Below are 72089 nucleotides of genomic sequence, written 5' to 3' on the forward strand. Positions count from 1 at the left end.
CCAGAGGACTCCAAAGTCGTGTACGACTCCAAATGCATAACGTGAATCTGTATATATGTTTACTTTCAGGTTCTTGGCTCGTATGCAGTCTTGGGACAGAGCAATAAGCTCTGCTGCTTGAGCAGACAGGGTGTCAATACGATGTGTTTCTATAACTTCAGTTTCAGTAGTCACTGCATATGCAGCTACTAACTCTCCAGTACTTGTTCTCATACATGAACCATCCACGTAAAGTGTCAGGTCTGGATCAGGTAATGCAATGTCCGTCAAGTCTTGTCTTGGCTTTGTCATGGTGTTAATGACTTCCACACAGTCGTGTGTGGCAGGATTTGATGTAATCGAGGGTAACAGTGTAGCAGGATTTAAAATGTTGCAGCGTCTGATTTCTATGTGTGGCTGAAACAGTGTCAGTTCATATCCTGTTAAACGTGCAATTGTCAAGTGCTGAGTCTGTGTTCGGTTTAAAAGAACTTCCACGGAGTGTGGAACTTGTACTGTCAGGGAGTGTCCTAACACTATGGAATCACTTTGTCTGATAGCTAGAGCTGTGGCTGCAACTGACTTGAGGCACGCAGGCAAAGCCTGGGCTACTGGATCTAATGTGCTAGAAAAATAAGCACAAGGCTTGTGTTGTCCTGCTTGATCTTGAGTGAGAACAGATAATGCTGTACCATCACGTTCAGTAACAAAAAGTGTAAAAGGCTTACTGTAGTTCGGTGTCGCTAATACAGGTGCATTACATAAAGCTTTCTTTAACTCATCAAAAACAAGTGTATGTTCCTGGGTCCAAGGGAGGACAGTCGATGTCGCTGCCTCCTGTGTCGTTAACTGTATCAGTGGTTTGGCTAGATATGCATACTGAGGAATCCATTGTCTGCAATAAGAAGTGAGGCCGATAAAAGCTCGTACCTCCTTCTGTGTCTTGGGCTGTGGAAGATGTGCTATTAACTGGATACGGTCAGGTGTCAACTGTCTACCCCTCTTGGACAGCAAGTGTCCAAGGTATACCACTTGCTGGACACAGAATTGCAGTTTGGAAGGGGACACCTTGTGTCCTATCTCTGCCAGGAAATACAAGACTGTCAGTGACGCACGTTCGCAGTCACGTCCTGTACGGGCTGTGATCAATAGATCATCGACATACTGGAGCAGGGCAGTGTCAGTTGGCATGTGAATACTGTCTAGTTGTCTTTTAAGTGCTTGACTGTAAATACTAGGACTTTCTGTGAAACCTTGAGGAGCACGTGTGAATTTATAGCTTCTTCCATTTAAACAGAATCCGAAAAGAAACTGGCTGTCTGGATGAATGGGGACACTAAAGAATGCGTTCTTGAGATCAATAACAGTAAAGAACGTGGCTTCAGAATCAATGGCAGTCAATAGAGAAGAAATATCTGGAACCACAGGGTACTGGGGTATGATACATTTATTAAGTTCTCGAAGGTCAATCACTAATCGATAAACTGGAGGTGCATTTGGGTCAGTACGTTTAAGAATCGGAATGATAGGAGAATTACATACATTGGAGTCAGTTTCTACAACTACTCCTTGAGCGATGAGCTCGTCAATAATTTTCGATAAGGCTGCTACAGCCTCGGGTGGCAATTTGTACTGTCGGATTCGTGGTAATACAACACCTTGTTTCAGGGTGACACGATATGGTGTAATGTGCATACAACCTACATCAGTTGGACCTTGCGCCCATAAATGCTGTGGTACATTCAGTAATCTTGGATCAAAATCCCTTAACACATAATGTCCTTTAAAATCACGTAAAAACAATCTCACTCCTTCCGGAGAACAGCATATTACAGCTCCTAATTCTTTCAATGTTTTAATACCAAGTACATTTTCTGGACATGATTTCGTAAGTAACAAGTCTGTAGTTCGGGACAATGGACCAACTTCTAGGGAAACTGGTTTCGATATTTCATTAACAATAGGCTTTCCTGAAAATCCCAGGGAAACATTTCTTGAGCCTGAGAGTGGAGCCCCTGGAACCTCGTCATGACTGATGGTAGTCCTACTTGCCCCTGTATCAATCAGAAACTTTCTGTCTTTCCCTAATACTTGACTGTGTACATAGGGACCCTCTTGATCTACAGGAACCTCGATGAGAGGCAAGCCAACCTCCCTCTCTAGGCTGTTTCATGAATACTGCTGATATTCTGGATAATCTGACTGTGCGTACTGGTACATCTGCTGTGTAACGTGTTGTGTGGCAGCTATAGGCTGTGGTACTGTTACTGTCTGTTGTGCGTTCTGCGGTGGTTGCGTATTCTGCGGAACATGTTCTTGTCTAGGAGGACGCGGTCTCTCTTTCGTCTTACCTGTAGCTATGTTGTGTTTCAGAACTGCACATTCGTTTATGTAATGACCTGGCTGTTTACAGTAATTGCATGTCCCTTTAACGGGAGCTGCAGAATGACTAGTTTGATTCGTACCCCTCTTCTGACTATCTGCTGGAACAGACTGTGCAACTAGAACTTTCATTTTCGTATCTTTCATACGTCTTCTTTCGTGTTCTTGCTCTTCCCTGATTCTGTTCTGGTGATACTGTAACATCTGTAGCATTTGGGACGGGGTATTAGCTTGCCAAGTACTCTCGACTTTCAATACTCGATTTTTAACTTGTGGCAAAGAATTCTCAACTAGTTTGGTAACAAAAAGATGTGGATACGATTCACTACTCGTTTTCAAACCGCTATTAATAATGAAACATTTCTCAAATCTGGAATAAAAATCACTAGTGTCTTCGTCTTGTTTCTGTTTACAGGCTGAGATGGCATCCCAGTCTTCCTTTTTCGTGGCTAGTAATCTTGGCAAGACTTGTATTAACAGTTCGGGCAATGCTTTGGCTTTATCCCCAAGACCAGTACCTGGGACCCGTGTGGTATCTTCGGTTTCTAACGCGGTCCAGTCTATCTTTTTCTCTCCCACCTCCCATTCTTTTTCTTTAAGTTTTTCATATATGCCCGCAGGCAACAGGACCTTTAACATTTTGATGATATCGGGATACGTGTATTCTCCCATACGGAGCATGTCTTTTAATTCACGGTGGAACCCTGCTGGATCTTTATCGTGACAGGGCACTAACTTTTTCATTTCTAGTAATTCTATTTTTGTTATAGGTGTGTAAACAAATACTCGTTCGAGCTCACCCCCCGTTCCCTTAACAGGATGCACTTCTCGCAACGGATTCTGTCTATCTATGTAGAATGGGGGTGAAACAGAAACAAAATGCGGAGTCAGGAACGTTCTGTGTTTGTGGCGCTGTTCTAGAATGACGTTAATCAGATCGGTACCTAGACCTTTCCATCGGTTTAGTAGTAACTCGTTCAGTACATTATATAAGGGACCTGGATCAGAATGCTGACTCTCGTATAGTGTAATGAGGTGCTGGATCATGTACATACCCACCAGTCGCTGCTCGGCTGGCGGTAGTTTCAGAAACATTTGAGCCACTACTTCGTCTGAATACGTGGTAGAATCACTAGTCCATAGGACTGCTGATCGGGCGAGTTCTTGTTCATGCATGGTACTAAGCTCACTGTAACCAATTCGTAATTTCAGAACTTTATCGGTAGCCTGGAATAATTGTTCAAGAGAACATTGTTCTGGTACGGGAGGAGGAAAAACTTTCTTGTAATCTAGGCGTGTGTGTCTATCGGAAGGTCTCGTCCTACCTACATACGCTATTCTGGTGGGATTCTCGTTGTCTACATCTTCGTCTGAAGAGTCATTCTCTTTCTCTGCTATTATTCTTGCTTTCTCCCTCTCGTGTATGCCTATAATTTCTTTACGAATCTTTCTGTACATGGTTTCTATACTATTTTGTGTTCTGTGTTTTCCTTCTGCTATATTATCACTCCATCTGGTCAGGACTCTCATCTCTTCTGGATTTTTATCAGGATGATCCTGTTCTCTTATTAAACAATTTATAAAAAATTGCAAAATCATGCCTTGAATCTCAACTTTTCTGTGTGCCATAGCTTCGTGAATACTTTCTGGTTTCTCCCCTGTTCGGATGAAATGATATATTCTGTCTAGATGTTGTTCCATATTTGATATGGTAACCAAGAAGTTTGCAACTCGTCGTAAACGTACGGAATATAATATCATGTGATCTTCGCCTGGCACTGGATCATATCTACAATCAGTAAGGTACTTTTTGAGTGCTTCGTACGTAGCCACTTTTGGCGTACACTGTAATGCTGCATCTCTCAGCGTCAATCGTTTCGTTTGAGGCGGGGTGATAGGAATACCTCCCCCTGAACTGGAATCGTCAATTAATACTGAGTGTGCGGCTGCTGGTAACGTGACTGGTAATGTAGGAATACGTAATGTGGGTTGGTCCTGGGATACTGGCGCATGGACAGGACCAACGACTGGAGGCACAGTAATTACATTATTAACAGGGTGTTGGACCTGAACTGGCGGAGTAGGATTCATATTAGCATATTCTGGGACAGTGTCGTCTAAATAGGAAGAAAGAAAAATTTCAGCTGCAGTCGGTTTATGACGTAGCTTAGTCGGGACCAAGGGTGGCGGTAAATTACAGAGTGTTTCCGGGGTCGCTTTAGGCAAACCCTCGGCGAGAAGAGGATACATACCTTTAATAAGGGCATTTCTCTGTCTGTCTGACTGTTCTGCTCTAACTCGTTCACCTTCTTCTAGTAATTCCCTTTCTTGGGCTTTTTCGGAGGATTCTCTACTTAGTTCTGCTTTTCTGAATTCCTTTTCTGTTCTTTTATGCGATTCTTTACGCCACAATTCTATGGCATCTTTCTGGGATTGTCTGGCTTTCTTTTTCCATAATGCTTCTTCTACTCTCATGATGGACTCGGCATCCCATGTTCCTGAAACAGGCCATCTATATTTCTCTTCAAGATCCTTGGTGTAGTCCACCCATAAATCTAGATACAGTATGGCATCTAAGCCATGCTTATGATACATGAAATGTCCAGGACTGTCCCTGGGAGGGACAGGAACTGATTCTTCGAGTAACCCTTTTCTGGTTTTTATCTGACGTAACTTCGAAAACAGAGGCATATTTGAACCGTACTTGAACTTGAACACAATACACAATGAACACAGTAATGAAATAGAAAAACAATCACTCATACCACGACATCAAGAACACATTAATAACAGTTCGAACAGATACTACCTAATACATTGAAAACATAATACTTGAATTTCTCGAGGACAGACTTACTAGAATTACTGGATGCACTGCTAAAACAGTACAGAACATACCGGTCTCCTAAAGAGACACGTCATACCGTATCCACCTAGGTGAACACGTCGGACCGGATCTGTGTACCCAAACCCGTCGGACCGGGGACAAATTAATGAACCCGTCTAGATACCCCCAGCAACGGTACTCACCGGGAAGCAAACTGAAGGCCTCGGACTGGACTGGACTGCTACGACGTCTGGTTACTGTTACGCACTATGCATGCGCCTCGGGCTTCGGGCTTCGGAAACAGGTGGGCTTCCGGATACCTCGGACCTTGCTCTCTCGGCTTGGGCTCTGGTCGGGACGATCCGCCTTCCTCACCGCCTCGTCTGGATGCCGGACCGCAGTCTCCGTCTCCTCCGTGGGCCTGAGGGAGACTTGAAGCAGAAATATCTGCACGTGCACAGTAGGGGTCCGTCACGGCTGTAGAAGGGTCAGGGGGCCTGCGTTACATCGCCGGCGCGTGGGGAAGGGGCTCGTCCCTGTTCGGGCGCCATTATGTGGTAAATAAATAATTAATTACCGGTACTATTTTTTTATGCATTAACTGAAACAGATAGCTCAATAAATAAGAGGCAGGATCCGTGGTATCTGAGTCGAATAGGCTTTAATCAGATGGCTCGAGCCAATGGACCATCGGGTTCCATCACCTGCAAAGGTTCAGGAAGGGACAGACACAAGGAAAAGGGAATGGCAATGGCAGCTGCAACGTCTCATTAACATTATACAGTATATATAGTAAAACAGTACAATTACATTGCATACAGTAGGCGTAACAAGTGACAAACGGAAGATAAGAACACATGGGCGTGAAAAGAAGGCGTGCACAGGGCGTGCACAGAGACATGTGATGTAAACGTCACAGAAGGGTCATAAATGGGTGGATACATGGAGGGGGCTATCTGGGCAGCTGGAACCTTTAACCTACTGGTGCGCGCAAACGGGCTATGACGTGTAACTGGGGAGAGCTGGGGGCTCTGACTTCTGGTACTGGAAGAGGAGACTAAAGTCTGGGATGTCAGGACGACATGTACCTATAGCATATCTGATATCTCGTGTTTGGAGAACATGTTGCTAGAATCTAAAAGTCATCAGGGCAAAGGCTACTTGTCACTAAGGCTGGTGCATGCATATATTGCTTAATGTATTGCGTGTGCTATGAATCTTCTATGGATACGAATTCAGTAATTCTCTTGCATGGAGACAGAAAGACTAGACTATAAATGAAGATGTTTATGCGGTTTGTTAGCTTAGGAATGTGAAGCCGGGGAGCTGAACTGATAACTAGAGGCATAACATATTCTTGGCAGACAGGCCGGCAGGCCAGGCTGGGCACCGCGCTGCTTGGCAGAAAGTAAGTGAAGGGTCAGGGATGCGGGAGGGGCTGCATCGCTCCTCGGAGTGGTTTCAGGAGACTGGAGACTCGAATCTGGTGTCCGGGCCCTTTGAGGCCTAGAAACGGGGACAACTCGATGATTTAACGTGCACAATGTAAAGACGTTGGCAACATAGGCCTAATACTCGTTGCTTTCACGAGGGACTGGATAACTGGCATACTAACGTTGGACACAACTATAATTGCGTCTTTATTCGGGCAAGGGATAAATATGCATATTAATCATGCACATATAATCATACGATGGGGAACACGTAGGGACACATGACAGGGCAAAATTCAATTTTCCTCAGGACGCTGCGGGACTCTTTGCCGCCATTGGGTCCGACGCCGCCGAGGGACTAAAATCCCCAGAGACACACGCGGTGCGCACGCCGCCAATGCGTCTTGGAAGCCCCAGGAGGCGGTCTTAAGGCAAGCAGGGCTCCCGCGTCGCGGGACGCGCACGGGCTAAGCTTGGGCCAACAGGCCGCTTGAGCCCATTCGAGAACGGAAGAGGACGGGCCGGGCCCCCCCTCTAACCTGTTACATTCGATAAGGTTAGCGTTTGCTCCTTGCTGTAATTTATATGAGGCACTAACCCAGCGCTCACCTCTAATATATTCTTCGACCAATTACAGTGGATGTGAGGCTATAAAGATAAAGATGGCTCTTGGCGGAGGGGGAAAGGGGAAGAACTCATTAATAACTGGCTCTGTCGCAGGCACCCTGGACAAGTTCATAATTAGGGCAACCTCTGTATTGGCTCATGAAATCGCAATGACTGAGCGGAGGCTTTCCCTGGAATCAGTACAATCTAAACGCTCGTCCCTGGGAGGGCTGATGTGTGCAAGGTCCCCGGAGAGTCTCGTGGACGGGATTCCTGAAACTCCGGTACAGGGGAGAATCACCGATCAGTCCCTACATGCAACAATATCCACACCCGGGATCACTCTCACCGAGGAGCACTTGGTCAATGCTAATCTTGGGGTCCCAGAAAAAATAGTCCCCGACTCCTCCACTTGTTTGGGACTATCGACAAGGTCATTAGGCAGTGCTAATTTAAAAACCACGACTCGTGTGTCTGAACCTGCAGCAAAGAGAAAACGGGTTGGGGGTACACAAAGAAAGAAGAATGCAAAAACCCACAAACCCAACCCGATTGTTGCCCCCCAGACCCCCACTTTGTTGGCCTCCCCCGAGAGAAGGTCTTTTCACACTTCCGCAAGTTTACCACTGATAAATCTAGATGGGGTCAAAATACCCAAAGGCAATGAGGATTTTTGGAACAAACTGGGTGCGCTAATTATTTCCTCATTGACTCCCATTACCGAGAGATTACAGCTTATCGAAAACAAACTGTTGCACCTTGATTCACTTTTCTTACAAGTCCATCGAATAAGGGACAAACCTCTGGAGCCACAAGAGGGGCGCCCTGATTTAACTGAAAGCGCTTCTTGTAATCCGCGGGGATTATCATTCAGCAACCAAGTGCGGGTCCGAGTTTGCCTTCTACTTTTGTCACCAGGTCTACTGTGGGTGGTACTACTGTGAATATTGAAAACACACAAAATGGGGGGGGGTTCACTGACTATCCCTTTGGGTACAGAGCCTCGCTCCCAAGGGGGAGCGCGTGCACTTAATCCATCGCACAATGTTAAGGGTCCTGATGACCGTTCGTCCCATCTTACTCCTCGTGTAGTGACCCCTTCTTTACCATGCATTAATCTACACCCCCGCATCGACCCCATATGTGGTTGTCCTGGTTAAAGTACCGATGTTGGAACAGGGAGTTGTCGAGACATATACTGAGCTATAAAACAAATGCACCCACTGGTTAAATATGAATAAGCCTTTACCACCACAGGTGTACAGTAAAATACTATTTGTCCGAAGAGTAAGCTGGGTGGGACAAGGCAGGAAATGTTTTGAGGGTGATTCTATTGTAATCAATTTCAGGGATAGGAAGGTGGTAGACCATATATGCAACTAGTATATTGGGAGAGAGGATAATGGTATTCAGTCATTACCTCTAGCCTTCTTTTATCCTCACCAATAAACCCACCCGCAACAAGTGAGAAGAGCTAAATCGTGGGAAAGATGGTCCACCCCAACCCAGAAGGTTGGTTTAAATTCTGGGCATAACACCTTCAACACCTTCAATAGCTTAATACCAGCCCCTCTCCCTGTTAGTAACAGGTTTGGTGTTCTAGACCAGTTGGATTGACTTACCCATGGACATAACCCCGACCAGAGGGCCTGTTTATCAGGACTTCGGACCGACTATGAGATTTTTCCCCTTCGTGGTGGTAGTGTGAATTTTCATAAAGAGGAGGGGTGTGGGGAACCCCTCGGGGTGATTGTTGGGGAAGTGCAGAATGATAGCTCTATCATGTCCGGTCAGGAGGGGGCTAGTACCTTTATTCCCATCCAGGGATCTATTGCTGGTCCACAACGAGCTAATGAGTTGCAGAGCCCACAGAGTGGTGAAGTTTGTGACCTACAACCAATGATGTGTATCGCCCCCCCAGATTCAGTAAGGGCTGTAGGGAATGTAGAGGAAACAGGTTTGTTTGGCGTAGTTGGGCCTACTACTATGAATTGCAATATCTTAAGCTGGAACATAGTAGGTTTACGAGCTAAAAAGGAGGATCCTAGATGGCTAGAGCTGATTAAAACCTACAACATATTGGGTTTTCAAGAAACTTGGGACACAGAGGGCGACTTCTGGGTTGATGGGTTTAAATCTTATTGCATGCCTGCCCAGCATTCTCCCTCTGGTAGAGCCAAAGGTGGTCTTTTATTGTTGTTTTCCCTCACTTTCATGGGAACTCATAAAGAGGTTATGGTAGGGGCCCCTAACTGCTTAGCAATCGAATATGTGGCCCATAATTAATTCAAACTGCTGGTGGTTAATTTTTATAAATCAGCAGATTGTTGTATGGAAAATGAACACTTGTTTAATTTGAGAGTGTTTTTAGAACATTATCGTGAGAGTCAAACCACTTATCACCCGATTATCATCATGGGAGTTTTAATATTCATCTTTGCAACCATAACTGCCATGGGGGTATTGATCCCATTGGTTTAGCAAGTGATGCCCCTTTACATTTTGAGCATACACGTTCTGAGGGTTGTTTGGAAGAGCTCCTGGTAGAAATGGACCTCCATGAACCAAGTGATACTGTTTTATCAGAAAGGACTCCTACTTTTACAGCCAGAGGGTGTAACACCGTTATCGATTTTATGTTTATGTCTTTATCCCTTTTATCAAAGGCTGTTTCTTATTCCACTAGATGGTCTTGCCATAGTGACCACAATCCAGTTATCCTCGAACTAGACAGAAGCTGTGGTTTGAAAAAGAACATAGGTATACAGAGAGAGGAACTTAGTTTGAAACCCACAGACCAAGGCAGGCGGGTAAAATGGGCAAAAGTATTACCTGATTATTTTTTTCAAGAACTAGCCACAAAGGTAGAAGATAAGATGGAAATATGCCTGAATGGGGTGAATGAGGGTTCAGCAGTTTTGGGGGCCTTTGAAAGTATTTGTGCTCAGGTAGCTACGGACCTGACTTGCTCTGTTAGACCAGGCCAATTCATGGGAGAGAGGTGGTTCGATAGTAATTGCTCCAGCGCACATCGCAACTGGATAATTGCATTAAAAAGGTCCCCCCAAGACAAAAACTGAATAGGAGCACTCAGAATGGTGTATAAGTCAGGACTTTATACCAGGAAAACGGAAATTAAAAAAGAGGCCTGGGAAGCTTTAACCTCGGTGGAAGTTCTCAAAGATAGCAGTAGATTCTGGGCCATTGTAAACAAGCCATTCTTCTCGGGTGTAGATAACACTCAAATCGAATGTAATATCACAGAGGGACAATGGCTTGCCAATTTTGAGGCCATTTATGAGACACCTGAATGCATGGAACAGGAGATTGTACATGCTACTAGAGGGTCTGCCACTGTCTTGACATTTTGTGAGGAGAATGTAGAACTGGCCATCAGAAATATGACGAGTAATAAGGCTCCAGGCCCTGATGGAGTCCCGGCAGACTTGTATAAGATGTATCCCTCATTTGGGCCAAAATTCTGATCAATGTTTTTAATGTTTTTGCCAGACAAGGTTTCCCTTCTTCGCGGTCTTCGTCTATAATTGTCCCCATTTTTAAAAAAGGCCAGAGAGTGGACCCTAAATGCTATAGACTCATCTCCCTAATTGATTCGGTAGTTAAAGTTTTAGGGGGAGTGATTTTGGGTAAATTAACGGATTGGCTAGACGAAAACCATGTTGTGGCCAACATCTAGTATGGTTTTAGAAGTGGCAAGGGGACTCAAGATCAGTGTCTTAACCTATTCTTATTAGCAGGGATATATACTCTGGCTAAAGAAGAGTTATTACAGCTGGCATTTATGGATCTATTGTCAGCTTTTGACCTGGTCAATAGGTCGACATTGTGGCAAATTTTAATGGAGATGGGGATAGAATCCAGCTTGGTCTCCTTCCTAGCAGATTTGCATCAGGATCTTACTGCTAGGATAAGGATTGAACAAGAAGGCAATTGCACTAGACACTTTAAGTCAGGCCGGGGAGTAAGGCAAGGCTGTATTTTAGCCCCACTGCTTTTTACCCTTTATATTAATAATTTAGGCAAAGTTTTAGATTTGGCTAGTCTGGACGTTCCACTAATAGGTCATGATTGTTGTCCAGTACTTCTGTACGCCGACGATGCTGTTTTACTAGCACGCACATCGGTCGGCTTACAGAAGCTTTTAGATGCTTTTGGGCTTTTCATGAATTCTTTGGACCTTAGGGTAAACACTACTAAATCCCATGTAATGACCTTAGGCAGGAAAAAAAAGGGCAGCCTTAGAACATTTTATTGTGAAGGTATAGAATTAACCAGGGTGCCCGTGTTTACATATTTAGGGGTTTTGTTTGATGAAAGAGGGACCTGGGCCGCACAACATAAGGTCAAGATCAATGCGATGACTAGAGCAACTGCGGCAGTAAATGGCTTTGCACAGCGGCTAGGGGCAAAACCGGTAGAGGCTATTTTAAATATATACTAATCCAAGTGTATAGCAATAGCTCTGTATGGTTCATCCATTTGTGGTTATAGGCCGATGGAGGGGTTACAGAGAGTGGAGAACAAGTTTCTCCGCAATCTATTGTCCATCCCCCAATCCACTCCAACTTTTGCTGTACATCAAGAATTAGGGATGAGCTATATAATGGATACACTGAAGTTAGCCCCAGTAATTTGCTGGTTAAAAATGTGGCTTAATTTACAACTTGACCTAAACCATAGAATTATAAGGGATTGTATCTCTCTGGATGGAGCAAACAAAATCACTTGGCTGTATTATATTAAGAATCTATTAGCCGATGTGGGCTGCCAAGATCTATTTGACCACCCGGATAAGATTGTGAGTGCGGATCTGGTGCGGGTAAGAACACAGCTCCTGAATGTGTGGTCAAGTGAGCGAGAAGAGTTGGAGGTAAGAAAAACGTCCGTTAGAGCACATTACCTTTTAAAGACTGTACCTATGATGGAACCATATCTGGAAATTGTAAATAGGCCATTCCATTGTTTGCTTTTAACTAGGTTTCGGTTTAATCTTATACTCTTCTTTCTAGGTACTTCACAAGGGTGGTGTAAACAAAATGAGCTAGGGCCTTGCACCTGTGAAGATTTTTCAGCTCAAGATACCATGCATTTAACCATGTTCTGTGAACACTTTAATGAAATCAGAAAGAAGTTTTTATTTCCTGTTTTAAAGAGAAAGGGATTTACTCAGGTTAAACCGGCTCTAATGTACTTCCAACTCTTAAATGAGCCTCGCAAAATGTTCTATATAGCAAGTTTTTTTGTAGCAGCTGTGAGAATTAGGAACCGACGCAATTGATTGTTTTTTATCAGATCTTTTTTATATATACATTTATGTTTTTAATCCAGTAGTGTATATTTATGTATTATAATTTGAATATTATGAAATAATCGGGCTAAATGTATTTTGTAGAGGTCTATATTTGTATGTTCTGTACTTTTATGTTTTTACTTAACCGAATAAAGTGATTTGACTGACTGACTGTCACTACGTACAGTTGTAGAGACATCACAAGTCCTTTATTAGTTCGCCTGAGTAACTGAGTTGTAACAGATGATGTGGGAAGGAACAATGCGTTTGCAGAAAATGATCAAAATTAAATGAAAGAATGTTTGTAGCAGGCCCTGCTGGGTGGGTACTGGAAGTCATGATGTCTAAATTGAAAGTAAGGCACATTTTCAGGATGAGACATTGCTAGGCCTGTGTACTGTACGGTGCACATGATCCACATTACTAGGAAGGGTACCATTATGCCCCCCCAATAATTTTGCATCACACATTTTCTTCTTTGAGGTTCTTCAGATGAATATTATAGGAATGGACAGATGCAATGATCCAAAGTATGTCCAAATAGTTTTTCAGAGCTTAGGTTTACCCCATTATTTTGTGTTGGGAGAGAAAAATAAATTATATAAAGTGTTATCCTTGCCAGTTAACTAAAAGTTTGTATTTTATTCACTAATAGGTCCAGGACGCTTGTTATGGAACATCCATGAATACGACTGAGGCAAAGCTACAGAAAAAAAGAAGTGCTGGACAAGGCAGTACCACCGAACAAGTAAAGAAAGAGGGGCTATCCAGGAGCACAACCTGCTGGTCCACCTTTGCTTGAGACCCTGCCCATTGAGCCTAGTCTGAGGGCTTGCTTGTGTTTGAGTCTCTGCCCCTTGGTCCCCCTTGAGTTTGACCCCCTTTTTCCCTGACACCTCTGTGTCTGGAGTGACAAGGTACAATGTACGCCTGACGGAGGAACAGTGCACCAAGGGAAAGTTGGATTAGTAGGGATGGACTTCGTGGATGAAGAATAGGGTGAAGGTACCCTGTCTAAGGTGCCAGCGACAGAGCACGGTAAGGAAGATTGGTGCACTGGCCTGGGCACTGGACAGGATTATTTGAGGGTGTATTCCCAGGAGGGAGGGTGCCCTATCCTGAGTGAAGAAGATTTCTCCAGATAGAGCTAGACGAGTAGCTCCACCGCCGGTGCTCAGTAGCGCCTTGGCCAGATGAACAATAAGAGCCTACCAGTGATGGCTCTCTGAAAGACACTGGAAAGAAGAGTTTTGCCCATCCTCCTGTTCCCTGGTTACCAACTCCATTGTGTTACATTTCTCTCCCCATAACCATGTATCTGTTTGGTCACCCAATTGATGAGCAAAATAGCCTTTTGCACCTCCCTGTCCAGGGCGGGGTTGGTACATAGAAAGTACAAGTTGCATCCCCAGTTGTTATTGTGGTAATAATAATGTAAGGAACATCCTACTCCCTGAAGGAAAAGTATCCTGTGCACTCTCAAGTTCATGCAGCACCTATTTCTCTTGTGAACATGTTTGTTACTTTGGCTCCTCGCACAAGGGGACATAAAATAATGATACAAGTGTCTAGATTGGTGTACCTTCAATTCTGTTCTCCAGAACCAGATATGACATTTATTGATTTCTGCACTGCAAATAAATATGTATATTATGCACCTGTCATGATAATTAATATGATAGTTTGTTTTTGTATCCAGGGGAGGGGAGATTAAGGTGGGTGAGAACATATGACTTCATGTACAGACTGCACATGACCATAGGCCCGTCTTAAATCCTGTATCATAATGTTCACTTCACCCGTAGATCACAAGTTCATACTTAGCATCCGAGGGGCTGGATTGCAAATGTTGCCTTTCTTTTCTTTTTCCCCACTGTATTTGCTGTCCATGTACGTATTGCACATTTCATCAGGTACAATGTAAAAGTATGTTACACGAAAAATAGGCCCTTGTATGCACTGTCTCCCAGTTTGTTGTGTCTGCTGCGTAAGTACATTAACTGCTAAGGAAAGGACATCCATGTAACACAAATGCTAAGATCATGCTTCAGAAGGAGATAGAAGGGTTGATGAGTATTGATGTAGATGTTTTTTAGGTCAACATGTCTCTTATAGTTTCCCTGCTTAATAATGAACATTTGAACAGTTCTGAGTACTAATATTGTCCATGTGAATAGAGATGTTTCACTCCATAGTATAAAATGACTTAGTTAAGGCTAAAATGGGGATCTAATAGAATTAAATTAAAAGTCTGATCTGTGCTACCATATGTAATGATTGTTAAGTTAGCCTTTGCGGCACCATTTTATATTTAGTCACTAATTCTAGGCCATGTTTGCAATTAATTGTTCTCTGACTCTGCAAGTAGCGGCTGTGTAGAATTCCCTGTGTCTCTGTAAGTTGGGCCTCACTGTAAAAATGAATACACTGTTTGTACTTGAGATGGATCCTGCCCCCACTGGCTCAGCTGCAGGCACGGACAAAATGACCTTGCCAGACAGATAGTGTGTGCCGGTCTCAGACTCTTAGCTCATCTTTGTGTGTCCCCTCTGTTTCTGCTGCCTTCTGTGGAAAGTTACTGGGTATGTGTGTCTTGTGCCTAGGATGAAATGTATAATTGTCACCTTTAAGCTTCTGAAAGGCAGCCCCTCTGCGGTCTTTTCATAAGGCTGGTCAGACCGGGCTCCACAGCTGTGCAAAATTAATAAATGTTGTTGGTTTGTATTCTCTACTGTCAGACTGACCCTTCAATATTTGGGAAGGCAGAGGTGGTCCTTATGACACAAATGACCAATTTTTCAGCCATTTCCTTCACTCCCTAGAAGACAAAGCCTGACATTTGACCTCTATCTTTGACTGCACAGCAAATGTGGCTAGAGAAGAACAAGATTTAAAGACCTGTTTACAGAAACTAGTTTACAGAAGAATACAGTAAACAAGATTTGGGGAACAGGAGTGGAAAATTCAAGCAGGACAGTCTAAAACAAATAAAGCCAGCCAATGTAAAGCCAGAAAATCTGAGTTACAAACCACAAAGCCAATGGTAAGCAACGAGCGGAACGCAGTCTTAGGTCAACTTTCTGATTGCCCCCAATATGTCTTTAGTAAAGCAGAAAGCCGAGCTGTCTGGTTAGGCTGCGACCTAATAAGCAAGGAGCAAGGGTGTGACCTGGCATCAGTCAGAACCTGAAAACTACAGACATGTTAAAGCTCAGTGAAAAAATACATCTTACTAGGATCTCTGTGTTCCTTTAAAAAAAACTTCCTCCATCAGACAGGCAGGTCTATGGCCTAGGACAGCTACTGAATCTGCACAAATTGCAATCTGGAACAATCCAAGATCACTCAGTGTTGCTTCTAACGGAGCTGCTGCTCTCCTACTCAATCTCTCATCAGCCTTTGACACGGTTGACTATAAACAATTAGTGAAAAACTTAGGCACCACAGGTATCAGGGACACACCTTGAATTGAATTAAGTCTTACCTTATTATCAGATCCCAAATCATCATGATTCCTCCTTTCTGCTGAGCACAATTCACATATTGGATAGGGGTTCCCAAAGCTCAACAATTGCTCCTCTTTTTTGTTCAATGTATTCCTCCTACTCCTGTCGAACTTTAGCAATGTATTCAAACGTATCTGTTACAACTATAGTGAGGATATCCAGATTATTGTAAAACTCGGTAACCACTCGGACCTTGACTCATCAGGACTCAGCCAATGCCTACAGGCAGCGCACCTCTGGATGCTACTGAACCACTTGACACTCAACTCTCCAAAAATGGTGATCCTCACTTGTGGATCATAGAAAAAATATGACTCAACCAAGACGAGGCATTAGAGGATTTGACAACCCCAACCACCTTGACAGTTCCAAAGATTTTGGATGTGCAGAATACATCAAATCAAGTATCCAACAGCTAGGCTTGTTCTGAAGATGAGCCAAATGAACTGACCGCTTTACTTCAGCCCTGGAGATTCCAAATGACGTACCTGCCACAAGAAGACTCTGAAAACTCTTTGCATTGCCCACTGGACAATTAACAGGAAATGACCCACAGTGAGGAACAAGAACTTGATTTGGTCCTAGTAAAGTAGGTAGTTTTCATTAGTCATTAGCGTGATGCACCTATTATGCCAATCTAGGGATCCACATTTGAATAAGCCCGCAATAGGTGGTAACCTAGGGATTAGTATACGCTTGTCACACACCCAACACTTAACCATAGCATATGTAGCTTGCCCGTACTGGACGCCATTTTGTGGCCTAGCTTGCTCATCACATTAGTGAAGCTTTACCATTACAGTTAGACGAAACTGTTCCCCTGAGAAATAGTATAATTGTAGCCAACTGCTGCTTCTGCACGTTAGGCCTGTCAAGGTTGTAGGTGGGGGTATGCTGAAGGAGCACATTCCAGGAGGAACTGTCCGGACTCCCTCAGAGCTAGCAGAAGGGAGTCACCCTCTCGACCTTGCTATAACTAGCTGAGCGAAACTGAGCAGGCTTTGTGTTCCATATATGGTTTTTCCCTTGCCCCAACCTGTAACAACTTGTATTTTTCCTTTTTGGGAAACGGTTTTGAAATGTAACAGTATATATGTGATCGGTTGACAATGTGCCAGCAGTCTTCTTGGCGGACCTCGTGGGGTTAGGTCGCAAGGAGCTCCTCTGGCAGAGTTTATGTTTGTTGTAATAAACGATTGGATCTTCTACACTGCCAACTGACTGATTATTGGTATTTGGTATCTGGGCTATTTGTAAGTATAGCTCATTTGGGTTGTAATTATTTTTTCGGTACTTCAACAGAATATTATTAAAATCCAGACTCAGACTCTACAGTTAAAGGAGGGACCTCACATGCAAAATGACCTGCTCCTGATTGTTTCACCTTTCGAGCGAACACACGCATTGGTGGAAGCTACTTATCTTTAAAAGGTAAGACCATGACACAACCAGCTCCCTTTCAACCGTGCATGCTAATCTGAGTAGCTGCTTCCTCAGCCACGCTGAGGGCCCCATTCACAGAACTAACTTAAGACAAAATCCTAAACTTACTACCATTTTGGTATTCACAGAAGGCACTTACTCGTTTTGGTATTCACAGAAGGCACTTACTCATCAAAGAGTAAGGGCCTTCTGTGAATACCAAAATGGTAGTAAGTTTAGGATTTTGTCTTAAGTTAGTTCTGTGCATCGGGCTCTGAAAGTGCCTATGGCTCCGTCAAGGATAGGGTAGCACTATAAAATGCAGATAGAATCCAATAGGTTTGCACTGATTGGAAACAATGATGACAGCACAGCAAGGACATTAGAGGCCTGAACTGGGCTGAGGCGCGTTTGGGAAGGTACCCGGTGTTGGCATGGTTTGTGAATCACGTGATGTTTGTGCGGGGTGCCTGCTGTCCAGATTTAACAAACCATACATAGCAAAAGCAGTGGCATGTGACTGTGATTGGGGTGAAATTGCATACTGACATAGGCAGATCAGGACGTCATGAGCTCGCAAGAGAAATAAGATCCACGGATGGTTCCTCCCACCAGCACCTTGGTTCTGTGCCTCCATGTACAGCCAGAACAGCGGGGTTTGAATGTGAACTGTACACAGGATTCCGGGCAATACATATGGCTTGATGCAGCACAATATTGCAAAGCACAGTAGGCCAAAACAATCTTTCCCGCGAGAGGTGAGGAGTATAGACGCAAAACTCAAGAGTAACAAAATGTTAGTTATTAACATAAGAGTCTGAAAAACATACTACCAACGTGGTTGGTTGCTGTGTTGTTCTTCTGTGTGGTGGTGCTGCAGGATACGGAATGTGACTTGGAAGAGTATTGCAGGGGTTAGGGGGTGACAGGATCCGTGCGCATGCGCAGGGATGTACATTTGTGTGAGCCGCTGTCACAAATCCAAGTATATGCTAGTATGACGGAACAGGCAGACCATCGAGTGCCCCAGGACCCTAGTGTTTATCAACATCTGTTACCTGACATGTGATGTGAGTGGGTCATGGATATTGTATGACTGTACAACTGCTTGTGTTATTACTCACCAAGCCAACAGAATCTGTGATGTTGTCCAGCCCTCAGGTGTGCCAAAATCACTAATTACAGGAAAATACATCTGACATTTCTACACCAAGCAAATTGCATTAGCATGCATGAGCGAGGGGCCCAGGGGCATTCTAGAGGTTTTGTACGCACGTGGCATGCCAGAGGGGGTGATTGAGAAACTGGTGTTCTAATTATCGCGGGGGCTGTAATGAGGCACAGGTGCAGCTGCGTGCATCCACAATTAGACTGCTGCATTGTGTGCTATCTGCAGGATGTGGCTTGGTGACGTCACGCTGCATGTGTATCTGAGGCAGGCATTGTGACTGGCTCACCTGGAGGATGCCCGCCGTGATGGAGGCGCAAGTGACCATTAAAATAGTGCGCAATGGGCTGGAATCGCTTGAGAGCAAGCAGCTGTGATGTCAGTCCGCCCTCCAAAACTGTCACGTGTAAAGAATGAAAGGTCATGGCAGCTATTCCTATCTCATCTTATCATTTAAGAGTGTGATACTTCGCCTGTTGTTAGCTTGTCCCTCCAACCGATTCTGCAAGAGACCGATGCAGTTCTACTGATCACGCCTCGCACTAAATACCGGCCCGCTGGGTTCCTGCTGCTGTCACACCTTTCACCTGTGTTGGTTTGCGTGAGCTGCAGTGGGCATCGGCCGGGGTCAGTGGCCGGCTCAGATGTCCTGCATGCGCCAGTAAAGTTGTAGGCGACCCCTGGCCCCAAAAGACTCACTGCACGCACACACAGGCGTTATGTTTGGTGGCCATATAATAACTTAGCTCACGCCCAGAGCCCATGGCTATTTATTGGCTATCTTGCGCGCCGCCCGCGCGGACGCAGGGCAGCCTACTTGAACCACGCTCGTGTCTTGGCAACCCCCTCGGACACTCTGAACATGGGTTGGCCCGACCTCGGGCAACACTACAGCGCCCTCTAACTGGTCACAGTGTGATGGGTAGGTAAACGTTACAACTGGCTGGGATTTGAGTAGCTTTGCATTTCAATTTTTGCGGCTCAGTACTCCAACCGTATTATTTGCTCATTATTTCTATGCCTTTCTTCCTCACCGCACTCCTTACTATGAGGTGGTCCAGCGAATGGAATACGAACATCGCATTACTTTTGCTACGCCACAATGTGCTAAATATCTGTGCCTACTCCTAAGCACCATAACATACCCACCCCAACCCCACACTACCTAAATGTCCTGATTCGAGGTGCAGGAGTTACAATATTGGTCCCTGATTGACTGGAGTTGGAAGTCATGACCCGGTTATGGTGGTCTACTGCACAAGGTTAATGGTACGAAGCTCTGGACAAATGGTGAATTCACACTAGGGCGAGCATTTGAGAGAGAGTCACAAATTCAGGTATGTCCATACAATCTCAAGAGTCTGGATGCTCACATTACAGTAGAATGCTGCCAGGGTCCGACTGGGACTGGAAATAAGCACTGGCACCAAAATAAAAGTGGTCCCCATTAGTAAATCAGGCCAGTTCTGAACGTGTAACGACACACTGTTAGGTGATTTTGCAGCTATTGGAGTCTGCATGTATTTGTGTGTGCTGCAGGCAAAGTTTGTGGTAATGTCAGGAAATCAACAGTAAAAACAGGCCCAACTGGCCTTAAAACATGCCCGCAAACTGCTTAATACCCTACCCACTGATCTGTCACATCAGCCCATCAGGCACTGCCCGATTGTCCTATAAACCTGTCAGATCCTGGCAGCTGGCGCAATGTATGGCCCCTTGAGAAAGCAAAACAACTAGCTTTTCAGGATGAGCTCTTGAATCTATTGGAGAAGTCCAGCTCCCAAGTGCTGAAAAGTGAGAAGGGGAGAGGGACACACATGATTCATTTTCTGATATTAAAGGAAACAGGAGAGCTTTGGCTGCAATGAACTTGAAGAGCATCAAAACTGCATCATTGGGCAGTTCATTTCTAAATGGAAATCCTAGAGGTTTTTTTTCTCCACATATCTCATAAGGAGTCGTTTTGACAACTGTGGCTCTTAAGAATGCCATTCTCCATTTCTTCATCAGGAGATGTCACTGGCAGTTTCACTGTCTTGAGGTGGAATATCTCCATTACTTGTTCAAATTCTTGCCCTTCAGGTATGAATCGTCACAAAAAAATTGGTACCTGAGGTCTTCCTTCTTTGTCAGCAGTGGATCTCCGTCTTTCTTCCCATGCATGACTGACTGATGAATGCAGGGTTTCTGCAGCAGTAATTATTCAGGAACTGGATTTTATTTGGGGTACACACAAGGTAGACAATATACAGATAACTACAGGTACATAGTGCCATCATAGAGGCAGGTAATAGGACCAAATAGTTGTCCAGAAGCAAAAGTAAGCAGCGGTGTGCGAAAGGAAGAAAGACGACATGCGAGTAGAATAAAACAAGCAGAGTCATTAAGAGTATATATTAGGAGGAGCAGCAAGCCTTGGGCTCAGCGGAGCCTCCAGATCTGACTGGAAGGTCAGAGGCTTCTAACTTCAGCGATGTGCTTGGAGGAGACACTGGAGCAGTCAGAAAGACAGAAGCTACTAACTTCATGAGGTGCTAAATGCTCATCAGTAAGGTTCTCACTTCCTTTTTGAAGTAAAATGTTGATGGACTCAGTATAGTTTCGGGTGGTAGGGAGTTCCAATTTTTTTTTTTTTAGTTTCTTAGGTTAGAGCAGCAAGGTACTGGAGCTCCTTGAGGAATGGGCACCCCATGAGAATTCTAGCTTGTTTGCAAGGTACAGAGGAGTGCTGAAGTGCAATTATTTGTGTGTCATACATGTAATTTTTAGTTGAATCCTTGCCTCAAACGGAAGCCAGTTTTGTTCCAGTTCAAAAACTTTTATTTTGGTCGTTAAGACCATAAAAGTATGTATGCAATACAATCATAATCATTACAATGTAAGATTAAAAACACATCCAACAAACATATAAAAAACAATGTGCAACATCTTTGCGTGCAAAATAAATTTAACTGCACTGACCTATAGGCAGTGCCAATAGGCTTAGAAAAGTGCAAGTTCAATACTAACAAGAAGTGGAAAACACAAGCGTGAGTCCAATGGAGAACGGTTAGATTGCAGGGACCAAACAATCCGCAGTGAGTTTGATAAAATCAATAGAAATGAGAGTATGCATACAGGGGGTTACACATATAGTGTCTCAGTTAAAAATAGTCATCTTCATGAATAAAAGTCTGGTACAATTAAAAAATTAAAACAAGTTATCCTCTCTCCTTATTGTGGGCAATAAAAAACAATCTATACATTAGCAGCGGGTATGGTTATTGATATCTTTTTTCTTTTTCTAGGAAAACCCAACGCCTGCGCCACATTGCATTTAAAAATCGGGAGACAGCAAAGACAATGGGCTTGGTGGTATCATACTTCAGAATTCTAAGTGCCTCCTGGCAGTGCACAAACCCCATGTTCCTGCACAACTTTGTAAGCCAACGCTGTCTTGCAGATTTGTAACCCGGACAGAAAAATAAAACATGCAGCTCTGACTCCTCCTGATGGTGACAGGCCAGGCACCCACGTGGGGCAGATCCAGACCATTTGCAAGTGAAGGCCCGCAAGGGAAGGGTACTAAATCTAAACTGGAGATTTAATTTTTTTGCTAGGAAAGGTAGAATATCATCCAGGAAGGATTCTAATTTATACTCATCTTTTACAATAAGGAATTCTGCTGTCAGAACGCCTAGGTCCAGATTCCCATGAATGACTTCCAATTTATGTGTTCAATATATTCTCACCAGTTCAGCGCATGAGACTGCAGAACAGGTTTCTTTATGATTATTCCAGAGGATTGGTTTGCCTATCCTACTGCACTCTTCCCTTATATGTGCAAACCAGGCAATTTTTTGTCTACCCTTTGGTTTCTGTCTGATATTCTGACAGTTCCGGTATCACCCACAACCTGCGACAGAAGATTAGGGGTCTTAAGGCAACCTCATCTCTAATCGGCCTTATACCTAAATCAAGCTGCAAGGGGGTAAACGGGGTGCTGGGAGGGAGACCCAAAATCGGTCCTAAAAAGCTGTTCTTGACTTTGCTTAGATAACTGCAAGAACAATGTCCCCAGAGTTCAGCCCCATACAACGTGTCTCCCCTTGCTGATGCCTTATAAATTTCAATGATAGGCCCAGTAGGTATGTAGGAGGAATCCCTCAGTGATTTAGCAATTCCACCAGTGGTCCATGCTAGCTTAAGCTTAGCTTTGGTTATTTGTGGCCCCCAGTCCATATTTTCAGTAAGGGTGACAGTCAAGTAGTCAAATACAGGAACCCTTTCCAGTACACTGCCATCTAAGTGGAGATTGGGGCGTGTTTTCTTGGCTGGGTTGATGACCATAAACTTGGTCTTCAAGGTAGTAATCTCCAGCCCCCTGTTGTTGCAAAAGAATGACAAAGCTGTCCAATATCCTCTGTATTCCCATCGGCGACTTGGACATCAAGAGGGTGTCATCCGCAAATATCAACGCTGGGACCTTTGAGTTTGCTAACTTTGGGGCATCGTTGCCCTTAACCTCAGCATGTTGGGCAATAAGTGCATTGACAAAGAGGCAGAACAGGGTCTGTGCAAGCACACAGCCCTGCCGCTTTTAACAAAAGAAGCGTTAATGATTAATACAATTGTATGTTTTACCCACATTTACTAGGAAAAATGTTTGTCTATTTCCTCCTTCCTGTCACATCGCTCGCAGGATGGGCACATTCCACAGCACTGATACATTGGCACGATCACAAGAATGTACAATTCACAGTGGCCTTGACTCCTTCATGTCTTGAGGCACTTGGCAGTCCTGCGCATGCATTTTTCAGCCATGCTGGATTCTCATGCAGCCATTTAATGGAGGACCATTAACAAAAACAAACACTAAAGAGTGTTAATTTTTATGTAAATAAACCTATTATGTTTTTCCACCCCATACTTTTATCCTGTTTAAATGATTACCTAGCAAAAGCTATTCGGTTTAAAGCATCTCTTCTATTATTTGTGCACAATATGCAAAACATTGTGCAATCTACAACATGGCATAAAACATGCACTAGTGTAAATTTTCACAGCGCACGCAGTTAATACATACTCATAGCAACATGCTCTAATGTTTTAGATAGCTTTTCATGCAAAATGCGTTTGCCCTGTGTGTAGTGTTTGGTGCATTCTTAATTAACCCACATTACAAGAAGATCTGCTATGAACTGAATATACATGGTCTAAATATGCAACAAAGCCAAAGTCTCATAAAACAGGAACAGGGGTGTAGATTACAAGAAAAAGAGCTGGGGAGAGAGAACACATTCCATGGTTATCTTCAAAGCTAAAAAGGCCACTGAAATCAAGGTTTCTCTACACTGCAAAAACACATGTTAATTCAGCACAAGCATTTCAGACTGACTCATGTGCCATGTGTTTTCACTTGCACCAAAATGTGCGTGTCAATTTAAATGCAGTCTGTCTGAAGCACAAAATAAAGCAAGACTTGACTCCAGGTGAAATCTGAGCTACATCAACAGGCATACACATGCCCACTGACTAATCGACAAAGACACTTACAAATCTACCCACAGAAGCACTTTCACACAAAATCTGGCACCCAAAAAGACACACACACACTGATGCACAAAGCCACACACTTACAATGACACACAAATAGGCACTTTAAGGGAAAAAACTCACACAGAGACAAGTTCAAACACAGAGGAACACACAGGATGGTTGTTGTTATCTCAATTTAGCAATGTAAAGCCTACTGCAAGCAGTGATTGACATGAAAAAGTGATGTTTAATGCCCAAGGCTGCCTTGTGAATTAAGAAGGGATTCATTGAAAGAGTTGGTGATTCTGTAAAGTATTTTAAATTGTAACTGCATTTTCATAGGCTCCTGAGTTGTCTTGATAAAGCAAAAAACAATGATCCTAAAATGTGGAGTGGAGGCAATCTTTCGTAGGCTAATGTGTTCCCATATTCCCCATACCCTATGGCAAAAACCCTGCTTTTATGCTGTGGGTGGTGCTCCAAGAGGCAATGCCCTTGTAACTTCTTTCAGCAGCAAAGCACATCAAAGGCACGACAATTACTGTACTGTAAAATTGATAGGACACGCCGATATAAACACACATACCGTGTCCCACATCTGCAGCAGCAAAACAAGGGTTTAAATGCATTAGGGCGTAGGGAGGGTGTAGTAATCTCCTTCTTATGTAATGCATTTCCCTGGCCCTGATGCTCTAGCTATGTGATGTCACTTAGAATGTTAGGGATGTTTGTACTTGAAGTGGGAGCAGTTGAAGAAGATGGGTTGAGCAGCCAGGTGGCCGCTCCTGGTGGGGCTTATTATAAGAACTTACATTAAAGCTTACATTGGAACTTACTAAGCTGTAACTTAAGGAATAAACTACAACTACAAGAACTGTCTACTGGACTTCTTTATTTCTACATTGGCGATGATTTAAAAGGAAAAGAACCTACGCGTGGAGAAAAGAATATTTGACAGCTACTGGAACTGGATCTGAAGGTACTACTACTAAAGACATTGAACTATTTAAGCTATCTGGCACCTGCCCCACCAGTGACCCTGACAACGGTCGCCCTAAATAATTCTTGGTGCCAGATCAACCTGTGTATGAAACTTTAAAGTGTATAGCCACTCCTGTTTTAAAACTGTGAAGCTGTCATCTGGAATTTTTTTTTGAGGAATCCAACAACATACTAGTGATCAGAACCAGCGTATGTTTTCATATCACTGAACTGTGTTCAGCTGTTGTAAAGCAAGTGGGGACAAGCGGAACATTTATTATTGAGGAACAGTTTCTCTTATGTCATATTTCCGTTAAGGTATTTAAAACAGCAGTAACTGTGGGTGCGACCTTGACAGTGTCACTAAGGTAACGATTGGTGCGTGCAGATTACATAAGTTAAAAGCATCAGTTTAATGTTGTGATCCGGTGTTTTGGAAATGACTGTTACTCATATGCGCAGTGGAAGGCAACTTGGAGCCTGGTATCCTGAATCAACCAGAATCTGCCACTAGCACTGAATATGTATGGAGTGCTGTGTCACTCATCGAGTCCCGGTGATTAAGCAGTAAGCATTGTTATTACTTACATCCCAAGCCCCGGTGTTGGGTATTTAGACGAGACCCTGATGTGCACTAATTGTGTGTGAGCCTGGTAAGAAGTGTCTGTGCACAGTAGAAGATATCGGGAGGCAGGTATCGAGCCCTGGTATGCTGGGCTAACTCTCCTAATACTCGAGGCCCTGGAGTGCACTACTTGCCCTGGTGTGAGCCCTGATGAAAATTAGCTGCACACCGGAATGGAAGAGTATTTATATAGCGCCTACCTACCCTGAGGCCTCGTAACGCTGAAAAAGAAGGGCAGAGTGGAGTCAGTCCGTGATGCTCTACAAGCGTTCCAAACAAATGGGTTTTTAGAAGCCTACGGAAGGTCAGCAGGTTGTTGTTCCCTCGCAGAGCCAGGGGGAGGGAGTTCCACAGTTTTGCGGCGGTAAATGAGAAGGAGCGTCCACCCCATCTCGTCTTCCTTATTTTCTTAGTGGTGGTCAGATATAGAGAGCTAGAACGTAAAGTTCTTGACAGGAGATATGATGTTATTAGCGGATGTAAGATAGGTGGACCAGTCCTCCAGATAGCCTTATGTGCCAGACACATAGCTTTAAACTGTACCCTGGCTGATATCGGTAGCCAATGCAGCTATCTCTATGCTGGTCTTGCCGATTGCCACCGTGGGGTCTGAAGGAGCATCCGTGCAGCACTATTCTGAATTACTTGTAGTTTGTTGATTGTGGTCTGCGGGGCTCCAAGGTACGGAATATTCCCATAGTCCAGGCGGGACAATATTAGTGCCTGAACCATGATTCTTCTCGCCTGAAAGGGAAGGAGCGGGACAATTTTGCGAAGCATTCTCATCAATCCATAACAGGTTGAGGAAAGTGCGGCTGCTTGGTATGCAAAATTGAGGGCGCTGTCAAGCCACATACCAAGGCTCTTTATCTGTGGCTTTGGAGGCGGTGCGGGACAGGGTTACAGAGGTGATAGGTGATGAATTACCCAACAGCATAATCTCTGTTTTGTCTCCATTGAGGCGAAGATAGGAGAGCTCCATCCACCTGGCCACTGCCTCTAGGCAGGGGCCCAAGGTGCTAGATGAACCCTTGTCGTGGTGTAGAGACACCACTATCTGGGTATCATCTGCATAGCTGATGATCTTGATACCAAATCGGTGGACAACCCCTGCTAGAGGCCTCATATAGATATTGAAGAGCGTCGGGCTCAAAGCAGAGCCCTGCGGGACCCCGCAGCTCAGGGGTAGTCTAGAGGATACCACGTCTCCCTCAAAGATCTGGAAGCAGCGGTCACTGAGGAAGGACGAGACCCATGCCAGTACAGCGCCCGACTCTCCGATGTTCTTGAGTCAGTGGGTCAAGATGGTATGATTGACCGTGTCGAACGTGGCACTGAGGTCCAAAAGGATGATGGCAGCCACTCCTCCCTCATCCACCAGCTTTGTGAGCTATCAAGCAGATTGTTGGATTCTAAGTGATTAACCAAGAAGTTGTTGATGTGTTTTTCCAACAATTTGCTTAGCCAGGGCAGAAGGGAAATTGGGCGGTAATTAGATAAATTAGATTGATCCAGACTTGGCTTCTTTAAGAGAGCCCTAACCATCGCGCATTTCCAGTGGAGAGGAACTGTGCTAGAACTAATAGAACAGTTCAAGACATCGAGGATTGTTGTGCCGACTTAGTCAATGACCGTAATAAGATGTTGGGGTGGGGCAGGGTCCAGTGGGGAGCCTAAGGACACCTTTGAAATTACCCGATCTAATGTGTCACTGTCTAGAAGATGAAATTGTTCCAGCACAGGGGCGGAGCCACCTATCTCAGTTTCCACGGGGTCAGGGGGATTAAGGGGGAAAGATGTATAGATAGCTTGGATTTTCTGTTGGAAAAAAACTGCTAAGTTATTACAGCGTGTCAAAGCTCCTACTGTCTGTATAGGCTTTAGAGGACGGGTAATGAGTGATTTCGCTATCCGAAAAATTTATTTTGGGGAATTAACAGCTAGGCTGATTTTAGTCTCCTAGAAGTGGGCTTGTGCAGTTTTAATCTCGGTTTTATACAGCCTAACAGCCTTCCTATAATCGTCCTTCTTATGTTGAAAGGGAACCTGTCTCCAACTTCGCTCTAATTTCCGGCAGGATTGTTTCAACAATCTTAATTTGGGAGAGAACCATGGGGCATTGTTTTTCCTGATTTTAGCTGAAATGGGAGTTTTGGGAATAATTATATCAAGGGATTCCTTTATCCAGCTATTGAAGTTGTTATTTGCCTCATTAATGGTGGTTCCCTTCAGGGGTTTTGAGGTCTCAAGAGCTGTCTTCCATTCCAAAACAGGAAGTCTGGACCATTTCCTTCCCCAGGATACAGTCTGACTCTGGTCTGGCAGACCCGTCTTCGTGACCCAGAGTAGTGGGATTAAATGATGATCCGTCCAAGGAAGTGGAATGGGAGCCCCAGTGCTCAAGTTACCTAGATTACTAAAGACTGGGTCTAACAGATGTCCTTTATCATGTGTCGGGAGGAGGCCTATTTGATTAAGGTCAATCGCCTGAAGGCTTGATAAGAGATCACTAGCTGTACAGTTGGATAGGTCATCTAGATGTATGTTAAAATCACCCAGCACTGTAAAATTTGCCGAAGTAAGAGCTGAGTTTGCGACTAAGTCAATAAGCGTAGGTACAAATTGTCTTAGGGCTCCTGGGGGATGGTAGATCAACAGACCAGTGAAAGTACTGGTGGGCGTAAACTCAATCGAGAAAGCCATGCTTTCACAGCCCTCGAGCACAGATGGTGAGGATCGACACCTGTATATGTCCTTATAGATTATTGCTAAGCCTCCACCCCTGCCCGAGATGCGGTCAGTTCTATTTATTTCATAGCCTGGAGGAAGGGCCTGTATAATGTCTGGCTCATTCCCAATCTGTAACCATGTTTCAGTTAAGAACAGAACATCTAGTTTCTATCAGTAGTGCAATTTCGGTGCGATATTTTGGCAGTGACCTTCAGTTCAAAAGAAACATGTTTCGTGATTCAGTGAGCGGAGATTCCAAATCTTTGGAGGCTAATGGCTTCAAGTGATGGTGGCAGTAACCACAGTAAAAAGGGAGCTTTGCAGGATTAAAAATATGGTGACATTCCTGACTACCTTCTGGTCTCAGATCTTGTAGGCGGGATGCGCTGTAGGTTAGCAGGTTTCCCACGCAAGGGTCAGGGTTTCTGGCTCATGGACCCGGCAGGGTAAGGACGGGCGCAGACGGGCTTGCCTTTGGCTCGCCTTCGGTGCGCCATCGGCGTGCCCGCTGCACGTGTCCACTGCGCGTTAGTGTCATTCTCCTAGAAGTAGTTTAGGATGCCTGGAGAGCTGGAGCGTCAACCTGCCAAAAATGGCAGCCCACAATAGCCCAACCAGGAAGTGATGGGCTCTACAATCTCCCTCCACTCAATCTGCACAACAGCTGTGGTGGACCGTGGAGTCAGCGAGCAGGGCAGCAAGGTATGTGCAATTCCAGAATAAAGTTTTTAAAACAGTTGCATTTAAAACACTCAATCGCAATTCCAAATTCAGTTTTCAGTTTTAAGATGTTGTCTGAACGCTAGCGCAGCAAGGCGGACGAAGGTCTACCTTCAATTTCAGTGTGTCGGCGCTCCTGTGTGGCTTAAATTATCCGGGACGCCTGGAGAGCTGGAGCGTCAACTTGCTAAAAATGGCCGCCCACAATAGCCCAACCAGGAAGTGCCGGGCTCTACAATCTCCCTCCACTCAATCAACACATCAGCTGCGGTGGACCGGGGAGTCAGCGAGCAGGGCAGCGAGGTATGTGCAATTCCAGAATAAAGTTTTTAAAACAGTTGCATTTAAAACACCCAATCGCACTTCCAAATTCAGTTTTCAGTTTTAAGATTTTGTCTGAGCGCTAGCGCAGCAAGGTGGACGAATGTCTATCTTCAATTTCAGCGCGTCAGCGCTCCTGTGTGGCTTAAATAATCCGGGACGCCTGGAGAGCTGGAGCGTCAACCTGCCAAAAATGGCCGCCCACAATAGACCAACCAGGAAGTGCCGGGCTCTACAATCTCCTTCCACTCAATCAGCACATCAGCTGTGGTGGACCGGGGAGTAAGCGAGCAGGGCAGCGAGGTATGTGAAATTCCAGAATAAAGTTTTTAAAACAGTTGCATTTAAAACACCCAATCGCAATTCCAAATTCAGTTTTCAGTTTTAAGATTTTGTCTGAGCGCTAGCGCAGCAAGGCGGACGAATGTCTACCTTCAATTACCGAAGAAAATAATCGGGGTCAAAGTCAAGCCGCGCCGGTATGCAGTAGCTGAATTGGAGCAGTCAAGCTGTGATTGTGCCCCATTGAAGTGTCTTGTAATTTCAATACACCATTTTATGTCAAAAACTGGCAGTTTGGTTCAAAACTTCACCATGAGTTGTTGGAAGCGCGCACTACATTTTTAAACATTATTCGCAGCGCGAGCCAGCTTACCTGCAAGTACTTGCGCTGTATTCTATGACGTTGCTCCCTCAAACCTTCACTGACGCCTAGTTACACCGACCGAAATGTAAAGTGCCCCACAAGGTGAAGATTATTCATGAAGTGCGAAGAGGGCTGGGGGCGGGGTGAGTCTGTAGGGGGTCGCGGGTAAAAATTCCCGTTCTAGAGGTTGGAAAGGGGCAGTGCTGCTCGAGAACAGAACCACAGGTGGTGAATATGCACCCCACTCCCCCCAGGGTTGGGGATGGGGGGTCTGTCATAGCCAGTGAGCTCCTTCACAATGCTTTACAAAACTTGCATAGCACAGAACGCATCGCCAACAAGGAGATGGAGACACAGATAACAAATCCCTCTCACATTTCACAACCCGCATACCTCAAGTGTCCACACGGGCAGGACAAGCCTGAGGCGATGACCCTTTGGAGTCCTGTCACGGACGGAGACCAGAAGTAGTAGTGTAGTAGTTGTAGTGGCCTTTACGACCTAATACAACCATCAGTCTTTCAACTAGGTCATCAGGGACGTAGAAGCAAGAGGCACGCGCTCCTAGCCACTTGTAGCCTAAAGCTAAACAACACCAATCCCCAGCACAGGATAGAAGCGAATAACAGTGCCTCTTGACCCTTTAAACCTAGGACCACAGATCCCCAGAACAAACTAGCTGCAGGGAGTGCGCCCTCCAGGACCTGCAGATCCCAGCACAGAGAAACAGTAGAAAATAGCAACTCTCTTCACCCATCCAGCCACTGATCCAAATATAGAGGCGAAGAAACATGGCCATCTCACCTACATATCACAAAACAACTGACCCCCAGCACTGAAAGGCAAAAAAGACAAAAATAATACATAAAAACAGTATCATGCATCCCTTCAACACTGCCTGAAACACGCCTTACTCAGGACCTAAACAATTCAGATTTTCAGAGTAAATAAGCGAAAATAGTATCTTTTCACAGTTCACATAATTTAAATTCACAGAATTTCAGCATTTGCGATTGCAATTTGGCTGTGTGTAAAGTATTTTTTTTAAAAACACTTGCAAAATAAGGAATCGCAAAATTTGTGATTCCATATTTTGCAAATGCATTTTAGGAATCGCAAATTGCGATTCCTTAAATGCAATGACGGAACCACAAAAAATTGTGATTTGGCTTTAAGGAATCGGCAATTACCACCAACTTCAAGTTGGTGATAATTAGCGATTTCTTTCAAAAATTCACTTTTTTGCATTTTTTAAAGTGCCATATGTCGCACATACATGTCCGTAGGGCATGTATGTGCGTAAAATGTGCACACATGCATATTTCATGGGTGCAACAGGGTGTCCTTTTGGCTCCCACGGCAACCTTGAAAATGCATTCTCAATTTGCAATTCTCTAATTGGTAATCGCAAAGTGAGAAAGAAAAGGGGGGCCACGCGCACATGGCTGGGCCCGGCCCCCCTCTTTCCGCCGATCCTGGTTGGCTTGCGCGTCACGCCCGTTCCCCGGAAGCAGTTTTGCGCTTCCGGGGCAGGGGGGGGCGGGACCGCGGCATAGGCGGGGTTAAGAGCCTGGGGAGCGCGGGAAGCGTCCTCTTTGCGCCCGCGCTTCCCAGGCTCGCTCCTCGCCCCACTGAGGGGGCCGTTAATTTTCCCCACCCTCCATCCCCTGGTAGCAGAATTCTGGTATGGACAATGGTAGGTATATGGTGTAATGCTATGCAATGTCGTAAGCATAAAGCTTTTCATCCTTAGGCCTTTTTTCCCACGTTTACAGGCGATGTTAATATGTATATGTTTGCTAGATGTATATTGCGGTTGCATTAACTCCTTTTCTCCTTAGGCCTTTTTTCCCTATTTAGTCTAGTAACTGTCGTATTTATTATGTGGGTCTGGCGGTAAGGTCATAATCGGTGAGCAGCAATTTAAGGTCCTTAGGGGGGGTGGTTCCATTCACAAAAGGGGCCTCCCAGGGGGAGGGGCCACTGGTCTCTCCCAGAACTTCAGGGGCAGAATATCCATTGCTTACAAGGGTGCGGGGGAGGGAGTCTACGCTTTCCTCAGGCTGGTAGCCACCCCGCACATACACTTTGACGTCATCAAGGTGCGCGAGTGTAAGGGCCCTCCTGTTATGGTTAAATGGAGTTCAGGGAGCGCACGTGGGTAAACGGGCCCTGGTTGCGCATGCGCATCTCGGACGTGAGAGCGTAGCTGTTAAAAGGATCTGACACCGGTTAGCGACCTTGCCGTACGACCAGAAATTATTAGAAATGCAAATTTAATATCAGGATGTTAGATTCGGTTAGGAACCACGCTGTATTAGATACTTGTTAAGGTTAGCCCATCATACCCTGTCAAAATGGATGTAAATCTAATGTTCTGATGTTTGCATTTAATAATTCGCTAAATGTTAATTTTATTAAAAATTTTAATTTTCTTTCATATTTTAATAAATACGGCCGGGGGGGCTCGGGCTCGAGACCCCCTGCCTTCCAAAGAATTCTGTTGTTGGTCTATAGAATGTGTAACTTTGATCTGCATGCTAAGGCGGGGGTGGCCGGCAGTCCCAGACCATGTGTCTTCCCATTCATTCCAATGGGGCTCCTAGACCATAGGAATGGATGGGAGGGCCTTCCTCATTTGCGAATCTGTATTTGCGATTCACAAATAAGGGATATGTAGGAGTCGCAACATTTTTAGCAAATCCTACATACATTGCATTTTACGATTATCTAATTGCGATTAGCTAAAAATCGGAATTATGATAATCACAAAACTCTTTTTTGATACATATGGCTCTTGGAGCTTTCCTGAACCTGAGATATTTTATTCGTTCCTGAACCATAATCAGGAATGTGTTCCAGAGTAAAGGCCCTGTATAGAGTAAGACGCAGCCTCCCACCCTCATTCTTATGTTCTGGACACTGAGAAAAGTAATTACTTTTAGGGCTGTCACAAATGAGGGCGTAGACATTTGCCAGAGCCCAACTCTCCTTCAGTAACATTTATGTACAAATGTTCAATTGCAAGAAGGCCTGCCATCTTCATTAATAATACAGCAGCTTGTGTGGCCAGACCACTAGATGCACCAGATGCCACGTTTTCTCTTTCCCTGAAGTACATTTTTTTAATACTTAGAAACAGGAGCTGCTTACTGCACCTGGCCAAACGGAAGAAGTTTCCAGATGGCCCCACATCAAGTTTTGGCCCAAGGCCTCACACTAATATCTGACAAGCCTGCCTGCGTGCCAGATCTTAGAGAACGCTGGGGGACATGTTTGCTAAGACTGCCTGGATACACTGCATTATTAAAATCAAATACAGCTTTGTGCATAATACATGTTGCTTTAAACCGAACCGTTTGTTTCACTGAGAGCCAGTGAAAGTTTCTCCTGCCTCGGGGACATGATCAAACTTTCGTAGCGCTGCAGCTATTCTTTCTGTAAAATGTTGACGATTCCTGGAATGGTTTAACTCGCAGGGCTAGTGACAGGCCTCCACCCCCGTCGTCTGCCGTGGTCCAGACTGTAGAGTGCACAGGCAGTTTTTGAACCAGTTATAAGTTCACGCGTCTTTGTGTGTTTTAATTGCTACCGCTTCTCTGCTGGTCCCATTCTTGTTATGGATTTTTGCTGCCAGAGTGGAAGACAGGATGAAAGAATGTCATTTGCAATACAAATGTGCTCCACTTTCCACATTAATATCAAGTGCACAGTCATTAGGCTAATTTGCGTTTAAGCTCCAAAACAGAAACTGCGCTCTCTATAATTGTCATTTAAAAATGTGCCAAAGAGTCACATTTCAAAAAGCATGTTGCTTTAACTTGGAAGCGTTTCACTTAGGTACACCAGAATGAATTTCTGCATTGACTGACATCTATCAGATTTCACAGTTTCCAAACGTAAACTTTGAAGCATTCATTCCTGCGATAAGGATGCTATTAGCAGGACCACTGGAATTATGCGAGGCAAGCATTTTTTGAATAATATTGGATTTGCCACATTTACCACATAATCCTTTGTGCGCTGCATAATCTGTAGATTTTGACAAAATAATAGTTTCTAGCTCTAATGGATCAAAAATTACTAAACAAATTGTGATATGTGTTCCTCTGTGTTGGGAGGCCCTTCACAAAGGTTACATGGTCATATTTCAGTTGCTTAATGTTGTATTTCGATGTCAAATTGGTATTAGTAAGGTGAAACCTTTCAGAGACAGTGTTACCATGTGTATAAATGAAAAATGATGAGGCAATACTATGACAAAATGTGCCGCATTGCGACACATAATTTGTCTTTTCTTGACGCATAATTTTGTCAACATAATTTAGGTCCTCCTCTGCTACATAGTTCCAGTGGTCCTGGCTAGTAGTGGACCAAGAGGCAAGTCAGTTATCATGTGAACCTCGATTAGATTTTTATAACATATGGATCAACAAGTCTATTAAAACATATAAAAGTGAAGTTTTTGTACAGGGCACATCCTAAATTGAGGTTTTTGTTAAGGTACTCTTAAAATGAACAATAGCAGACATGGAGGTACAGTGAAATAAGGTACCCAGGGTAAAACAAATTATGTCTAGCAAGTATTCTGATTTTATGGTGCACAATCTAGCAAATATATGGGGAAGAAGGGTCTTGGTGACTGATGTAAGGGAGTGGGTGGCAAAATCCAAAAGAAGTCTTGGCTAGAAGTTCCAAGAGGACTCTTTCCAGAGACAGTAATCGGACCTTCAGTGACTCTTCCACCTCTAGAAAAGTAACTTTCGGCATGTCCAAAAGGCTGACATTCATTGCAGAATCAGCTTCGAAAATCATAGTTAAAATTACATGTGAATCCCCACTTGCCAACTGCCAAGGATAAGGTAAAATATTTAGAGTGTCTAGGGATACATCATCCTGCATTCACATCGCTCACACTACACTCACCCAGATTCAGAAGTCATCCTCCGCTCACACAGGCTCACTTTTTACTCTCTAATTTAAACAAACAGAGGAGTACCCCAGAAGAAGAGTTTCCTAATGGGGTATTCTGACTGGCAAAAGGAAAGGGTTCATCCTTTTGTAAAAAAACCCTCACTCACCAGCCTAGTGGTGACATGCTTCATCATCGGGGTCCACCCTGGTGGCCTAGCGCCACCAGGGTGTGCTTCAACACCTGAGGTACAGTGGAGCAGGTTGTGGATGTAAGTGCAAAAAAAGGTGTTAAAATTGTCCTGGTTTAGCTCATAGAAAATGTGATTTTTATTAAAAAGCAATTGGACAATATTAAAAGGAAGGGAGATACTGAGAGGGGAGTTACGGCCAAAGTATCTCTATATGTGTATTGGTGTGTAGGTCAACATGTTTCTACCATAAGTTGGGATTATCCGGTATTCATCAGGACCATAAACAAGGAGATGGACGGTATGCACCCCTTAAAACGCGCACCCTATCCTAAATCCTCGTGTACCAAATGGCAGTGTCGCCAAAGGTAAGATGCTCAGTCAAAAAAAATTTTGGAGCATTTATTGTGAAAAGCAAAAAGACCTGTGGAGAAGAGAGAAAGTAAACATGTATCAGGCGCGATCGTACATACTAGCCTGTTACGTCGTGCTGTGTCTCTGTGCTCTCATACTTCATGCCACTGTAATTAGGAAAGCTCTGCGTGATCGAAACGTGGATAATTAAGTGTCCAAAAAGGGGGTTTATTTTTGTGCCAGGACCCATACGTTGATGAAGAGGTGCGTGCTCAGTTGCATGCACTACGTTTATCACAATCTCACTCATTGTTGTCAATGCCAACGAGGCGCGGTATCTCATTCTGTACACCCTACTGTGGTGGTCAGGGAAATTCGATGTGCAAAGTTTGCCCGTTAACATGCATATCACATAAGGACTAACAAACACGTAACACTGAAGGGACACACAGGTAATTCATGGCGGGGAAAGGCTTACTTCTGTTATGCCGTAAATTGCTTTGGCGGGCAAGGGGTAGTCACGTCACATAGTTAGACATATTCTGTAAATATAGAATACGAGCTGGTAATGAGCGACGAGACCACTGATTGCCGAGGGGCGCGGTAAATGGCAAACTCGGTATGGAAGGGTTCTGTGGGAAAAGAATTAGTATTACTTACAGTTCTGTAGTGAAGCGTAAGGCCAGTTACCTACATCTACCATCCGCTGCTCGGCTACTAGTGTGGAGTGAGTTGAGGATGTTAAAGAAATGCTAGCGGCTTCCGGGTGGGGCGCGGTCACGTGGTGACGTTGCCAAGGGGATGGGAGTGAGGCCATGGGCTACGGAAGCCGCGTTGAAACAAAATGCGTGTGGCACATCTGCAAACCACGCGAAGCGCGGTGTGTAACCATGGAGATGGATTGAAAAGCCGATTGCTGCAAGTGCGCTCACGGCGTTCGGCTGAGCACATACGTAGTGCATCAGATCGAGGGAAGTAGAATGTACATGGGAAATACTATGCCCTGGGAAATTATTCCATTGAAGCAAGATAGGCAGGTCGCCCCAAATGTGGGGTGGTCTCAGAGTAGTGAAAGAGGGAAGCGAGGGCATACATGGTGAAGGGTAGTGCCTGTCCATGTGGGGGGAAACTATATGAGGGGGTCAAAAGGAAGTCCATACAAAATATGGATTGTATTAGGATTGGTCAGTTGGTTCACCATGTTGTGAGTTCATTAGAGGGGTATAGAGGAACTATCAGGCTAATATGCTAACTGACAGGTCTTGGCATCTGGAAGATGATGTGTTATTTAAAGACTGACGCCCACGGAATGTTATCGTTCAGGCCTTTTTTGTGGGTCGAGAGCCTGTAGATCCACCGTTGGTCCTTCTCAAAAAGACAATTCTGTACATTAGGACCTGGTTGGATTTGTTCAATCACTGTCCATTGCATGTCGTTTGGAGTACGGTGTAGCGTCAGGAAATGGTCTGTGAGTTTATTTGTGTTTTTCGTACATCGGATCGTACTTCGATGTTCACATATGCGCTGCTTCACCTTGCGTGTGGTCATTCCTATGTAGGGTTTTCTGCATGTGCATTTGATTAGATATATTACGTTGCTGCTGTTGCAGTTGGTATGTGATCTCTGTTCCCAGACTTTGCCTTCCTCTAGGTTGAGGGTCTTGGTATTTTCAGTGAGATGGCAAACACTGCAGTCTCCGCATTTTGAGTGTCCTGTAACAGGTGGGAGCCCACAGACCTGTGTTATGCTAGGATTGATGATGGTCATTCTGGTCTTGGGTCTGGTACTTACTAAGCTGTGTTTGAGACTTGTTGTTTTTTTTGTGTGAAAAAAGGGGTTTGTCCCATTTTAAGTTGCCCGAGTTAAGTATGGACCAATGCGTGTTTATACTTTTGCTTACTTGGTTGGATATTGCGTTGTAGGTGGTAACGCAAGTGAGAGGTATTGTCTCGTTGTCCTTGATTTTCTCTTCAAGTAAGGCTTGTCTGGGTTGGTTTCTTGCCCTTTTCTGGCATTTGTTAATGATTCTGGACGGGTAACCTCGTTGTTGGAGTTTCCTGGTGAGGTCCTCCGCCTGGTTTTTGTAGTCAGCCAACTTGCTACAGTTCCTGCGTAATCGACAGACAGGATACATTGATCCACTGTCCTGCCACACAAAACTGTGTGACGAAAAAATATATGGTGGATGCTTATAGCAGTTCATACAGTTGATAGAACAGGTCTTTTGTTGTGTTAAACTTTATGAGTGGGGGGCGACCTGTTCTTTTTCACCCCCTAAGCTTCTGTTTGTGTAAAGTGCCCTGGGTCCCTGCCGATGAGGTTCCCAGGGTATGTGTTCTTTCCCCAAAATAAACCCAAATTGGCATCTTTGGCCACAGGTCAGCCCCTGGTAAATGGTACCATAGGTACCCAGGGCACTGTGACCAAAGAAGGTCACTAAGGGCTGCAGCACGTATTGTGCCACACGTACAGGTCCTGTACCACTACACTCACACATTGCCTTTGCAGGCTGTGTGTTTTGGTGCAGAACAAAGTGAAGAGTCGACATGGCACACATCCCTGTGGGCCATGCCTGCAACCCACTGCCCTGGCATAGATCAGTCACACCTCTAGTTGGGTGCACTATACCAGTGGTGAGGGTAAAGGTGCATGAGCCCTATACCCCTACAGTGTCTAAGTCCATTCTTAGATATTGTAATTGCAGTGCTGCCATTAAGAGTATATGGTGCTGGGAGTTTGTCATTATGAACTCCACAGCACCACATTGGCTACACTTAAAACTGAGAAGTTTGGTATCAAACTTCTCAGCACATTAAACCTACAATGATGCCAGTGTGGGATTTAATGGAAAATGCACACAGAGGGCATCTCAGAGATGTCCCCTGAAAACTAACCCACCTCTAGTGTCACGACTGAGTGGCTGCTTAGGCTGCCATCAACAGACATATTTCTGGACCCCTGGGTCGAGAGCCTGCTGCTTTCAGGGGCCTGAAACAATGCACATCCTGGGATAAGGTGCCAAGTCTCTTCCCACAGGATGGACAGGGTTCCCGAAGTGGAAGCTTCAAAGACATGCCGCCTTTGTGAGCTTCCCCAGACCAATTGCTGCTTTCAGCAACTGGTCCCCAGTGGTTCAGCCCCCACTTTGGACGGGAAAACCAGCAGGAAAAACTAGTGGGGAAGAGAGGTGTGCCCACCTCTGCCCACTCCACCCCTCATGTGGGAGAGGCGAGGTGAAGCACAACTCAGAGTGCCCGCCATCCTGAGGATGGGGTAACCAACCAACCAGGGATAGGCTTATGCCCCCATCCCATTGGAAGGTGGCACAATAGGGGGTGTACCCACCCCAGGAAAGGGACCCATTGGTCTGTGCCCACTACCTACCTGTAATGCCCCTAAATCTAGTATTTAGGGGGCATCCTGAACCTTGCTTCCTTAGAACCAGAAACGACAAGAAGAAAAGAAGGACCGAACAGCCAGTTAACAAAAGGAAGACACCCACTGACTTGGCCCCAGCCCTACAGGTTTTTATCCCCTCAAACCTGCTCCTGCAAAATCCCGGTGTGTCCTGCAGCCAGCAACATCGAAAACCCCAGAGGACCTGCCTGCTTTCACTTCCAAAGACTGCTTCTCCAGTGAACACTGGATTTGTTCTACTACAACCCCTGACAGCAGCCGGAAACCCCAAATCCAGACATCTGCACCCGCCGAACCTGGCCCGAGCTCAAGTGGAAATACACTATAAGGAGGTCACCCCGGTGATCCTGTACTGAGATCCGGTAACCCCTGACCTACCTCAAGCCCCCAGCCGACACCTGCAGCCCAGAAGGCCCCCCTAACTGTGACCAGGAGCTAGTAAGAAGAATCAACCCCAAAAGGCATCCCTGCACCCGACGCCCCACGGCATTGTGTGCCCAAACCAACGGTGCCTAACCAACTCTTAACTTCCTAACTTACCTCTCGAAGTGGTGGTCGCACCCAGAAGTCCTTCGTCTCCCTGCCTGCAGCGCTTTTGCAAACCAGAGGTTCTCCATTGAAAACAACAGGGTGCCTGATGTCGAAACAGCACTCTGCACCCGGCCACCTCTGTGCCGCTGAGGGTTCACCTTTTGTGCTACTTTGTTTCTCCATTTGCCCTGACCTAAACCCAAGGAGCTTTGCTCCCACAACCCAGTGGCCTGCTTGCCAGCAGCCACCAACTGAGTGTCGGGCGTCCTAACACTGAGGCTCCCTATCCCCCATTGGATAACATTGGACCTCAAAACTCTGTAGCCGGCCGCCCTAGTGCTGCTGAGGGTGTAACAAGAGTGCATCACCGACCCTGGGGGACCCCTGAGTCTAACTCCAGAACCTTAAATCCCACAGTCGATAACTTACCTGTGAACTGATAACCTGTTTTTCTTCCATAGGATAACATTGACAATTTTCTTCCAAAATGTTTCTGTGTGGAGTTTTGAAATTTAAAAGTATTCTTTAAAAATTGCACAAATAACCAAAACTTATTTACTTACCTGTTTGCAGGAAATGTCCCAGTGCTAAATTAGGTATCTAACACTGAGTAACTTACCTGTAATTTACTGAAAAAGCCTATTTATTTCAACATACTGTATTTGCGAAGCATTGCAGCCCACTGCATCCCCTGTAAATCAGATAAAGAACAATTTCTATCGCATTTTCAAGCTGTTCTACATTCAGCAACGTATTACTGTAAAGTATTTAATGCTTACCTGTGCCAGGCTTGCTTGGTTCTAAAATAAAACAACAGTATATTTTTATACAAAAACAATTGGCCTAGAGTTCAGTTCTTGAATGTGTGAATTCATTTGCTGACTGAGTGTGTGTACATCAAATGCTTAACACTGTTCTTTGATACTGCCTTACTGCTCGACCACTCTACCACAAATAGAGAGTAAGGTTCTATCTAACTTCAACCCTTTCCTACCTCTGGGGTCACCTGGACTCTATACACACTATACCTCATTTTGGTGTAGAATATATACAGCCAGTTTCCTACAGTGACTACAGTGACTGAATCTCACTAGATGTTCTAGCCACCTGCAATTCAAAGGTCTCTTTATCCGAGTAATGACTTCTAGTTGAAACAATAGTGCTTTAAGTCTGCTTAGTTTATTGAAATCTGTTTTCAAAGTGGGAATGGAAGGTCACAGTCAACTATGCACACCTCTGTGTGGGGGCGGAAAAAGAACATTGCTGCAACAAGTAACACAATGGGAAACAGTTAATATATACGGAATGCCAGCATGTAAGCCGCAGCAGTTGTGGTTATTTAGGATAAGATAACTTCCATTAAAAGGTAAAGTTAGCGTGGTAATAATTGACAGGACTGGTGTTCCTTTCAGAAAACAGGCCAAATTAGGTGCCGAGATGATGCAAGCGCTGTGAAACTTAACTTGTGTCAATACTAAAGCAGGCCCCACTGTAGAATCACAGTTCTCTCCTGTAAGGAAAACCTTCTTTTCATCATGTTGACAGTGAAATGTGCATGGTAAGGACCACAATTTGTGCAGGAAATTACTACTAAGTGGGCTCAAATCAACTGATTGGATAATGTTTCATGCATGCAGTAAACTGAAATAGGTTAATGGGTAATGAAATAAGCCTGTGTACTAACCATACTGATGAATCAATCTCTGCTATTGAGAAGGGTAGCTGGTCCACTTTCTCAAGATGTGACAGGGTGTATGTTGAATCTTTCATGGACATAAGCTTTTGTTTATCTGTCAGATTAAAGGGCAAAAACAGGGCAGGAGCATTCAAATAATCCCATGGAACTTTAAAAAAATGTAACGTTTGTAAAGTCCAACTAAATTGCATTACAGAGCACAATTGATTTTGACCATGATACACCACAGATACATCATTCTGCACAATGTCAATAACAGGTGAAACAATATTATCCAAGGTGTAAATACGGGAAGACAAATTATTAATACTGTTATGGATCACATCTAAAACTTTTCGCAAATTGATCATTCTGCACAATGTCAATAACAGGTGAAACAGTATTATCCAAGGTGTAAATACGGGAAGACAAATTATTAATTCTGTTATGGACCACATCTAAAACTTTTCGCAAATTGTCTTGATCAAGTTGTCTTAATCCGAAAACTGCCTCCATCTGGGACAATTCCCAAAATTCACTATATGCAGCATGAGCAAAATATTTAGGGCGAGGCGACTTTGGACCTAAAAGGAAATCTGCCAGATCAATGTCTCCAGATAAACGTGAATGATGTTGTTTAACAGACGACAACGTAGAATCTTCCAACAATTGCTGACATAATATACCCACAGAAAATGTAGTAACCGAATGTGAGTGTGGGAAGCAAGGGTCTGGTCTACTGAGTGTAAATCCACTGGATGCATTTGAGAAACGCAATTGACAAACATTAGTATTGAGAAGCCATATTAACCAGCCCAAAGGATTAATAGTGGACAAGTTAAGGATACCATTCATTATTCAAATCATCTAGAGTACAATTTGTATACTGCTTCCGGTTGTCATAGAGTTTACATATTTAGTATTAGCCAAACCAAAACATGTAGTCCGTTGTACAGTCTGATTCAGGAATATCAGCTGTGATGATATCAGACATGCAAGATGTAAGGATTCAGTTCCCTGCACCTGACAATATTTGGTACCTCCATATTGATTTTAAAATCAATCGTCCTTCCAATAATCCTAACCTTTCAAGGATAAATCGGTTATGAAAGTCGAAGAATATAACAATTTTGTATGGGTCAGCATGATCGTGTGTGTGGGTGCATTCAACCTATAATAATAAGATTTTGGGTCAGAGAGATTATAGCCACAAAAATAGACAAACTTATTTTTCTATGTGTGAGAACTACCCTGAAAGGGTGTAGGGCAATGTTCCTATTAAGTATAATTAACTAGAGCTCAACCGTATTGCATTTATGCAAAAAATGATGACCACAATTTTGAAAACAAAATAAATCAGCATAATTACCAGAATTTAAATGCAAATCTTCAGTTTCAAAAGCAGTATGATATTTAAAATCTAAAAACAGTTAATATAGGGCATTACCATCCCAGTATTCGGAATGTAGTCCTGGTTAATGACATCACCTAACGACACATGAAAGACGTATGGCATTCAAATTGTTTCCGTCGGACCGTAAATTTTATGTTGAACTTTCTCCTAAACTATGCCATCACCGACTGGAAATGCTGAGATGTTTGGGTTGATCCCTTTTCATTGTATAAGTGTGTGGGGCCAATACTCCATGAACAGAATGGACAGCAGAGCATTCAGGTAAATAATGGCCATTGATTGGGGGGCAGGGTTTGACCACGCAGCAAGATGGACGCTTGCTAAGCGCGCTCTGCCGGCCGAGATAAAATCCTGTCACAATCCGCACATGAGAAGGGTTATCGCAACATGTAAAGTGCCCCTGGGACTTGCCTAGGGGGCTACGCTTCGATGGAGCTCTCCACTGTGGCTGCTGTCCACCGCTGAAGCGTTCAAGATGATCTGTCTGTTGGCGGCCTGCCCGTAGTCACCAGAGCCCTTTGCCTGAGGTGCGGCAGCCGGGCTGTGTGTGGCTTATGTAATCCTGTCACCTGGTCCCTTGCGTGCTATTGTGGTGCTGGGGGGGCTGGCTCTGACCTTCCAGTCGAAGTCGGGCTGGAGCTCCGGAGTTGCGGACTTGTCAAGCCGCCATCGCTGCACCAGGCGCTTCCTGCTCGCGGACCTAGAGACTCCGCTGGAGGTCCTGTGGCGCATCAGAGATCCACCCGCACAGTAAGGTAAGCGAGAGAGTACTCCTGGGCCTCGCCAGGCTCTGGCAGTCTCTGTGTTGTGAGACTGGAGGACTGCTGTTCATCAGGCGAGCCGCCATTTTTAAGCCATGAGACCAGGGGCTCAAAGATTGGGAAGACCGGTCGGTGGACAGGAGGTGCAGTGCAGTGTGATCCCCCCTGATTCGGGAGGAGGAGTCAGCCCTAGTGATCATTGTTGTGTTCTGCTGGGCCCCTTTGGGGGGCGATTAAGGCTACCCCTGCATGCTGTGTGGTGGCGGGCCCAATCAGGCAGATAAGAGGCCCTGTGGATCTGCCTCTGGAGAGATGTCTGTCTGTGCCATCAGCTGAGAGCATTGTGGCGAGGGCCCTCCTGGGCCAGCACATTTGGAGGTAATAGCTAAAGACAACACCTTGTGGCAAGTGTGTTTGCACTATAGAGGGCTCTGTGTGGCCCACGAATTACTGGTGCCCTGCACCCCCCCCAGAGGGGGTACTAGCATCGCCATAGACTGGCAGCTTTTGCATGTGTGCCAGTGTAGTGAGAGAGGGCTACTGCTAAGGTGTGGATCACTGGAACTGCAACATTACATATGCACTGCATTCTGCGCATCACAAAGGCCTGCCGCCATGGGTAAGAAGACACTAAACCATCAAAACTAACCTTCGATAATGGAAGGACCACCAGATTGACGGAGTTGGCCTCAAATGGAGGCTCTGAACGCCCGCCCGAATTGCAGGCTGAAGATTGGGGTGAGGACCTACGTACGTTAATGCTGGAGATGCGATCCATCCTCCGTGCCATAGACACGAAGCTGGGTGTGCTCACTTCTCAGCTGGATGCAGTAAAAAAATAGGTGGGGACAGAAGACAAAGCTGGATGTGGTAAAAAATCGCAACTCAGACTTTCACGGGTTTCAGGTTGAAACTAAAGAGCAGCTCCTGCACATGGACAAAGTTTGGGACTGATCAGGGTAAAGAATGAGGACTTGGAAGCCCGATCCCACCGAAACAACCTGAGGATCACGGAGATTCTGGAGCCATATTTAAAATGGAGGTTTACATAGCTGATTTGCCGCATGAACTCCTTTGCCCTGATCTATCTGCGTTGTTCACAGTCGAGCAAGCACACCATGCCCTGGGCCCAAAACCTCCAGTTGGAGCTACACCCAGGCCTATCCTCGCTCGGATCTTGAACTATCAGTACCACAACCTTACCCTGAGACTATTGATGGAGCAAGGAACTATAACCCAAAAAGAGGATACAATCTCATTCTGATCAGATTTCACACCGGCGGTGCAGGCAGTACGCCGGATGTTCCTGCCTGCAAAACGCATTCTGCTGCAAGCTAAGATCCCTTACTCTCTGCTGTATCCCGCCAAGCTGAAGGTGACACATGAGGGCCGCTTTGAAATTTGCCAAATATGTTGGGGGTAAGACGCATGCACACCTTTCACACGCCAAGGACACATCTGTTGATAGGCGGAGTGATAATGATTAGTGGGAGCCCAGTAAATATGAGTTTGTAAATGTAATTATTTATGGTCTGGGCCTGGCTGGGACATGTGATGGTTTCAATCATGGGGTCTGATATTTTCCTTGTGCAGTGGTTCCAGCGGACTGTTCATATATAACCTATGTTTTATTTGTTTGCCCCATTGCCTTATACTTGGCCACCCTGCTTTCGGCAGGGGTGTATGCTGGCGATACCGCGCCCCCCAGGAAGAGCACCCAGCTGTTGTTTTGCTCTAAAGGGGGAACAGCTTGTTGTTGATAATGTTGCAGGGGAGAGTTTAACACAACTTGTTTGGGGGTTTGGAGTGGGTGGAGGGAGGAGGGGGAGTTTAATGTTTTGTTCTTAGCCAGCTTCTTGATTCATAGCCCAGTAAACCATATATGGGAATTACGGTCTACATCCGTACTGTCTTCAGAATGCAACAGGAGTAGGCACCATGCCAAACATGTCAAACCCTTGCACCAAAGGGCCATTGAGGGGTTTAGGGCAGTGTGGGCCCACAACAAGTTATTACATTGGACACCAACAGCTCTGATATGTCGAGTTTATGTTTTTTAACCGGGAACATCCGAGGTCTGGCGACGGGGCTACATTTACTCTTCTATATATTCAAATTACTCTTGATGGGTGGCGGTGCTCGTGAGGCAGGGATTGGACTAGAAGGAGTGCGAATCTAACCTTGATCCAGAGGGCAGATATATCATACTACTTGGTGACCTGGGTGTGGTCCGGTTGGCAATAGCGGCAGTTTACGGACCTAATGCGGACCCCCCGCCTTTTTTCAAAATGTTTGGGCCAAGGTGAAGGCAACTGGATGTGACACTAACATCTGGGGAGGGGACTTTAATGTGATACTTGATGATGTGGTGGACAGGAAGGAGGAAGTCCCACCCCCTTCATCCTAACGCGAGTGCCGCATTAAATGCTATTATATTGGACGGTAATCTGATCGACATATGGTGTCACCGTCATCAGCTCGTTAAGGAAGGCACATGTGTCTCTGAGCATCACAGGGCCTGGTCCATGTAAGATTATTGGTTGGTATCAAGGGATATGGCGACATGGACATGCAAAGTCTCTCACCTCCTCAGATCTTTGTACGACCATGCTCCTATTCTCCTGCGCCTTACTGCGCCAAATTCACCTAGCAAAATGTTCAGTTGGCTGCTTCCCCCTAATGCCCTATTGGATGGGGCCTTTAAAGATGAAATAAGGGAGGACATAGTCGATTATTTGACTCTTAATGCTGGCTCGGTCTCAACCCAGGCCTCCTTATGAGAGGCCTTTATTATGACAATAAGGGGTAAATGCATAGCACGTCAAGTCGGGGTACTGAAGGCAATCAGGGGCACATTGGCATACCTAGAGAAACACATCAAGGAGCTTGAAACATAATTATACACCAGAAACGACACCACTCTCATAGCTCAATTAAAATAACAACTGTTGGAATTTGAAGAAGAGGCCCCGCAAGAGGTGAAGTTTCTGGGCAAACACACACAAGCCAGAAGGTACAGGTAGGGGGACAGGCCCGGGAGAACCCTAGTGACAATGCTTCATGCCCCAAGCTCTACTGCATATGTTACTGAGATCCGGGGAGATAACCCACAAGTGATTAGAGGTCCACAAGAAATAATAGACAAATTCACACAGTTTTATGCCAAATTGTATACAGCCACACATTGCTCAGTACAGGAGGGCCTTCGGCCTTTCCTGGACTCCCTGGAGCTTCTTTGGTTCGGGCGGTGGCACAGGGAATACTTGGACGTCCCCTTCTCTGTAGAGGATGTCACCCAGGTGATTTAGGTTCTCCCATTAGAGAAGGCACTAGGATTCGATGGCTTACCCACTGCATTTTACAAAGCATATGCAGAAGAACTAGCCACACACCAAATAGTGCTATATGAGGAGGCCCAGACCATGGGTATTCTACTGCCCTCAATGCGTGAGGCCATCATTATTACCCTGCTGAAGCCAGGGAAACCCGACGACGAAATCGACTCATATAGACCACTCTGACTAATAGACGTGAATGTTAAAATATTGGCAAAGCTGGTTGCTAAGTGTTAGAACTGGGGTTCTCTAGTTGGAAGAGGTACCTACCTCTTCCAACTAGAGACCCCCAGTACCACTGTCTAAATAGGGACCCTTGCTTCTAGTCAGGATAAGGAGGAAACCCTCTGAGATAACCCTTGCTCACCCCCTTAGTAGCTTGGCAAGAGCAGTCAAGGCTTATCAAAGGCAATGTGTAAAGTATTTGTACCAAAACTCACAGCAACACAGTAAAAACACCACAAACTGACTCCACAACAAGACTAGGGCACCCCGAGATTTACACGTCACCTGATTGTATTAAAATGGAGGATGTGAGCTGGACAAAGACTAGTTTCTGAAACATGTTAGCACTGGAACGTGAGGAGAGGGAGCTAAAGAAACCTATTGTAAAGGCGAATTATGTGTTATTAACTACCCCCTCACTTGAGCCGTATCTAAAAATTGTAACTAGACCTTTTCATCGCCAGTTCCTGATTAGATTTCGATTCAATTTAATTCATCTAACTTTAGTTTTTTTTCCGACTTGGGGTAAACCTGAAAACTCTGATCCATGTCATTGTGATAACTTTTCAACCCAGGACACTTTGCATTTTATTATATTTTGTGAGTTCTACTCTGACAATCGGAATTTTCTTTTTAATACCACTATTAAGAGAGGCGGGTTTTCTACAAGTCAGGCCTGCTCTCACTTATTTACAGATGTTAAGTAGTACCTGCGATATTTTCTGTGTTGCTAGTTTTTTGGTGGCTGCTGTTCGGAGCAAAACTAAGAGATTAGCCATCCCTAATAATAATAATCCTGCCTGATTTTATTAACTAGTAATATGAAATAATGGGTATTTATTGTATATTGATTGTTATTGCTGATTTTATATATATGAAATGCTTGTATTCTTGTCTTTTATGATTTTAAATAATCGAATAAAGTGTTTTGACTGACTGACTCCACAACAGTTTAGAAAAATAAAGGTATTTAATATAAACTACACAAGACCACAACGACAAAAATCCAACATACACAGTTCAAGAATATGGTTGCAAAAGAGTTCTTAATGTTAGCGTTAAAATAATCCACAGTTGCGTGAAAAGTTCACAGTTGCATCATGTTTAGCCAACAGTACCTTTAAATGCGACAAAGTTCCAAAACAGAAGCTGTTGCGGTAGAAAACAAGCTTTGCGACATTCCTGAGACCTTGGGAAGGTGATGCGACAATTCCGCTGGATGTAGCGGCGTGTTGCGATGACTCCGATCTGTATGGGTTGTATGACTTGTATGGATTCCGGTGCGGACGTTCCGTTGATGAAAAAGATTCGCAAAGGCACGATGCGATGATTCTCGGGGGCTGCGACGATCTCCGGGGCGATGATGCGCGGTCCAGCGGCGATTTTCCTTACGCAGCTCCTCGATGCGATGGCTCTGCGACGATTCTCGCAGCGACGTGATGCGGTGATCTCACCCAACAGCAGCAGGCTCTGCGACGATGTTCGCATCGGCGGAAATGTTCCCACTAACGAAGGGTGCGATGTCTCTGGGCAGCGCGGCAGGCGCTGCGACGGTCTCGATCTTCGTAGCGGCGGGAATTTTCACGCTCGGACGGGTTTGCGATAGGTTTTCTGTAGCAAAGTCTTTAAAAGCGTGATTTCCAGTTCCCCAACACAGGTACAACTTCCAGAGGCACCACACATGGGCCAAGCACTCCAAGAACGACAGAGCTCTCTCAGCAGAGCTCAGGGAAGCTGGGGGTGAAGTCCTTTTGTTCCTGGGACTTCAAAAAAAGGGAGCCAGCTCTTCTCAGGCCCTTGGAGATTCCTTCAAGCAAGGGGACACAGCACAAAGCAAAGTCCTTCCACTCTTCATGTCAGCAAAGCAACAGCAGGTCAGTCCAGCAGAACAACAGCAGGACAGTCTTCCTTCTTCAGTTTCAGCTTTCTCCTTCTTGATTCCAGGATGATCTAATTTTCTTTTGTCAGGGGTCCTGTACTTATACCCTTAAAAGTCTTTGTTCTCTTTGTGCAAGTGGGCCCTGAACCCGGTCTGAACCAGTTCTGGGTGTTCCTTGAGCACTTTGTTTTCCTGGCTTCTCCTTTCCTTTCAGAGTGAGGGGCAGGGTCGTCAGCCGCCCAGCAGGAGGAGGAGCCTTCATTGTGAAAGGCAGGCACAGCCCTATTCAGGCCCAGGTGCTATCTCCTCCCACCACTCAAGTTGCAAATGCAGTCATTCAGCCTAGGGCTGCCTCAGCCAGCCTCTTGGGGAATTCCCAGCCCCTGTCACTCTCAAACCAGACAGTCAATTCACAAACAGGCCAAGGCACACAGAAATGTCAGACAAGAAGTAAAGTCCACATTTGTAAAGCGCACAATCACCCGTAAGGGTCTCTAGGCGCTGGGGGGCCGTCGGGAAGATTAAGCGAGCTATTGCCCAGAGTCACATGGTGCTGGGCTGACCTGCCGCCGGAGCCGGGGATCGAACCGTGGTCCCCAGATTCCAGCGTCAGTCGCCCTGGCCGCGGCGCCACACCTCTACCTCACCTCTTCCAAGAGAATAGCAACTTTCTAAAAGTGCTGTTCTCAAACACAGGATTTGAAAACAACCTTTCCTAAAAGATGTGTTAATAAATTCTGAGTTCAGGGATACCACGACTTTTTGTTCTATCTTGCTCCTATGGGAATATATGCTGGTAGCCACTGTAGCCAGCATCCCCCATGATAGCCTATGGAGCAAGGTAGCCTTAAAATAGTGAAAAACGAAAAAGGCTGTAATTCACTACCAGAGCATGTCACCTGCACAAGTACATGCTCTACCTTTCACATACACTGCACCATGCCCAAGGGGGTACATTGGGCCTTCCACAGGGGTGGCCAATGTGCACAGAAAGGGAAGGGTTAGGCCCGGCCAGTGGGGACACTGACCAGGAGGACATGGCAGTTCACAGACTGCACACAGGCACTGCAGTGGCAGACCTGAGACACCATTTTATGGCTACTCATGTGGGTGGCACAATCAGTGCTGCAGGCCCACTAGTAGTATTTGCATTACCAGCCCTGGCACACTTAGTGCACTTTTCTAGGGACTTCTTGGTAACACAAATATGCCAACATGTATATCCAATAACAATTTACACAGGGAGAACTTACACTCTGACACTGATCAGCAGTGGCAGAGTGTCCAAAGCATCTAAACTGCAAAAACGAAATCCAGCACAGCATCACAAATACAGGAGGTAGAGGCAAAAAGACAGGGGAAACCACGCCAAAGATGCCAGGTCTAACACTAACTGGCTGCAGCTTTTACTTCCATTGATAGCCCGCCCAGGCCAATCGGGGTTTATCCCTGGGAGATCCATGTCACATAATCTTCGGACCTTTTTTACTGTAGTTCATTACCTGCACCCTGATATGCAATCAGCTGTGGTGTTCCTTGATGCCACAAAAGCGTTTCACATGCTAGAGTGGATATATCTGTTTGCAGTAATGGAGAGGATGGGATTTAGCCCCCTTTTTCTGAGTCTCACACGATTACTCTACATGAAGCCATCTGCAAGGATCTGAGTGAATGGTATGCTGTCGGATCCATTCGACATATCGAGGGGTACGAGACAGGGGTGCCCTCTATGTCCCCTGCTCTTGGCGATGGAACCACTAGCGGCACGTATTAAGCAACACCACTCTGCTAGGGGCCTGGGGTTCAGGATGAGGGGCCTCCGGATTTTGTTATACGCCGACGACATCACCCTATATATCAATGACCCGGCGGCGAACACTGCCGCTATCCACTGTGAATTAATCAAATTCGGAGGCCTAGCTGGCATTTCAATAAACTGTTCCAAGTCAACTATATTTCCCTTAACAGAAGCCACTACACCATTCGTAACTGATTATCCTCTTACATTGTCCAATGGCCCGGTGAAATACCTTGGCATTTGGTTTAGCAGGAACATGCAGGATAGCTGGAACATGAATTACGGTCATATAGTTTTGTGGCTGGAGGAGAAAGGTAATGCGTGGGCTGGCCTCCCCTGTCCCTGGTTGGGAGAATCGCAATAGTGAAAATGGTGGTTCTGCAGAAACTGCTGTATTTATTCATAAATATTCTGATTCCTCTCACACAAGCTTTCTTTAATTTCCTTCACTCTTTACTAATTCTTATGATTTGAGCAGGTTGGCAAGCACGGATCTCATGGGAACTCTTAACCCTACTTTTATCCTAGGGCGGCCTGGGGCACCGGACATCCAATTGTATGCATTCTGCGCGCAGGCCCAGTTCCTTCATTTTTGAGTACATCCCACCCCTTTTCAACCACACACGGCTGTGGAGATGGATGTCACGGCTCAAGTTCCCCTCCAGGTGGCCCTATTCCAGGCATACAGACAGCCGCAAAATAGCATTGACACGGTCGAAACCCTGAGGTGGGAGTGGGATAGACTCCGGGATAGAGCTCATCTAAAAATTCTGTATGCTCTGTCCATTCCCCTGGCACATAACCCTATGGTACCCACAATGGGGGAGGGCTTACGTACCTTGGCTGACCTATACCCAGGGGAGGTGTTTAGGTCCCCACCAGAACCCACACAGGAGTGAGCAGTTCCCTTTTCAGAATTGTTCCTATGTTATAAACTAAGGGCTACATTCATGGCGCTGCATGACACATTCCCTAGCTCTCCTCCTCCACTGCTTGCCCTTGAAAATGTGTTAAAAACAGACTACCTTAGCAGACTCATAACACACATTTATAATAATATGCAGAATTCTGCCCCTCCGTTAATGCCCAAGGCCCTTCAGGCTTGTAACACCGAATTTCAGGGTCAGATAACGGAGGATCAGTGAGCCTTTTGTTGCAACCAACTCACGGTTTTGTCCCCTAACTATAAGCTGTGCTTGATTCATTTTAAATACCTCCACAGATTCTACAGGACCCCTTCCCAGTTCCACTGCATGGAGATCAAGGCTGATGAAGGCTTCTGGAGATGTGGCTCTGCCCCAACTATGTTCCTGCCCATAGCATGGAGCTGTCCCCAGTTGGCCTCATTCTGGTCTAAGATCTTCACCACAATACATGATATAATCGGCACGGTGGATGACCTAGACCCATTACTTGGACTACTGGGATATGTCAGACACAAACCGGATGGGAATCGTAAACTACATAATTGCACTGGGGGAGAAAGGAAGCCCCCTCCGAGGAGGCTTGGATCCAAGACGTACCCTTCAGCCACACACAACTGACTATCTTTTGGGAGCTGATGCCGTCGGCATCCAGGCCAAAGGACGTACAGGGTCTGTTTCTGGAGAGGGCAAGCACATGACAAAACAAAGGGGTAGGTTCTCAGGTGGCATGCAGTGATATGTAGGTATGCACTCCCCAGCTTCACTACAGGAAACACCCTGAACAAGGAGTTGTAATGATCACATGATAACTACCAGTATTAGCAAACCCTCATAGGCCCTGCTTTGTCTGTTGGTTTCAGGTGTGCTGTGGTCTAATCTGCAATTTAAATGTTTTCCACCGCACTGTTGTACAATGTATGTTATTTATTACAGGATGCTGTAAGTACTTGACTATTCCAATGTAGAGTACCATATCTCCCAAGTGTATGGACAGTGATATTACTATGTGCAACTGGCTAAGTTGTTTGTATTGTTTTGTTGTTTTCTGAAAGGCCAATAAAGAAAATTACAAAAAAATAAAGTAATGGCCATTGATTCAAAGGAAAAAAAACTGTCTCAAACCCAATCCACATGAAGCGGAACAGCATGGTAAGCACCATCCAAATGTATGTCCACAGAGAAATCAGATCATTTTCTCGAAACCATGAAAATAAAATGGAAATGCGAATTAGGGGCTCCGCCACAGTTGCAGTTGAGGATGAAGATGAAGAATTTGAAGAAAAGTAATCTCTGTCCAAATAATAACCACTAGCACCCAGGTGAAACAATGGGGGTTGATCAGCATTGAAAGTTCAATAGAGCGCAGTATAGGGAATGGCGATGGTGTGCTCCATTGGAAGAGTGGCATAGTCATGAGGAGTAGCAGTTGTAGTTGATGACAAAACAGGTAACACATCAATGGAGGTCTCCATCTTGTGTTCCTGTTGCGAAGGATTCACTGTGAAAGACATTGGTTGTAGAGAAATATACCGCCGAGGAACGCTTCTACGCATACTAATCAGTATTGGCCAAATGGTGTAACTTGCCATGTTCAATGGAAATAAATTGATTCTCCTTCCGACCAGGCAGTGGAGGTAAATTCACAGTACGAATACCCTTCAAGCCAAGAACTGGAACTGGTGCACTATAGAATGGACCAAATTCTTTTTTGTTCTCCAACTTCTCTTGGACTAGATCACCAATTTAGGAAACCAGCCAGTTACGGGAATTAACACTGCTGCTTCTGTGGGTGAGGGCAAATGAGTCTTTTTTAGATACTGTGACATTGCACAATGGTTTTCTACGTCATATGTTGCAGCAGCCGCTGCAACATCTAGACCATCAAGGTCTGGCACAAACATTTTAATGCCAAAGATCATTTTGTCTGGGCTCCACCCACCCAGACGTTTTCTAGAGATATGATTTAGTGCATGTTGGACTTCATACAAATGAGTCAGCCAACTTCTGCCAGTACCTAAAACTCTAGCTGTCAAAGACTGCTTTAAGTCACAGTTCATCCGCTCCACTCCTGAATTGCCCTCAGGCCTATATGGAGATGAAAATTGCACCACCATCCCAGCACCTTCATTGCGTTCTTGTAAGCCTTAGAGGCGAAAGCTGGACCTTGGTCAGAATTTCCTGACAAAGACAAGCTAATCTCCAATGGCATTTAGAGCGTCAGCAATACATTGTGGCCAAATCCAAACAGGTTTAGTGCACTGCAACCAAAATATGTTGATATGCAGTGTCTGACGACAAAGGACTGCAGTGATCAAGGTAAAGACAACCAAATGGATGCTTTGAAATGTAAAGTTGCATATGTGGTGGATGTTAACCCTGGGTGTAGTGCTACGCTACTCTCATGGAGCGTGCGTGGTTTGCGCTTCTACGCACTTCGTGAACTGCACGTAAAATAGTGCAAAAACGCATAGTGTAGAGTAGCAGGCATTTTTTTGCTCACTCGCGGTCCTCAAGGTCAAGTTGGCGACCGCGAGCAAGCAAAATCAACATCCCGGTGAGACTTTTTCTTCGTTCGCGATCAGCAACATCAAGTTGCCGGTCATGAGCGTGGAAAATAAACGTTGGCGACCGCGAGCAAGCAAAATCAACATCCCGGTGAGACTTTTTCTTCGTTCGCGATCAGCAACATCAAGTTGCCGGTCATGAGCGTGGAAAATAAACCTCCCGGCGAGATTCTCAGCGCGTGGGGTCAGGTTTCTCATTGCGAGTGGTCGCATATGCTTGCAACCACTCGATATGAGAAACTACCATTCCCCATTAAGAAAGCTGCCGCTCGAGTACAAATCTACTCGAGCAGCAGAAAATGACCGCTTGCACTGTGCAAGATGCAGTTTGCAATGATTGCACAGTGCAGACAAGCATCCGGCACTGTGAAATCAATGCGAACAGCATTTCCCTACCGCACTACGCAGTTCGCATAGCTACGCCTAGCATGCTTAGTGCGAAGTGCCCTTCGAGTAGCTATGCGTATCGCTACTACACAAACTACACCCGGGGTTAGTGGACGTTCAACTGTGGACGGCCTAATCTGTTGAAAAATGTCACAAGAAAGGACATAATTATGAGTCTGTCTATCTAAGCCACGCCACCAATAATGCTGCTGTAAGACAGACACTGTAGCTGAAACTCCTGCATGTGCAGAAGCCATGCCCTCATGAGCAGCAATAATCAAAGGAAGTCTGCGGTCCTCGTTTGGAATCCACCGATCCCCAATGGACAGTATTGTGCCAAATGGGACTTGCTCAGGTGACACATAATAAGAATACTATGAAGGGAAACCTTGTGGGAACTCCGTCACATTTTTTGTTGCAGCTATAGCCGCAAAAATAACATTGTCTATTTTAGTCTTGGACCGAGTTATGGCTGCTACTGAACATGTGGCTATTGCAGATTTGGCTGCCGCATCAGCTATAGAATTACCAACAGCATGCGCTCCCACATGCTGATGACCAAGTGCATGGACAACATGTGTGAGTGGTAAACGTTCCTTAAGTGCGGCCACTAGAACCCAAAGTATTTTATGCTTTATTGCACTACCTTTAGAATCTCTATAGTCATTTTGAGACCAAAAGAATAAATTCTCATTATAGGACTGCACACAGTAAAAGGAATCACACACTACAAGAGTGGGCACATCAGGATCCGCAAATTCTAGAGCCAACAACAAAGCACAAAGCTAAGCCAATTGAGTTGTACAGTCCCCAAGAGCCAGTTGTGTGCACCAAGGAAGACTTAAAATCACCGTCAATGATAGAGCCTGCCACAATAGCGCAGGCCGCCGAATAAGCATGTTTAGAGCCAACAGCAGGTAGAGCAGAACCGTCGGTATAAATGATACATTGGTATCGATCAAGAGGAAGTAAAGACGACAGAGGGGGATGAATTTGTTCATATTGTAAAAACTCATGTGTCTGTAACGATTGTTCAAAGATAAAAGTGATATCAGCCGATGTCAATGAACTCGCCTACTGAATTCAACGAGAATGTAAAGCTTTAGAATTCGGTACACTCGCCTTTGTACCCGCTTCTCGAGCAGGCACATGTGAGACCATATAAGTCCATTTACCTTGAGCAAGAGAGAGTTCCTTAAAAATTGCCATATGTACTGCCGTAAGGATTTTTTAATCCCCTGATGTGTAAACGTGCGTTTTGTAAGCAATGGGGGCTGTCTCCCTCATTGAATGGTAAGTAAGTGAAACCTACTGTACTGGTACAATCCATACATTTGTAGAATTTTCCTGAGTTAACAGGAAGTTGGTCACAAGCAGATCAGACTGCAAAGACTGAAGACTCATGGTATGCTGCGGAAGCCAACTGAAAGACGAAAACGAGGGTTGTATCAATGCATAAAGCAGTTTGATATACTGGCCATATTCAGGAATATATGTCCTCCCAAAATTAAAAAAACCCAGCAAAGATTGTAATTTCTTTAAAGTGAAAGGAGGTTGCAATTCAGCAAATTTCTCCAAAAAGTCGGGGGCTAACTCTCTACCTTCATTGCTGAGTTCATAACCCAAGAAGAGTACCACCAAACAGGCGATGTGTGAATTATCAAAATACAAAATGATGCGATCCACACACACAAGATACATTATCAATTCGTCATCCATCAAATAAAGGTCGTCAACATATGAGAAAGCATTAGGGTCTATGTCATGTAAAAGAGACACAACACGCGCAGCAAAAGCCCCAAGACTATTCTTATAGCCCATAGACAAATGCGTAAATCTTTTTTGATTGCCGACCACGGTAAATGCGGTCAAGTCACGGCTGTCAGTAGCCAGATTGTGACTATAAAACACATTGAATATATCAAGTGTTGTCTTATACTTATTGCGGATTATGTTATTTATCAACGCAGAGCTGTGAGTGTTCTGTACTGCAAACATACGAACATGACCGTTCAAATTTCTATAATCCATAACTATGCGATATGAACCATCCGGTTTCAATATCAGAAAAAGAGGATTATTAATCGATGAAATACACCCTGAATTTTTAACTGGGTTAAAATGTCACTTTTGGAAACTTTCATGTCTCGTTTGATTGGATATTCTTAGATAGAGTAATTTTGGCCAAACTTACAGAGTGGGTGAATGACGCCAACATCCTTTCAAACATTCAGTACGGCTTCAGGAAGGGGAGAGGCACCACTGATCAGTGCCTTAATTTAATTCTGTTGTCTGGGAAATACACGATGGCGAAGAAGGGTTCACTTTACTTGGCTTTTGTGGACCTCTCTTCGGCTTTCGATCGTGTAAATAGATCCAAGTTATGGCAACTATTACTAAAGGCAGGGCTGGATGAAAATATTTTATATTTTGTGGCAGACTTACACCAAGATCTTGAAGCAACAGTCAGATTTGACCAAACAGGCAAATTAACACGCAACATTCGCATCATTAAAGGGGTGAGAAAGGGTTGCATTCCGGCTCCAATTTCATTCACTTTATATATTAATGATCTTGAAACAGTTTTATCAGGTGCTAGCATGGACATTCCCCGCACTGACCCGGAAGCGGCTTCCTGCGACCCCGGAAGTCCCGCCCCCAACAGCAGCCCGAGACGCAGAAAAGCCGGCGACGAAGAGAGGAGAACGTACCAGGTAGCGGACTCGTGGCAGGAGACAGCGCGTAGTGGACAAGAGAAGGAGTACGGAAGGAGTGTGAGGAGCGACGACGAGGAAGCGGAGGACGTCTGGACCGAGGAGTGGTGGAGTCCTCAGGAGGTGGCTGGAGAGCGGCCGCGACTCGCTGGAGAGTTGCGGCGGGGCACGTGAGTACCCTGTTACCTTTTCTCCGTGTCCCTCTGTAGATATATGTAAATACCTGTATAGAAGTAATTTGCACTGATAGATCACCAAAGCACTGTATAAATACTTAGTAGCGTCACTGCACCTATCTCTTTGTACCATAGTCCCTGTACCCCCTCACTCACCTTGGCACGCTCTCCCCGTTCCCATCTCTTCCCCCTTCCCTCTGAGCCCTCCTTTACCATCCCCGTCCTCACGTTCTTCTTTGTCCCCTCACAACCCGGGTGTTGGCGATAGTACTCCGACAGTCCAAGCCAAAAAGGACTAACCGCCCTGTCTCTCTGTTCCCTCCGAGGTTACACCGGACCCCCCCTGACGACCAGAAGACGGCCCGAAGACCCCACTGTCCAGTTGACGCGCGGGAAGGTCTCTACAGCTTCCAGACTCCTACCGATCTTCACTGTCCTGATAACTAACATTCAATAAAACAGCTACCATAGCAAAATACATACGGCCTCCACGCCTGTTATTCCGGTCCGCACCAACCCCCAGTCCACACACCCCCTTCGAGATCATGGCCTCAGAAGAATGAAATTCCCCCATACTGACACGCTGGGAGCGTTCAGAGAGGAAACTCTTCAACCAGTCCAGTGCAGTTTCTTCCAGTCCACTCTCAGCAAGGCGATCGATAAGAATAGTGTGGGATACCGTATCGAACGCTGCCGATAAATCCAGCAGCACCAGGACAGCCGAAACTCCCCTGTCCTGGTACATGTGGAGGTCATCAGTTATCGACAGCAAGGCCGATTCGGTACTATAGTTCGGCCCAAAGCCAGACTGAGAGGGATCCAAACTTCCAGATTGTTCCAGGAAGTTGGAAAGATGTTTGTTCACATGCTTTTCGATTAACTTGCCCAAAAAGGGGAGCAGAGAGATAGGACGTAGGTTGGCTAGATCTGTCCAAGGTACGGAGGAGTTTTTTCTAATAGGCCTAACCAAGGCCTTTTTCCATTCTCTTGGTACACACCCTGTCTCTAGCGAAAGGTTCACCAGTCTCAGGATTTCAGGACCCAAGACTTTGCCAACTACACCCATAATACGTCCTGGGATTAAATCGGACGGACTACCACTTTTAATGAGGTCAATCAACTTCTCCACCTCCAACAAGGTTATATTAGGGAAGCTAGAGAGGGTGACCTGACGGGTGCTGCTATTAGCCTTGGGGAAGACAGTACATGGGTCAATGAGTGCGTTTGACACCATGATTTTGCTGTAGATGTTTTCAATCTTCTCGGTGAAGAAAGGTGAGACATTATCACATAGTGGTTGCGAGGAAATATCTAAGCTTTCACATGCCACGGGTTTAAGGAAGGAGTTTAAGACCTGGTATAGGGCTTTAGGAGCATTCCCTGCCTCTTCAAGTTGCACAGTAATGTGATTCTTACGGGCAACTTTAATGGCCTTATGGTAAATGCTCATGGCTGTCTGATAGCTGGATTTATCCAGCTCCAGATTTGATGTTCTCCATGCTTTCTCCATTTTCCTAGCCTTTTGTTTTAGAGCTCGCAACTCCTCAGAGAACCAGACTTCCTGTTTCCGGGCCGGCCTTTCTTTAAATAATTTTTGCGGGGCCATTAGTTCAACTGCTCTATGGACAGCCTCTTCATATTTGTAAAGAGACAAGTCAATAGTATCGGTGGATGCAGATTCAGGCGCAACAAATATCTCTTTAAAAGCATCATACGATACTTTATGCCATGGTCTGCGCAATAGCGGGATCCTTAATGAGCGGTTAAATGTAACCTCTTGCTCAGGTATAGTAAATTCAAGGATGAAATGGTCAGTCCAGCTAACCTGTTTCGGCTGAGAACATATCGTCTGTAAGGAGTTAGATAATATCAGGTCTAAGGTATGCCCCGCCTGATGTGTAGGGGCGGTGTTACATTGTTTTAGACTAAGCAAGGACAAATCATCCAAAAGCGATTGCGCCTCCACGTTCTCTCTCAACTCGCTATGAATGTTAAAATCCCCAGGCAATAGGAAGTCTTCATCCAAGTTAATATGAGGTGCCAATACTTCCATCAAAACATTGGAGACCTTTAAGGTAGGACCGGGGGGACGGTAGACTAGCGACCCTTTCCTAGAGGTCTTAGGAGAAGTGCCCATTTTGAAAACTATCATTTCCAAATCGGGATTATTACATTGGGCCAAAATCGAGATGACAATGTTGCTCTTATGGACAATGGCTATACCTCCACCCCCTTTGGTCCGACGGTCCATTCTAACTATCTTATACCCGTCTGGAATGCCTAAGGTGATAACCGGAAGGGAATGGTGCTTGAGCCACATTTCAGTGAGGAAACATAGGTCAGGTTGGTAGGAAGAGATGGTATCTCAAACCTCAGTGTGGTGCTTAGATAAAGATCTGACATTGCATAACATATTTCTCCAAACCGGACAAGTGTCCACCTTGGCTCTTAGCATAACAGATGGGGGAGCTTTTTTCCTCAAGGAACAGTCTGTGAGCGCCTGAAAATAGCAATGTCAACATGAAAAGGGTCCCTCAGGGGGAATTTCCTTTTTAATCGTACATGTATTCACAAGAGTTGCCCTTATATTATAGAGAGTTTGGAAAGAGTAACCCACCCTACATACAGGAGTATAGCCTCCATTCCCTTCAAACCATAGCCGTAGCCCCAGCCCCTCGCCCCGTCCGGTCGCGGACGGGCGCAGACGGGCTTCTCTTAGGCTTGTCTTTGGCGCGCTCTTTGGCGCTCCCCTGCACGCGATCGCTGCGCGCTCACTATAGTGGTAGGGTAAAGTAGCCCTCACCGTCCAGAATCTAGAGCGCTAACCGCTCGTGAGTGGGGGAGGTCCCTGGCTCTGCCTATCGCACCCGAGTCACAACGGGGCGGGGAGGGTCAAACACACGATCCCAGGGTCGGGTAAGTCGGCGTTTTCCCCACGGAAGCGCTATCTAAATAATGCGATATTGTACCCTATTTAAAAGTATTGCACCTATCTATTTAAAAGTAATGCGGCGGAATAAAAGCATCAGAACCTGTATAACAAAAAAGGTTTCGAAATTGCACACAATATCACAGAATTCCACCAAGTGTTTGCACAAAATCATATACAGTCAATAAAGCTACCTTGATGAAAGGGGTACATGGATTCCTCAAATAAAAGCTAAAAGAAATTTAATGGCTAGATTTACCATTGCAGTTTTAGATTTTTCGCGTAGATTGGGAGCCAAACCAAAATGTGCCATGTTAAACATTTATAAGGCGAAATGTCTTGCTATCGCAAGATATGGTTCTGATCTTTGGGGTTATAGGGATGTTGGTGAGGTCCAGATAGTCCAAAATGCATTTTTAAGAAATTTGCGGTCTGTACCATCATCAAATTCCACCTATATCATACATCAGGAGCTGGGTTTAGGTTTTATCTCAGACATCATAGGAATGGCCCCTTTAGCTTAAATGGATTAGAATCTGGATAAATCCAGATCTAGAAATGAACCGTATCATTATTTGCGATTGTCTTACACTTGCTTTAGCAGGACGCATTCCGTGGTTAAATTACATTAAAAAATCTGCAATTTATTTGGGAAGACCCAAATTATTTATTGCCCCAGAAAAAATTCTAAAAACCGATATGGTCTGGGTTAAAAGTACTTACCTTACTATATCACAATGTGAAAGAGAGGCCAAGGAATTAAATAAACCCCTTGTGCGTGCTCATCAATTGCTATGTACGTCACAAACGATTGAGCCATATCTCACTATTGTAACTAATCAGCACCATCGTTTCCTCTTGGTTCGATTCAGCGTGAACCAGTTGCTCTTAATTCTTTCTGAATCAAGGGGATGCAATAAGCTGGAGGATATGGCAGTCTGTACATGTGACAATTTTTCTAATCAAGATTCGATGCATTTTGTTTTATTTTGTGATTACTTTTTGCATATCAGAAAACGGTTTATATTACCTATTTTAAAAGACAAAGGTTTTTATTCAGGCCAGACCGTTTTTTATGTATTTACAAATGCTTAACAATGTCTGGGAAACTTTTAATAGCGTTTTTAAATTGTTTCACTTTGTTTGCTGCTTACCTGCTCATTTTTGCACATAACCAATCTGTTGCACTGACATCGGACCGCACAGCCGATTGAACGCTGTTGCGGGTTGAGCCGGGGGTGAGCCGCCATTTTTAGGGAGGTGCAGGGATCGCGGTCTAGTCTTTTCGACCCTCCCGCCCTCTCTGGTATTTAAATCGCGCTGGCCATGACGCACATCGATTGACTCTAAGCAATTTCACTTTCCTGAGGCGTAAAGCCGGGAAAGGTAGGCAGAATACCTTATCCTGTTTTAATAGCGTTTCTCAATTGTTTCACTTTGTTTGCTGCTTACCTGCTCATTTTTGCACATAACCAATCTGTTGCACTGACATCGGACCGCACAGCCGATTGAACGCTGTTGCGGGTTGAGCCGGGGGTGAGCCGGCATTTTTAGGGAGGTGCAGGGATTGCGGTCTAGTCTTTTCGACCCTCCCTCCCTCTCTGGTATTTAAATCGCGCTGGCCATGACGCACATCGATTGACTCTAAGCAATTTCACTTTCCTGAGGCGGAAAGCCGGGAAAGTTAGGCGGAATACCTTATCCTGTTTTAATAGCATTTTTTAATTGTTTCACTTTGTTTGCTGCTTACCTGCTCATTTTTGGATATAACCAATCTGTTGCACTGACATCAGACCGCACAGCCGATTGAACGCTGTTGCAGGTTGAGCCGGGGGTGAGCCGCCATTTTTAGGGAGGTGCAGGGATCGCGGTCTAGTCTTTTCGACCCTCCCACCCTCTTCCTGTATAAATGTGCTTCATTTCCCGTCCGCGTAGCGGGTGGGGGCAGCGGGCGCGACGATGGCGTGCCGAAGGCGCGCCACAGGCGTGCCCGTCTGCGCCCGTCCGCGCCCACACGGGCCCCGGGGTCATACCCCCTGGTCAATTTACAGGGACTTTCATCTCTTATGATGCTAAACAACTACTGGATCTGAGGCCTTCGAGGACTCATACAGTAGCTTCTTTTGACATGCTTGCCCAGTTCCCTCAACATTGCCCTCATTGCTCTTTTCACCTAGACGCCCCGCATTTATGCAACAGCCTAGAATCACGAACGACCACTCCCTCTCTCCCAAACTACATGTTCTTGAGTCATAATTGCCGTTCACTGCCCAAGCATAAACGTGAAATTTTCGACTTGTTAACCGATGAAGCACCTGACGCACTTTTCATCACTGAAACATGGCTTCACGACAGTTCCGGCCCGGATATTGCCGAAGCTTTGCCTGTCGAGTATGCCACTGTCAGGAGTGACCGTCTTAAAAAAGTAGGGGGTGGCGTGGCAATTATATTTAAGAAAATGTACCAATGTCAGTCTGATCCTGTCATTATAGGCAGCTGCGAAGCATTGCATTTTAAGCTTGCTCTTAACCCTAAAAACACCCTCACGGGACTGCTAGTGTATCGCCCTCCGGGCATTGTGAATTCCTGGCAGTCACAATTTCTAGAATATATAGCATCCGTTCTTACATCGTCCAGTAATTTTTTAATTGTTGGCGATTTGAATTTGCATTTCAAAGACCCTACGGACAGCGTGGCTGGGACTTTTACTGCGGATCTACCTTCTATGAATCTAACCTTACATAATAAGGGCCCCACTCATAAAGGTGGGCACCTTTTAGATCCTATCCTTTCAAATATCATTCATCTAGTCTGTTTTCCGGCGCTGCCAGTCTCTTGGTCTGACCATTACCTCGTTAAGTTTATCATGACGAGTAATGAAGCACAGTCTAATCACAATCCTTCTGTGAATATCAGGAAGAGAGACTGGAAGAATCTCGATATTGTTGCTTTTAACAAAGCCTTGCTCGATCTTGCGCCAAACAATCTACCAGGCTTGGGTGACATGGAAGTTGTGGCTAGTTCTGTGAACTCTTGGCTTTTTGAAGCTATTAACATCTGTCTCCCCCTTGCTCAAAAGAAAAGAATTATTCATAAATCACCTGCCCTTTGGTACAACGAGGCACTTCGTCTTCATAAATCTCAATGCAAAAAATTGGAACGTGTCTGGAGAAGGGATTACTTCATCTCAGCCGGTCTTATTTATAAAACGGAACTAAAGCAATATCACAAGGCTTGTGCCCACACTAGAGCCACTTATGCAAACAAAATAATCACCGAAGCAATAAACAAATCCAAAGTATTGTTTGATGTGGTCAGAGATCTTGCTGGCTCACAGACTACTGCTACACCCTCCCCTCTATCTAGCAGTAAATGTGATGAACTCGCCCAGTATTTTATCTCTAAAATCGAGAATATTTACCAGGATATTACATTCCGAGATGACAGCAATGCCTTGATGAATTCACCCTCTATTACGGGGAATGGCGCAGACCCCTTGTCGCTACCCCCAGCCTTGTGTCCACCTTTGGCCTCACTTTTGACCTGGCCTGATCTCTGCCCTTCTACCTTACTGGAGATCTTGAGCAACATTAAGTCAGGCTCTCCAGTTGATCCTTTGCCCATTTCAATTTTACGTATGCTGGAGCTCCCTCAACTTACCACGATTTGCATTTTACTTAATTTTTCACTTAGCTCGGCCACTGTCCCTAGTTGTTGGAAGCAGGCAATGGTCACCCCGCTATTAAAAAAAACGACCGTGGATCCAAATGTTGCTTCTAACTTTCGCCCTATTTCGTTATTGCCTGCATTCTCTAAAATCCTTGAGCGGCATGTTCATTTGCATTTGTCACAATTTGTGGCAACTAACAATCTTCTTCATCCCTCCCAGTCTGGTTTTCGTCCGGGTTTCTCTACAGAAACCACTCTTCTAGGAGTGACTGAGAATCTTCGCTTGCTATTGGATTGAGGTGAAACGGTTGCACTGATATTACTTGATCTCAGTGCAGCCTTCGACACTGTATCGCACAGCATCCTTCTTAATAACCTAGCTTCCTTTGGCATAGGCGACAAATCCCTGAACTGGCTTACGTCTTTTCTCACGGACCGTACTTTCCAAATCTTCTCTCACACGTCCACTTCCAATACTTATGTATCCTCACATGGTGTGCCCCAGGGTTCTATCCTTAGCCCCCTTCTTTTTAATCTTTACGTTATTCCTCTGGCCCATATTGCACATCGTTCTGTATTAAATTTATTCACTTACGCTGATGATACTCAAATTGTTTTTTCCTTATCCCAAGCTGATTCTACTTCTTCTACCCTGCAAACGGGTCTCAGCGAAATATCCTGCTGGATGAATCGCAACTTTCTTAAATTAAACAGCGGAAAGGCTGAGGTATTAGTCTTCGGAAACAAACCCGGTCTTTGGAGCCTGAGACACTGGCCATCGGCCATGGGTTCCTTGCCCACTCCATCAGAACGAGTACGTAACCTCGGGGTCATTATCGACAAGGCTCTATCTATGAAAGATCAGGCCAACAAAGTTGCAGCCACCTGCTTCACCATCTTACGGTGGCTGAGAAAAATCTTCTGGATATTACCTCCTAACACCCAGAGATCCGTGATGACGGCCTTGGTGACTTCCAGATTGGACTACGGCAACGTGCTCCATCTGGGGTCTACCAAGGCAGTCATACGCCGTCTCCAATTGGTTCAAAATGCTGCTGCACGGCTTCTCTGTGGTTGCCGAAAACGGGATCACATTCCGAGCGACTGAGGGAGCTTCACTGGCTCAGTCTTGACAACCGGGTAAAATTCAAGGCACTGTGCTCTATGCACAAGATCAAGATTGGAGTTGCCCCCTCTTATCTTCAGTCCCTCGTTACACCTTATATCCCTGCCCGTTCACTTCGCTCTTCTTCCCAACACTTATTCTGTATTCCTAAGTTTAGACTCTCGAGAATGGGCGGCAGCTCATTCGCAACCTTGGGACCCAAACTTTGGAACTCACTTCCCTTGGTTCTGCAGATGGAGAACTGCCACATTCGTTTCCGTAGAGCCGTGAAGACCTGGCTTTTTGTCCAATAATTCTCCTGGGATTGTATTTTTGCTGCAATTGTCTTCCAGCGCCGGGAAGCCCTTACGGGTAGCTGTCGCGCTATATAAACTTAATAAATAAATAAATAAATAAATAAATAATATAGCTAGTTTTTTAACCGCAGCTGTTAGACTTAGGAGGAAAGCAAAACAAATTCGCGGTCCGCAAATTCGTGCGAAATTGCAAAAAAAGTCGCGAATTTTCCAGCGAACTCGCGGATTTTTGTGCCATTTGCACAAATATGTGACCACGTGTGCCTGTAACTTTGCCAGCGCACCAAAAGGCATCGAGGTCCCTTGAGTGAGCTGGCCATTATAGTGGGGACGGGCGGGAAGACGTTTCGTACCGCTAGTGTGCGGTGGATGGGGCCAAACGGGCAGGGCTTCTATGCGAGTTCACATGCATCTTGTTTATAAAGGGTCAGAGACCGAGCAGAGCAGCAGATGAGGAGAAAGCAGCCTCCTAGTCACAGGAGCTACACGGGGATGGCGCTCGGGAAACTCATGGATGCAAAAATACATTTGGCACAGGACCCCAGAATCCTTCAGATGTCCAAGATAGGTCTGCTGCGTGTGTTGGTACAAAGCCATTCTGATACTGCTCAGTGGGTTCAGGCGCATGCAGCTGCTGCTGCTGGACAGTGTCCCATCTCATACTAAACTGTCCGTACAGGCATATGCTGGCGCTAAGCATGGGCGGATTTTGCGGATTCGCAATCCGCGAATTTGCGGATTTGCGTATTCGCGGATTGCGAAAATCCGCGAAATCCGCTAATTCTCGCGGATTTGCGTATTTTTTGAGGGTGTGTGTGTTCGCACGGGTTTCTGCAAGTTCGCGAGGGTTTTGTACAATTTCGCAAATTGCGAACTTACTTGTCGGGTCGCCAGTTTTGCGAACTTGTTATTTCTACGTGCCCAGCCTGTTTGCTAAGATTTCTTCATCACTGCCACCCTCTGTCACCACTGGCACTCTCTTTGGTCACCCATGCCACCCTCTGGCTCACCCATGTCACCCTCTGTGTCATCACATCACCCTCTAGTTCACCAGTGTACATTATTGGGGCAAAGCAAAGCACTGCCATCCTCTGTCAACACTGGCACTCTGGTTCACCCATGCCACCCTCTGGCTGGCACACCCATGCCACACTCAATGTCATCACAACACCCTCTGATTGACCACTGAGTGAACAAACACCTGCTAAGTGCTTTAAGTTTTGCAAACAACAATACCTGCCCTGCCCCAACTGACATTAATGAAGGCTGGCACCTGCTTGTCTGCTCCCTTTCCTTTTTGTTGCAAATGCAATGTAAATAATTTTTTTTAACAGGATGCAATGGCATACTTGTAACTATTCTGTGACTGTCAGAGCAGGGTCACACAATAGTTGCAAGTAGGCAACCGGATTCTGGAGGGCCCCTTCAGGAAGCACTACAGGTAAATGGTTACAAATGATGAGCTCGAACTTTTGCACCTGCTCGTTCGTTTTGCTTTTGCAAAACTCGTTTTTCGGTAATTTCGCCCTATTCGCGGGGCGCGTCGTAGTGCGAACTGGCCCGTGGAGGCCGCGAACTCGTGCGAGTTACCTCAAGGTTGAGTATGGGCGCCGCCATTTTGTTTGCGTGACGTATTTCCGTTTCCGCCCGCTATGTGTAATCTCGCGCGACTCGCGCCTTGCGAATACAAGTTCGCACGAGTTCGCGAGAGAAATCGCGTGCGAACTTACTTACGCGCACGTGGTCGGGCCGCCATCTTGTTTTTCATTCATTCTATGTGTCTGGGTATGGTGTTTCTATCCTCTGTATATCTCTGCCATCCTTTGCTTGTTTTAATATTTTGTTGATTTATTTAACTTATTTTCTATCCCTCTATTTTTCTAGATCTATATTTTTGTGTTTTAGGCTACTTTTGTTTACTTTTGAACTACTTTTTTAAACTTTTATTTCCTTCTTCCCTACTCTTATTCTTTTTCATTTTTTCTCTTCTCTTTACTGCTAACACCTGCCCAGAACATGGTGAAGACAGCTGTCAAGCTGCCCAAGACGGGCACCGCAGCCCGTGCCCGGCTCCCGTGTGGCCGTTTGAGGGCGGAAATGGTGGTGCCCAGGGAGATCTTCAGCCCTGAGGAGGTGGGCGCACTCGTTTATTATGTACAGCGCCGCCTCCCCAGGACCATCGCGGCAGGCGGCAGGATCGCTGCTGGTTACACCAACAGCCAGGAGCGACGGAAGCGGTGGGGGCAGGTGTGCCGGGCCCTTTTTAAGATCACGGGGGTCCAGCGCACCTACAATCAAGTCACCCACCGCTGGACCGACATCCTGGACCGAGAGCGTGACCTGCTAGACGTGCTGGGAGTGGAGGTCCCCGGGCTTGGTGAGTAGTAGTAGCAATTTTTTCATTACTCACTACTCTGTTTTTTCTCCTGCTCTATGTGGCTGTGTTATATTGCAAATGTTTGCTTTAACTTTTTTACAAAGAGCAATATGCTGCTGGTGATTACATTGATAGGAGAGGTAAATTACTATTTCAAAATCTTCTGTGCATTTCAGGTGCACTGTTCTCCTTCTCTGTGCCGGTGCCACTGCTTATTTGTTTTCTATTTTGTGTTCATTTAATTGGGCTGAGTAATGTATGAGTGTATTTTACAGAACTGCGTAATGCTAGACACAAAGGGGCAGATTTACAAGCCCCTTGTTCCACGTTTACAGTGCCTTACCTGACGCACAGCGACGTAAACGTGGCGCATCCCTGCGAGTCATGTACAACGTGATGCATCTAAGGAGATGCGCCAAGTGAAGGCCTGGGCCTGCGCCACAATGGGTGCGTTCCCACGCAGGGGGGGGTGGGGGGTGGGGGGTGCCGGTCAGGCAGATGTGTGCCTCGCAAAAGTGCCTGCGTGAAATCTACAAGATTTAACGCAGGCACTTCCGCGACGCTGCTATGTCAATTCTTTATGCCTGCTTGCTTGAAGCAGGCGTAAGGACTGATGCGGTATGTTGAGTATTATTGGGCAGCCCTGAGCACTGCTATAGTTGCATCGCGCCCGCGACGCGACTCTAGAGATGCGCCCCTATTTCGTCACGAGATGCGTCACGCATCTGCCTACCCTTGCGCCAGGGTTTGCCGCATTGTAATAGCGGCGCATCTGCGTGACGCAAGGTTAGTTTTGCGTTACGCATTTGTTCTGGTGCACATCTGGAGGTGTCCAGCTCAGAACTCGTAAGTATGCCCCTAAGTGTCAGATTAGCAATTACCTGCGCATCCCTGCAAAGTGTGCGGCACGCCAGCACCACCCATGATGCGCCGTATTTACAATGCGGCACACCATGGTCCCAAAACGTCACCGAAGCGTTACGCATCGGTGCCGTAAAGGCGGTTCATTGATGGAGTTGCGTTGCAACGATGGCGCAGCTCCAGCAATGCTGCGTCAAGCCGTAAGTCTGCTTCATGCAGGCGCAGGGTTTCAGTGACGCATCATTGTCCTAAATGACTGATTGAAATTTGATATATTCCCCATAACCACTTTTAGCATGCGTTCCTGCGCAGGAACGCCCTCCCTTGCGATGGAATGCTCCCTAATGGCGCAGGGTTTTAGAATGGGATGCATCTCCCATATGCGTCATGTTGTTAATATACGCCACACCATGGCGCCTCTCTTGTTGTGGCGCTGCGTCACAAAATTGACGCAAGAATGGAGCAAAAGAGCTGCAAGGGGCTTGTAAATCTGCCCCTAGAGTAGAGGCTCAGGTGCAGTCCTTCCTTTGTAGCCCTCTTTTTGGATGAAATAGTAGGTTCTTGTTCTTTCTAAATGTTTGATTTGGTTGACAAGGACATCGGCAAGCAGCAATCATCAATGTTTTCTGTTATTTCTTTCATGTTGTACGTCAGGTCCGCCCAGGGGCAAGCGGACCGAAAAATCTGATGCAGCAGTGGCTCCAAAGGAGGAGGATGCAGGCCAGGGCGGCGAGTGCTCCTTTGCTGGCCCCAGTAAGTTTTCATTTAAATATAGAGGACCTATTGTTGTCCAAGCATTCCTAATTTAATTGTTTCGAAATAGTGTTTAGATAGGAGCAAAATCAATAATCCTACTGTTGCAGGGACAAATCTCCACAAACCGAACTATGGACACCAAAGACCAGAGTAATAATATTTCAGAGTGGCGTGTTTGGCACACTGTATAAATAAACCTGGTAGTGTCAGCAACACAGATCCTCCTTGCAAAAATTGCAAAACTTTTCGCTCAGTCACTCTAGTCTGGACTCTCTGGAGGACTAAAAACCACAGAGTCAATTCAAGTTTAAAAGCTTTATTAAAAGTTTAAGTAAACACATATATTAAAATAAAGTTAGTTGGAAATGGAAAAGTGCTTGGTGCTGAGTTGATGAGTACTGGATTGGTACACATTTCTTGTGGTCGAGCCGAGCTTTCACCTGGTTTGAAGTTGATGTTCCTCTTGTCCTTAGAAGTCCAGTTTCTGTCTGTTCAGAGAAAAATAGTGTGTGTTAAAATTAAGCAAGCATTCAACAATTGTGACAAAAAAATGAAGCAAGACAACAGCTTTCCCTGGAAGGAGGGACATTTTTACTTTAGACTAGAGTAGACAGTCAATTAATTTTTCTGTTGTTTTCACATTTTTTCATTCATAGACCAAATACTAGTGGAGTGGTGTAATCTAACATTCTTAAATCTACTTTGTAGGTGGAACATCTGGTGGCGGGGCCAGCTCGGATGTGGTGGTCATCAGTGACTCGGAGTCCGAGGGTCAATCTGGGGAGGAGGCGGCGCTAGAGGAGTCGGACCAAGAGCAAGAAGTACAGACTGTGAGGAAGGAGACGGTGGCGGTGGCGAGTACAGGTAAGCTGGATCATGGAGGTACTATCTGACTCTTAGATAGGATATGATGTGTATTCAGTGGTGGCCCAGTGACAAATTACAATATGGTAATTACAGCAGGCTGGGACCGACAGACAGATAGAGGCAGAGACAGAGAGAGAGGAAGACAGAAGGAGAGAGAGAGAGGGAGGGAGCCAGAGGGAGGGTGAGGGAGGGAGACAGAGAGAGAGAGACAGCGAGGTAGAGGGAGACAAAGGGAGACAGAAAGAGGGAGACAGAGAGAGAGAGAGAGAGAGAGAGAGAGAGAGGGAGGGAAACAGACATATCGCCTGGGCCTGGTGCAGATGATACGGTTGCTGGTGTGGTTAACGGCTCAGAGGAAAAATCACTCACTTCTGCCAGATCTCTTTCATATGAAAGAGCACCAAACCAAGGATACAAGTGAGTTGTGGGAAGGGAAATGGTGATTCAAGCGCCCCTCCCTGCGGACGCCCATGATACTGGCCTGAATAGTTTTGTACTGCCCTGGCTAGTTGCTAGTTGTACTGTGACACAACTTCCTGCTGAATCATTTTGTGTTAATCATATTCTTAAAGAGCATTGGTTACAGATTATGTCTTTCTTTCTTCATATAGTTGGCAATACTAAAACCTCCTAACCAACGAGGAGTATGCTGGCTGTACTGGCCCGGCAACGGAGGCTGGAAGCAACTGTTGCGGAATATCGGCGACTGGTGGAACTGGAGGGGGACGACACGCACTCCAGTGCATCAAACCTAACAACATCTACATCCTCCTCTGTTACCCCACGTTCTGCCGGTAAGCACAGTGCTCCAGCGAACCGGAGTCGTGCCGGAAGACGCCACCGCCGAGCAGCAAAAGCTGCACCTCGCAGCACTGTTAAAGGTCGCTTGCGCCGTGCACTCCGCAGAGTGTCCGACCTAGAGGCGGAGGTCCAGAAATGGCACAAATATCAGAATGTGGTGGAGGGCCTCCGCCTAGATCAAGCCATCCTCCAAGAAAAATATGATGCCCTGGCCCTAAAGCATGATGCCCTGGAGGCCAAACTTAACAGCTTGCATCCCTAGAGTGTCCCTTGTCCCTTTTTTTGAGACTTTTGGGGGGTGGGAATTGGGAGTTGGGTTTTTTGGGGACTTTTGAGGACTATTTATTTGTTGGGGTTAGGGAGGGTCTTGCGGGAGATTATTTTGTTAGGGATATAAATATACTTTTTCAAACTTTATCTGAGCATACCTGTTTTTTTACTACTTTTGAGCTGGGTGGGTGGTGGTTTTGCAGTAATTTCATTTAACTGAACACTGTCATCGTGTTGGTTCACGTGCAATAGGCCAAATGTTTTCCAAAGTAAATGACTGTCACAGAGTTTGATAATTCTTGAGGCCTAGGACTTTGCTGCTAGTACCACTGTCACTCTCTCGCCTCTCCGAAAACTCCATTATACTACCTCCCATCCAAACGCTTATCTTACCTGTAATTTGTGTTTGAGGGCTGGCTCCACCTGGAATTCACAGAGTCCCACTCCTAAAGTGTTCTGCAGCAGGGCCACAACTGGAGTTTCCCGGCGTGGATTTTCTGCAAATCAAAAGCAATCAACATTAGAAATGTGGCAGCGGTGCTCACACAACCCTAAAACCTAGAAGCCCCACAGACAGCACCCCTGAGACAGGCAAGCGAGCAATAATAACGCCTACACGTTCACGTGCAATAGGCCAAATGTTTTCCAAAGTAAATGACTGTCACAGAGTTTGATAATTCTTGAGGCCTAGGACTTTGCTGCTAG

The sequence above is a fragment of the Lissotriton helveticus genome, chromosome 6, assembly GCF_964261635.1.
Source record: "Lissotriton helveticus chromosome 6, aLisHel1.1, whole genome shotgun sequence".
Classification (NCBI taxonomy): Eukaryota; Metazoa; Chordata; class Amphibia; order Caudata; family Salamandridae; genus Lissotriton; species Lissotriton helveticus.